We start from the raw sequence: 72,089 nt of genomic DNA, 5'->3' as shown, positions 1-72,089 counted from the left end.
ACACACACAGAGGAATATTACTCAGCCATAAAAAATAATGAAATATTGCCATTTGCAGCAACATGGAGGGACCTAGAGATTATTGTACTTAGTGAAGTAAGTCAGAAAGAGAAAGACATATACCATATATGTGCAATTTAAAAAATATAGCAAACTAGTGAATATAACAAAAAAGGAGCACACTCACAGATATAGAGAAGAAACTGGTAGTTACCACTGGGAGGAGGTGGAAGGGCATTACTGGGATGGGGGAAAGAGGAGGTACAAACTGTTGGGTATAAATAGGCTCGATGATGTGTTGTACAGCACTAGAATATAGCCAATATTTTGTAATAACTGTAAATGGAAAGTAACTTTTAAAAATTGTATAAAAACAAAAACTTATACATCTAAACAAAGAAAAGAATAGAATGGGCTTGGGATCATTCTGTATTGAGAATAGATCATGGAATAATGAAAAAATACATCTTTTTAAACAATTAAAAATATTTAAAAAATATATTTTTTAAAGACATGCTGGATCGCCTTTGTTCCTTCAGTTCCACTGTCACCTTTTCCAACTTTGTTCTCTGCTTGGGGAGCCTGGCCTTTGGGCCTCTTCAATAGCTCCCTGGTCTTCTGCCTCTTCCCTGGGGGTCCTGGTAGGAGGCAGAGGAGGAGAGAGGGTGAACGAGTTTTAGTCACTCAGTCCAACTCTCTGCGACCCCATGGACTGTAGCCCACGAGGCTCCTCTGTCCATGGGGCTCTCCAGGCAAGAATACTGGAATGGGAGTCATTCCCTTCTCCAGGGGATCTTCCTGACCCAGGGATCAAACCCAGGTCTCCTGCATTGCAGGCAGATTCTTTACCATCCGAGCCACCAGGGAGAGAGGGTGAGGTCTGGGCATTTTGAGGGTTGCCCCTGGGATGTCTATGTCTATGACTCTCCTTTCTTTTTGTAATCCCTTTCTCCTGTTTCTTCAGACCCCGCTGTTAAAAACTCTGGGTGTCACCCCTTGTGATTTCTGTCTACGTTGCCTACATTTTACGAAAGTATTTATTTATTTGGCTCTGCTGGGTCTGAGTTGTGGCACGCAGGATCTTCAGTTGCAGCATGTGAAATCTTCGTTTCGGCCTGCAGGATCTAGTTCCCTGCTGCTGCTGCTGCTAAGTCACTTCAGTCGTGTCTGACTCTGTGCAACCCCACAGACAGCAGCCCACCAGGCTCCGCCGTCCCTGGGATTCTCCAGGCAAGAACACTGGCGTGGGTTGCCATTTCCTTCTGCAATACATGGAAGTGAAAAGTGAAAGTGAAGTCACTCAGTCGTGTCCAGATCTTCTTGACCCCATGGACTGCAGCCTACCAGGCTCCTCCGTCCATGGGATCTTCCAGGCAAGAGTACTGGAGTGGGGTGCCATTGCCTTCTCTGCTAGTTCCCTGAGAAGGGATCAAACTTAGGCCCCCTGATTAGAGAGCATGGAGTCTTAACCACCAGACCACCAGGAAAGTCCCCTTGCCCATATTTTTGAAACGGTTCCTGTATTAGACCTTCATCAGATTATCCTAATTCAAGTGTGCCGTCTCTTTCTTGCTTGCCGCTGGATCAATAGGTGCTAGTCCTCATATCTTGAAAGCCTGCACAGAGTTGGTCCCACCCTGAGGCAGAAGTGCCATCTTTGTGTCCCTGTGTCCATCCGTTATTGGCTGTGGACTGACTCTGGGGAAGGGCTGTCATCTGGGGCTGAGGTGGCTGCTGTTCTGCTGAAGGCAGTTCTCTGGAGAAGTGGGGGAGCTGTGAGACAATATTCACAGCAACTGGAGGACGGGGTGGAGGAAGAAGCACCAGCCCGGCAACGGGTGTCTGAGCAGGGCCCGAGTGTGGACTGCATCCTCCCGGCTTGGTTCAGTGTGTACAGAACTACCATTCTTTCACTTCACTGGTTAACATGTACTTTTATCCACTCCCTCACTCTCTCCCTCCCTCCTTTCATTTTTTTTTTTTTTTGTAAATATAAGCTCCTGCTGTGTAAGGACCAATGGGATATTTGAGAGAAATATAAGACATGGTTCCCTCTTGAAGGCTCTTCCTGTCTCATTGGAATGACGTGTCCTACCATAGAAGGCAAGGCGTGAAGGCACTTTTGCATGCATGCATGCTGAGTTGCTTCAGTTGTGTCCAACTCTTTGTGACCTCGTGGACTGTAGCCCGCCAGGCTCCTCTGTCCATGGGATTCTTCAGGCAAGGATACTGGAGTGAGTTGCCATTTCCTACTTTCCTACTCCAGGGGATCTTCCCGACTCAGGGATCAAGCCTGCATCTCTTATATCTCCTGCATTTGCAGGCAGGTTCTTCGGAGAAGGCAATGGCACCCCACTCCAGTATGCTTGCATGGAAAATCCCGTGGACGGAGGATCCTGGTAGGCTACAGTCCATGGGCTCGTGACGAGTCGGACACGACCGAGCGACTTCACTTCTTTACCACTAGCGCCACCTGGGAAGCAAGGTGTGAAGCCACATTTAATTGAGTGTTAACTTTCGTGGCTGAGAGAATTGAACTCTGGGAGTTTAGAGAAACCATCAGTCCGTAAGGGCTGGGATCATCATGGCAGATTTAAAGGTGAAACCACTTGTGAGGTAACTGGTGCCAAAAATGGCGCCCGGACTCTCCCATTCCCCCTCCCCGGCCTCTTCCCTTCTCAGCGATACCGGAGGAAACAAACGGTGTGTTCAGTTCACATGCCTATTTAATTCAGTTCCTTTTAGGCCACACGAAGTTTCTGTTCTAACAAAAGGCTCAGTAGGGGTGGCTCTGCAGACAACCTCTTGTTCTGCCTTAAAACAATGGGGTGGGGACGGGTCATTGTAGCGCGAGGTGGAGGCTGTGGCCACCCTGCCCAGAAGGCACAAATGCGGCCTTTCAAGTCAGAGCTGTAACTCAATCCTTCTTTCAGTTCTATCTGTGGGATGAAACCAGGTGGAAAAGCGAGGGGGGAGGAGATTGTGGCAGTTTTGACCTATTCAGGGTATGTGGAAAAGGATTCTTTCTTCACCTGGGAAATAAATGTGCATTAAAAAAATTTAAAGTGTAGTTCTTGTATAATATTATATAAATTACAGGTATGAAATATAACAGCTTCCCTGATGGCTTAGCGGTAAAGAATCCGCCTGCAGTGCAGGAGATGTGGCAGGAGCTGTGAGTTTGATCCCTGGGTTGGGAAGATCCCCTGGAGAAGGAAATGGCAACCCACTCCAGTATTCTTGCCTGGGAAATTCCATGGACAAAAGAGCCTTGGGGGTACAGTCCGTGGAGTCACAAAAGAGTCAGATACACTTAGTGACTAAACAACAACAAATACAATATAGTGATTCACATTTCAAATATTACAGTCAATTTATAAAATATTGGCTATATTTCCCATGTTGTGCAGTACATCCTTGTAGTTTATTTTATACCGAATCATTTGTACCTCTTACTCTCTTCCCCCTGTTGTGTGCCCCCCTTCCGTATCCCCATTGGTAACCGCTAATTTGTTCTCTGTATCTGTGAGCCTGCTTCTTTTTTGTTACATTCACTAGTTTGTAGTAGTTTTCAGATTCCACATATAAGTGATATCACACAATATTTAATAAATGAGCACTTATGACGCTACCTGTCTTTGTCTCTGTCCATCTCTCCCTTTAGGGCCCTCGTGTGGGCCCTAGACTTCAGGCCAGGTGGATCAGAGTTGGAATACACAGACCAAATCCTTCGGCAAAGCAAGAAGACCTTTCTCCAGGTTCCCTGGCTCTATCCCACTGAATCTGTAAGCAGCATCTCCAAGTCACAAAATGTCGGATTGAAGCTGCTGTCATTGGAAAGAAGGGAAATTGGCACATGGGTTTGTCCATGGCAGAGGTCCTGAAAGGTTTCCTATTTAATGTTTTGTTTACATTAAAAAGAAAATAGGCAGCCTCTCTGAACTGGAGAGGATTCAGTGTGTGCACGTGTGCAGGTCGTGTGTTGAGGGCTGTGTAGTGGGAGCTTCCGTAGTATGCCTAAACCCACTCCTCAACAGCGGACATTTTCAACATGATCCTTGTGTTTGCTTGGCAAAATTCAGGATTGGAAAAACAAAAGGTTTTCCTGCCAGATTCCATTAATTTCAGCAGTAGAAGTAGCAGCAGCAATCTGGTTCTGTCAGATGAATGTTTGACAAGAACGACCAGGAGTGAGGTTGGGGAGTCTTGTGGGATCTTTTCAGTGAAACTCTAGGTTCTCTCTACCTATCTTTTCTCTTCCTAAGGAACATGTGGCCAAAATGACAGGATGATGTGCAAGTGAGCTGGCAGCATCCCATCAGTAGCTGGGAGGACAGGGGAGCTCTGGGAGGGAGCAGAGATGTGGAAGAAATGGACACTGTGAGCTCGTGTTGGGAGTGTCCCCTCTGAACCAAACAAGAGAGATGTCAGGGGTCACTCCTCACCTGCTGGAGCTGGAGAGTGTCCAAGGGGGCCTGGTGCCGAACTGTGAGGCCACGGGATAAATCCCAAGGTGTCTGCTCTCTGGGGTTGCAGCACACTGCCTGGAAAACAGGAGCTGCCTGGTTATAAAGGGTGACCCAGAGTGAGCAGGAATGAAGCTGGGGAATTTCCACTGGTTCCATGATGAGGCTGCCTTGTGTGTGACCCGCTTGGAATTTTTTAGGGGTCCTGTAAGCAGGCTGGAGATGCCCCCTCAGGGGTAGGGTCCTAGAAGCTGGTCCTGCAGTTAGATGATGATACAGGACAAAGGGCTATTAGGTCAGTTTTTTTTCATCTTTTTCGGTTGTAGTTTCTTTCTTAGACTTTATGGTCTGGGGGAAAACTTTATGGAGGGAGGACCAGCAAGCACGTGGTCAACCTAATGAGCTCAGTGGATGGTCACCAGCCTTTGCTGGGAAGGTGCATGGAGCCGAGAGAGTCAGACCTGCTCACACTGAGGTGTAAATAGCTTCTCATCACTCTTTGGATTAGATCACTTTTCCTGAATTATCAAGCTCATCACGGCTCTTCCACATGCTTGGTGAGGGTCCAAGCAGTTGTTTAAAAACAAATAGCCTGCAAAGACAACACCCCACCGTCCATCCCCCTAAGCACCTCACAGCCATCTGACAAAGAGCTAAGTCATCTTGTTGCTGAGGGTGTCGATGAAGCAGCTTCACTTACCGAGTCCTTGCTATGGTGCCTCACCCAGGCCAAGTCCTGGATTATACGTTTAGTCTTCTGTTGTTCCTGGGAAGGCATGGTTATCTTTTTAAAGAGATTGAAGTATAGATGATTTAGAATGTTGTGTTCGTTTCATCTGTGCAGCAAAGTGATTCAGTAATATATGTGTGTGTGTGTACATATACACACACACACATATATATTCTTTTTCATCTTCTTTTCTGTGATGGCTTATCACAGGATGTTGACTATAGCTCCCTGTGCTATACAATAGGACCTTGCTGTTTATCTATTGTATATATGGTCATTTGTACTAATATCTAGATGTTCAAGCTGGATTTAGAAAAGGCAGAGGAACCAGAGATCAAATCGCCAACATCCTCTGGATCATTAAAAAGTAAAAGAGTTCCAGAAAAACATCTACTTCTGCTTTATTGACTACACCAAAGCCTTTGACTGTGTGGATCACAACAAACTGTAGAAGATTCTTAAAAAGATGGGAATACCAGACCACCTGACCTGCCTCCTGAGAAATCTGTATGCAGGTCAAGAAGCAACAGTTAGAACCAGACATGGAACAATAGACTGGTTCCAAATCAGAAAAGGAGTACATCAAGGCTGTATATTGTCACCCTGCTTATTTAACTTATATGTAAAGAATGCATCATGAGAAATGTTGGGCTGGATGAAGCACAAGCTGGAATCAAGATTGCTGGGAGAAATATCAATAATCTCAGATATGCAGATGACACCACCCTTATGGCAGAAAGTGAAGAGGAACTAAAAAGCCTCTTGATGAAAGTGAAAGAGGAGAGTGAAAAAGCTGGCTTAAAACTCAACAGTCAGTTACCAACGGTATTTTTCACAGAACTAGACCAAAGAATTTCACAATTTGTATGGAAATACAAAAAACCTCGAATAGCCAAAGTAATCTTGAGAAAGAAGAATGGAACTGGAGGAATCAACCTGCCTGACTTCAGACTCTACTACAAAGCCACAGTCATCAAGACAGTATGGTACTGGCACAAAGACAGAAATATAGATCAATGGAACAGAATAGAAAGCCCAGAGATAAATCCACGAACCTATGGACACCTTATCTTTGACAAAGGAGGCAAGGATATACAATGGAAAAAAGACAACCTCTTTAACAAGTGGTGCTGGGAAAACTGGTCAACCACTTGTAAAAGAATGAAACTAGAACACTTTCTAACACCATACACAAAAATAAACTCAAAATGGATTAAAGATCTAAATGTAAGACCAGAAACTATAAAACTCCTAGAGGAGAACATAGGCAAAACACTCTCTGACATAAATCACAGCAAGATCCTCTATGACCCACCTCCCAGAATATTGGAAATAAAAGCAAAACTAAACAAATGGGATCTAATGAAACTTAAAAGCTTTTGCACTACAAAGGAAACTATAAGTAAGGTGAAAAGACAGCCGTCAGATTGGGAGAAAATAATAGCAAATGAAGAAACAGACAAAGGATTAATCTCAAAAATATACAAGCAACTCCTGAAGCTCAATTCCAGAAAAATAAAGGACCCAATCAAAAAATGGGCCAAAGAACTAAACAGACATTTCTCCAAAGAAGACATACAGATGGCTAACAAACACATGAAAAGGTGCTCAACATCACTCATTATTAGAGAAATGCAAATCAAAACCACAATGAGGTACCATTACACGCCAGTCAGGATGGCTGCTATCCAAAAGACTACAAGCAATAAATGCTGGAGAGGGTGTGGAGAAAAGGGAACCCTCTTACACTGTTGGTGGGAATGCAAACTAGTACAGCCACTATGGAAAACAGTGTGGAGATTCCTTAAAAAACTGGAAATAGAACTGCCATATGACCCAGCAATCCCACTTTTGGGCATACACACTGAGGAAACCAGATCTGAAAGAGACACGTGCACCCCAATGTTCATTGCAGCACTGTTTATAATAGCCAGGACATGGAAGCAACCTAGATGCCCATCAGCAGATGAATGGATAAGGAAGCTGTGGTACATATACACCATGGAATATTACTCAGCTGTCAAAAAGAATTCATTTGAATCAGTCCTAATGAGATGGATGAAACTGGAGCCCATTATACAGAGTGAAGTAAGCCAGAAAGATAAAGAACATTACAGCATACTAACACATATATATGGAATTTAGAAAGATGGTAATGATAACCCTATATGCAAAACAGAAAAAGAGACACAGAAATACAGAACAGACTTTTGAACTCTGTGGGAGAATGTGAGGGTGGGATGTTTCAAAAGAACAGCATGTATACTATCTATGGTGAAACAGATCAGCAGCCCAGGTGGGATGCATGAGACAAGTGCTCGGGCCTGGTGCACTGGGAAGACCCAGAGGAGTCGGGTGAAGAGGGAGGTGGGAGGGGGGATCGGGATGGGGAATAAGTGTAAATCTATGGCTGATTCATATCAATGTATGACAAAACCCACTGAAATGTTGTGAAGTAATTAGCCTCCAACTAATAAAAAAATTTAAAAAAATAAAAAAATAAAGCATGTAAAAAAAAAAATAAATAAAAAAAAAAAAAAAAAAAAAAAAAAAAACTCAACAGTCAGAAAACTAAGATCATGGCATTTGGTCCCATCACTTCATGACAAATAGATGGGGAAACAGTGGAAACAGTGACAAACTTTATTTTTTTTGGCTACAGAATCACTGCAGATGGTGACTGCAGCCGTGGAATTAAAAGATGCTTGCTCTTGGGAAGAAATGTTATGACCAACCTAGTTCAGTTCAGTTCAGTTCAGTCGCTCAGTCGTGTCCGACTCTTTGAGACCCCATGAATCACAGCACGCCAGGCCTCTCTGTCCATCACCAACTCCCGGAGTTTACTCAAACTCATGCCCATCGAGTCGGTGATGCCATCCAGCCACCTCATCCTCTGTCATCCTCTTCTCCTCCTGCCCCCAATCCCTCCCAGCATCAGGGTCTTTTCCAATGAGTCAACTCTTCACATGAAGTGGCCAAAGTACTGGAGTTTCAGCTTCAGCATCAGTCCTTCCAATGAACACCCAGGACTGATCTCCTTTAGGATGGACTGGTTGGATCTCCCGGCAGTCCAAGGGACTCTCAAGAGTCTTCTCCAACACCACAGTTCAAAAGCATCAATTTTTCGGCGCTCAGCTTTCTTCACTGTCCAACTCTCACATCCATACATGACTACTGGAGAAACCATAGCCTTGATCAGATGGACCTTTGCTGGCAAAGTAATATCTCTGCTTTTTAATATGCTATCCAGGTTGGTCATAACTTTCCTTCCAAGGAGTAAGTGTCTTTTAATTTCATGGCTGCAGTCACCATCTGCAGTGATTTTGGAGCCCCAAAAAATAAAGTCTGACACTGCTTCCACTGTTTCCCCATCTATTTCCCATGAGGTGATGGGACCAGATGCCATGATCTTAATTTTCTGAATGTTAAGCTTTAAGCCAACTTTTTCACTCTCCTCTTTCACTTTCATCAAGAAGCTTTTTAGTTTCCCTTCACTTTCTGCCATAAGGGTGGTGTCATCTGCATATCTGAGGTTATTGATATTTCTCCCAGCAATCTTGATTCCAGTTTGTGCTTCTTCCAGCCTAGTGTTTCTCATGATGTACTCTGCATATAAGTTAAATAAGCAGGGTGACAATATACAGCCTTGGCGTACTCCTTTTCCTATTTGGAACCAGTCTGTTGTTCCATGTCCAGTTCTGACAATTGCTTCCTGACCTGCATACATGTTTCTCAAGAGGCAGGTCAGGAGGTCTGATATTCCTATCTCTTTCAGGCAGCATATTAAAAAGGAGAGACATTACTTTGCCAACAAAGGTCCGTCTAGTCAAAGTTATGGTTTTTCCAGTAGTCATGTATGGATGGATGTGAGAGTTGGACTATAAAGAAAGCTGAGCACCGAAGAATTGATGCTTTTGAACTATGGTGTTGGAGAAGACTCTTGAGAGTCCCTTGGACTGCCAGGAGATCCAACCAGTCCATCCTAAAGGAAATCAGTCCTTTATTTATTTATCAGTCCAAATATTCGTTGGAAGGACTGATGCTGAAGCTGAAACTCCAATACTTTGGCCACATGCTGTGAAGAACTGACTCATTGGAAAAGACCCTGATGCTGGGAAAGATTGAAGGCAGGAGGATAAGGGGATGACAAATGATGAGATGGTTGGATGGCATCACTGTCTCAATGGACATGAGTTTGAGTAAGCTCTGGGAGTTGGTGATGGACAGGGAAGCCTGGCGTGCTGCAGTTCATGGTATCACAAAGAGTCGGACACGACTGAGCAATTGAACTGAACTGAATTTATCTCCCCCTACCCACTGGCATGGATATCTTTGTTTTACAAGTGACGAAACACTTAAAGAACTTAATCTACCCAGAGTCACAGAGAGTGGGGACTTTAGCCCAGTTCTGTTTACCTGCAAGGCCTGACAGGAGCCCCTGATGATGGTCAGTTTTACATGTCATCTTGACTGGACTGTAGTACCCAGTTATTTACTCAAATCCTAATCTAGGTGTTGTTGTAAAAGTATGTCACAGATATGATCAACGTCTATGACTGATTCACTCTAAGTAAAGGGATTTACTGTTAAAAATCTGCATCTAAAAATCTCCAATCAGTTGAAGGCTTTCTGAGCCAAAACTGAGGTTTCCCAGGGAAGAATGAATTCTGTCTCCAGACTCAGCATCACCTCCTGCTGAGTTTCCAGCCTGCTGGCCTGACCTACAAATTTCAGACTTGCTTGTCCTGTGGATTTGGAACTTACCAGCTCCCATAATTGCATGAGCAAATTCCTTGAGATAAATATCTTTATACACTCACATATACACAGAGTCTACTGGTTCTGCATAAAAGACCCATGGGTCTTTTATTTAGGTCCTATTAAATAATAAATTCCTAGTTCCATAGGAATAGATTGTGTTATTATTGCTCAATAATTACATTCATTGAGCAAGGCAGCATGATAAGTTCTGTAATAAAGGGGCATCTGCCCTGGGCTCTACGCTTTAGAGCTGAAGGAGGATAGAGCATGGCTTTTCCTCTCAAGGGAGTTTCATTACAGTTGAGAAATACTGCATTCCATTTTCTCTTATTCTTTGATATCTCCTCTCAGAGCCTTTATACTTTTACTGGGAGTGTTTCTGTCTGCTCAAGAGATGAGGACTTTGTCTTCCCTGGGGTAAAAACCTGCTGGAGATGGTTGAGGAGGTGGAAGGTTGAGGGAGAGATGATGTAAGGGCATGTTCAAATGGAATGTTTTAACATTTGCTTTCTGCTTTCAGTTCAGTTCCATACATTTATTCCTTCCTCACTGAAAAGTCCCACTCTTGTCCTCTGGAAATTCACACAACTGACTAAAATGCAAAGTATGTTCTGAGACACCATGCCAGAGCACCAAGCAAGTGTTAAGGGATCTCGGTAAAGGAGATAGTTCTGATGGGGAGGTCAGGCAAGGTTTCTCAGAGGCATCATCATTTGGAGGATGACTCCTCTTTGGCCAGAGGGGCAAAGGTAAGGGTGCTCCCGAGAGGGGTAACATCTCTGGGAAAGGCACAGGGGCAAAACACCTGAGGCACATTCACACAGCTTTGAAAGCATTTTTTAAAAATTTTTATTGGAGCATAGTTGTTTTACAATGTCCATGTTCCTTTCTGCTGTATAGCAAAGTGAATCAGCCGTACGTATACATACATCCCCTCTTTTTTGGATTTCCTTTCCATTTAAGTCACCACAAAGCATTGAGTAGGTTCTCATTAGTTATCTATTTTATACATCAGTTTAGTTCAGTTCAGTCGCTCAGTCATGTCTGACTCTTTGCGACCCCATGGACTGCGGCACGCCAAGCTTCCCTGTCCTTCACCAACTCCCGAAGCTTGCTCTACTATTTTATACATAGTACTGTATATACGTCAATCCCAATGTCTCAATTCATCCCACCTCCCTTTCCCCCTTTGGTGTCCATGTGTTTGTTCTCATGTCTGTGTCTCTATTTCTTCTTTGCAAATAGCTTCATCTGTACTGGTTTTCTCAGAGTTGGACACGACTGAAGCGACTTAGCAGCAGCAGCAGCACTTTTTTTTTCTAGATTCCACATCCAAGCATTAATATTCGATATTTGCTTTTCTCTTTCTGACTTACTTCACTCTGTATGACAATATCTAGGTCCGTTAATATTCAACTTAGTTGATGTACAAGTTGAAAGGACAGAAGGGATATGGAGTAGGATGTGGGCTAGGAAAAGAACTGAACTCAGGTTCAGACTTGGGATCATCTACAGAGTGAAATGTTCAAACTTTAGGAAAGGGTGTTATTTTCTATTTTAGTTCAATTTATTGCATGGCTCTGACATGGTTAGCATATATACTCTGTAATACAGGGGTAGGATGGCGTGTCTAAGAAATGGAAGGATACAGCCACAGGCTTAAGGAGTTTAGAGTCATCCTGGGATGATAGATTTATTAATAGCAGGCCTGGAGAATTCCATGGACTGTATAGTCTGTGGGGTTGCAAAAAGTCAGACACAACTGAACGACTTTCACTTTCACTTTCAACATTCATTTGAGAAATTTTCATTCAGTGTCTGCCATGCTTTATAGAAATTCCTGGAGCATATAAAATTAAATTTGGGTATGCCCTCAAGGAGCTTACAACTGAGTGATAGAAGACAGGAAGGTAAATTATATTTTCTACCCTAGTGTTTAAATGATATGATGGGAATGTTCCTGGCGGTTCAGTGGCCAAGATTCTGCAGTCCCAATACAGGGGGCCTGGGTTCAATCCTTGGTCAGGGAACTAGATTCCACATGCAATAACTTAAAGATCTCACATGCTTCAACTAAGACCCAGTGCAGCCAAATAAATAAATATTTAAAAAATTAAATAAAAATAAAAACTCTTTAAAAAGCTATGATGGAGGAATCATACTAGTAATTTGGGAGTCCCGAGGGTTGATTTGAGGAGGTAGGAAAGAAAGGCTCTCTCGAGGAGTGTGCTTTTAAATCCTGAGACTTGAGCATGTTTAGGATACAAAGTGATGAAAAGGAGACAGCAGAGAAGAAGAGGCTCAAAATGAGGGAAGTGATGGGTGGTGAGGGTGGGATCCAGAGCCAGATGAAGGATCTGCCTTGGACAGGATAAAGGATGCTTCAGAAGGAAGGTAGAGATGACAGGTGAAGGTATAGACAGGTTAGTGGTAAGGAGGAAGCCAAGGGAGCATGTGCCCTACATTCTCAGCATTTTTGTAAAGAAGTAGGCAAGGAGGAAATGGAGTGAGGAGGAAGGGGATAGAGGAGGATTTTGAGGTGAGAGAAGATACCCAGAAATGTAGGTGAACCAATGTTCGTTGCAGAATTATTTACAATAGCTAGGACATGGAAGCAACCTAGATGTCCATTGACAGATGAATGGATAAAAATCTGTGGTACATAAATACAATGGAATATTACTCAGCTATAAAAAGGAACACATTTGGGTCAGTGCTAATGAGGTGGATGAACCTAGTGCCTATTATATAGAGTGCAGTAAGTCAGAAAGAGAAAAACAAATATCATATACTAATGCATATATACAGAATCTAGAAAGATGGTACTGATGAACCTATTTGCAGGCACCGATGGAGATGCAGACATAGAGAACAGACTTATGGACACAATGAGTGGCGAAAGGGGAGGGTAGGATGAATGGAGAGTAGCATGGAAGCATATACACTACCATATGTAAAATAGACAGCCAGTGGGAATCTGCTGTATGGTTCAGGGAACACAAACCAAGGCTCTGTGACAACCTAGAGGGGTGGGATGGGGCGGGAGCTGGCAGGGAGGTTGAGGACGGAGGCGGCACATGTATACTTATGTCTGATTCATGCTGATGCATGGCAGAAACCAACACAATATTGTAAAGCAATTATCCTTCAATTAAAAATAAATAACTTAAAAAAAAGAAAGGTGGGTGAAGAGAAGAGAAGGAAGGCATGGTGGCAAGGTTGGGTTTGGAGACACATGGTGTCAATGGTTGTGTGGCTTCCACTGGCTTCCCTCAACAAATTGGCGGCAGGAGCAAGGGCATTTGATAGATACATGATCCTTAAGGATAATGGCAAGGAAGTGACTAAATGGATAGATGATTAGAAAGGGAAGAATGTGAAGCCAGTTGAGAGGTGATAGTTGGAGAGACATTTATTTTGTCATGGACAGAAAGTATATATGAGATGCAAAAAATAAAAGTAAACAAGGGAAAAGAAAGATAAGAGAGCTCAGGCTTTTCAGATGGCAGGTGTTGAAAGGCAGGGTATAGGTTAGGCAGCATCAGAGTCCATGGAATAGAACAGGTCAAGGAGCATCACTGTGTGAGGGTTCCCTGCTATCCATGAAGGCTCTGTAGATGATGGCAGGACCAGGATGTGGAGTAACACAGCTGGGTAAATGAGAGGAGTGACGGTGAGGATGGAGCAAATTACCTCCCTCCTCTCCTGAGTTCTGCCATCCACGGACGTCTTTTCCTGTCGCTTTCATTTATCCACTTACCCGCAGTTTAATTTTCCAACCCTATTTTTACAGAAAACACTTATATGGGATGGTAAAGCTAGGTTTCAGAGAGCCCAGAAAGAAATCAAGATTGCTGGGAGAAATATCAATAACCTCAGATATGCAGATGACACCACCCTTATGGCAGAAAGTGAAGAAGAACTAAAGAGCCTCTTGATGAAAGTGAAAGAGGAGACTGAAAAAATTGGCTTAAAATTCAACATTCAGAAAACTAAGATCATGGCATCCGGTCCCATCACTTCATGGGAAATAGGGAAACAGTGGAAGCAGTGTCAGATTTTATTTTTCTGGGCTCCAAAATCACTGCAGATGGTGATTACAGTCATGAAATTAAAAGACGCTTACTCCTTGGAAGGAAGTTATGACCAACCTAGACAGCATATTAAAAAGCGGAGACATTACTTTGCCAACAAAGGTCCGTCTAGTCAAGGCTATGGTTTTTCCAGTGGTCATGTATGGATGTAAGAGTTGGACTATAACGAAAGCTGAGCACCGAAGAATTGATGCTTTTGAACTGTGGTGTTGTAGAAGACTCTTGAGAGTCCCTTGGACTGCCAGGAGATCCAACCAGTCCATCCTAAAGGAGATCAGTCCTGAGTGTTCATTGGAAGGACTGATGTTGAAGCTGAAACGCCAATACTTTGGCCACCTGATGAGAAGAGCTGGCTCATTGGAAGAGACCCTGATGCTGGGAAAGATTGAGGGCAGGAGAAGAAGGGGACGACAGAGGATAAGACGGTTGGATGGCATTACCGACTCAATGGACATGAGTTTGGGTGGACTCCGGGAGTTGGCGATGGACAGGGAGGCCTGGCGTGCTGCGGTTCATGGGGTCGCAAACAGTTGGACGTGACTGACTGGCTGAACTGAACTGAACTGAACTGAACAAGCCCCTGAGAAGGTGACACTTCTCATCTCTTGTGGGACACCAGACCCTTAGGCTTTTGATTTAAGTTCCCAAGAGAACATCAGAAATATTGCTTTGGGCCTTCGTAGAGCTCAGACTTGCCCGGGGGGAGGGGTCCCTCTGGCCTGAAGCAGGATGGAAGACACTGGGGCTCCCAGTGCTCCATGACTTTGGCCAAGGTCATCCCTGAGATAAGAAGAAGGAAAAGAGAAAGAGAAAGTGGAGTCGCTCAGTTGTGTCCGACTCTTTGCGACCCCATGGACTGTAGCCTACTGCGCCCCTCTGTCTATGGAATTTTCCAGGCAAGAGTACTGGAGTGGGTTGCCATTTCCTTCTCTGGGGATCTTCCCGACCCAGGGATTGAACCCAGGTCTCCTGTATTGCAGGTAGATGCTTTATCATCTGAGCCACCAGGGAAGCCCCCCGAGCCAAGAGGGAGAATGAAATTGGCTGGTGCCCTGATGAGAGAGGTGGCATCCCTGGGCATCCAGGCTGGGAGAGGTTGGCTCCAATGGGTTGACTCAGCAAACCTTTATGGTGACATTTAATCAGTTGCTGAAGCTGATGGCCCAGATGGAGAGAGTGTGGTAAGCTGTCAGGGTGAAGTCATCAAAGAGGAGTCTCTGGGGGATTGGGGCTGTTAAAATGAGTGCCTTTTTATAGCCTGGGAATGGAGGCAGAAGTGGGCTAAGCTCCTCAAGGGGCAGTGCTTTAGAGACATCAAAGACTGGGTCCTATGAAAAGACCCCTCTGTCCCCTATTTGGCTTCTGGCAGCTACACCAATGGGCATAGGGTGAGGGAGTGGGCCAGGCATCTTCAGGGGATAGCAGTGGGCTTGGTGAGTTGGTTACTCAGCAGATAGGCAAAGTCTCTATTGCATTGGTCTCCTTGCTGGTTTTGTGGGTGTTCAGAAGTCTTATTGCTCAGTCCCAATCTGCCCTTGGAACAGTCAGGGCCCTTGACTTGGAACTGTCAACCACCCTTGGAAGCCTTGGTAGGCAGAATGGTGGGCCTGGGCCACTCCCTGACTTTGTTTGCATCACTGGTTCCTGCTGAGACTAGTTAAGTCCTCTGTATGTGTGCCTGGCAGACCGTGATGGGGCATTCCTAGTTAACAGTGCAGTCCTCATTAGTTCTGCCTTCCAAAATGAATTCTATTCTAAGCTATCCATCCTGAGATCTGCAGAGCAAATGGCAGTGGGATGGGATTGGGGGTGGGATAGGGGAGAGAGAGGGCTTCATAGCTATGGCAAGAAAGCTGAAAAAGAGAGAGGGAGAGAGAAGACACTTTCATGCCATTTCTTTGATGAGGACACTGAGTCTGCTCAGGATTAGCCCAGGGAGCAGAGGAATGAGCTGGAGCTCCTGGCCCTCTTATGTCCTGCTATTCCTCTGCCTCAGAGGGCCCCTTCCTTCTCTGCAGTGGTGTCTCAACATCCTAGTGTTGCTTGTTTCTTTATACATTTCCTACATTGTATAAAGGTCCTTGGTTCCCCTTTAAAAGCTGAAGTTGGAGAGGTGGGCCCTGTCCTGCTCCTTGGTATCTGGGCACATGCAGGTGATATAGTCTTGGACAACTGGATGCTTCCATCTACCTGGTAATGGAAGTAATGAGCAGAAACAATTCAGTGACAGCAGAGTACCATAGGCCAGACAGCCTGTAAGTGGGGTGGCGGCCCCTACGCTGCCTGGTCTCCTTGCTCTGCCTATTGGCTGCTTCTTTTGTGTTTCCATCACCTCCGTAGGCTCTCAGTTTTCCTTCCAACAAATCTCTTTCCCATGGAAATTGGAGTTGCTTTCTCTTGTTGTCAACTGAGAATCCTGATTGAGAAGCATTCCCCAAGAACCCAGAGTCCCTTCTACCTTTTATTATATACAAAAGTCCTTGGAACATGTTGCTCTTTGAGTTGGGCTTAGAAACCTTATTTTCCTGTGTTATAAGCTCCTTGAGAAAAGGAATCACATTAGATTTTTCTCTCCAGAGTATCTGTGACGATTTGCTCACCCTCTAACGTTTACTGAATGATGAATATGTGAATAATGACATGGCAGAGCATGTGTATTAACTACCTGTTGAGACACAGTAAATGCCCCAGAACTTAGTGGTTTAAAACTGCAATAACTATTATCTCACACTGCTACTAGGAGTTAGGAATTCGGAGTGGCTTAGCTGGGTGGTTTTCTCGTGAAGTTTCAGTTAAGATGTTGGCTGGGGCTTTTGCATACTGGACTAGATCTGGAGAATCTAACGTCAACGTAGTTCACTCAAGTGACTGGCAAGTCAGTGCCGACGGTGGCAGGAACCCTCAGTTTCTATCCATGTGGACGTTTTCACTGGGCTATTTAAGTACTCTTCCAACATGGCAGCTGGCTTCCCTCAAAGCAAATGAACCAAGACAGAGCAAACCACATATTGCAATGCCTTTTATGATCTAGCTTCAAAAGTCACACTCTTTCATTTCTTCAATATCCTTTTGGTTACACAGGTCTGCTCTATTTGGTGTGGGGAAGATCTATACAATGGCACCATCTTGGGGATGTCTTTTGCCACCTGGTTCATGAAGACACCAGGAATGGATTTCAGGGTCAGGGCCTACCTCAGTCAGATGCCTTGGAGGTCACAGGGAGAGCTAAAAATGATGTTGGCCAAACTGGCTCTGAAGGTTAAAGCCTGGGGTCTGTCCTCTGTGTTTGCTTGGTCTTGCCTGGGGGTCTCCACTTCCAGTTTCCTGACATGGTGGATGAACCCCACCACCCACCCCCACCCCCACCTTAGTGTCCATACTCTGATCCTCAGAAGCCTGGTTGTATGGTATGGAGGTGAGGTGGGCAGAGTTGGGAGGCTTCAGTTAGAGGGACCTCACCCAAGGCCTCTGGAGGAGGAACTGGCAACCCACTCCAGTATTCTTGCCTGGAAAATTCCATGGCAGAGGAGCCTTGTGGGCTACAGTCCATGGAGTCACAAAGAATCGGACACGACTGAGCTCGCAGGCATGTACCCAAGCCCTCTCAAACTTCCCACGTCATTTATTCTTCCTGTGATCACTCTAAGTTCTACGTTCTCCTTTTGCTGTTTGATTCTAGGAAGGTGGAGTGGGTTGAATCCCCAAATTCATGTCTACCTGGGACCTCTGAATGTGATCTTCTTTGGACACAGAGTCTTTGCAGATACAATTAAAGAACTGAGAACATACTGGATGAGAGTGGGCCCTAATTCCAGTGAAAGTGTCCTTCTAAGAGACAGAAAAGGGCAAGAACATAGAAAGGGAGGGATGTGATGATGGAGGCCAAGGTGGGGGTGGGGTGGTTTTCTCATGTGGTCTCAGCTATGGGGTTGATTGTCTGTGAGCCAAGGGAGGCTGAGGACTGCTGGCCTGGAGAGAGGCTGGGCTGTTTCTCCTTCAGAGCCTCCAGAAGGGAGCCATCCTGCTGACACCTCGAGGTTGGACTTCCAGCCTCTGACTCTAAGAGAATACATTTCTGTTCTTTTAAGCCACCCAAGTTTATGGTGATCTGTTATAGCCGCCCTGGGAAACCAGTACAGAAGGGGAGAGAGAATACAGTCCTTCAGGACCTTCCGAGCCTGACTGTGGCTCAGAACCAGTAATTGAGGCAGGAGCAGGGTTGAAGCAGGTGCTCTGGGGGGCGGGAGGGGATATTCTTCATAACCTGGAGACCCTGAGGGCAGCCTGTTCACCTCCAGCCTCCCCACCCGCCATGGTGCTCTGCCTGGTAAGGTCCCGGGGGTTGTTGGCACTTTGGCATGGGGTGGAGATGGGGCCAGGGGGCCCCCCATCTGAACAGGTGGAGTGAGAAAATGAGACCTGTCCTATCCAATGGCCCTTTCATTGACTTAATCAACAATTCACTCATTGAGGAACTAGTTAACTAATTAATTGATTAACTAATTAGCTGGAAACAAAGCTGTGTGGGTCCTTTCTTCCCTTTTCTCTAGTTTGTTCCTATATTCCGCCAGAATCAAATGCTTCTCCTAAAACTGAAGCCCTTTCAGTGAGGTGGAAAGAAGCTCTTCCACTAATTCATGCTAGTGTCTCAGACTTTTTTCAGTGATCTCGTGGCTTTTTCATCAACAGGGTATTGGAATTTTAAAATCGAGACCTGGAAAACTCAGTCATCACTCACTAGTGCTGGTGATGGGATCAACGGAGGGACTCTCTCTGACCTAAGCTCAGCCCACAGCAGTGATTCGGCCTGAATCTGTTGTGACAAGCTAAGGGAGTGGGCTTCCCTGTGCTGTCTGAGGTGGCATAGGACGGGGTTTGGTTCAGAAGGAATCGAGAATTGAGGAAACCCCTTCCGCCCTTGGGTAGCTTCATTCCCAGTTGTGCAGGAGAAGCCTGGAGATGGGATAGCTTAGCCCAGGGCTTCCTCTTTGGACGGAATTGACCTTGCAATGGCGGCATTTTCTCCAGTCCCTTCCTCTGGGGCTCTTTAATGCCAGTCTGAACAGTCTGGAAATGGAATCCCTGGGACCCTTCCACATCATCATTATTATAATAAACTCCAGGATTGTAGCCGTGGAGCCTCAGGCTTCAGGAATGCAGACTCTAATTACCTCGCTTCTAAATGCTCCTGGTAATAGATGATGAAGCCTCGTACATCAGACCAGTTAAATTGTTGTGCGACTCGGCCGCAATTTAACTCGGCAGACAACACCCTCAGACTTGGCATATAGAGAGCATGTGAACTGCTTGGGAATTGTTAAGTTTTAGAACAAACTGGGAAGTGCCAGGGAAGTCTCTGGAAGGGAGAAGTTAAATCAGTGAGGTCTTAGACCTGAAATTATTATCCATGACCACCTCCTTTTACTGCCCACCTGGCTCCATGTTCCAGGGACCAGAGCCTGGAGGCTGTAGGAATGCTCAGCCTCTCTGCCGGGCGCAGGGGATGAGGAGGGCTGGAGATGGGACCATGCAGGGTCTCTGTCCTCTAGGAGTTTATGTCCGGTGAGAGGCAGACGCCCACACATCTGTTTCATGGACCACACTGGGATCCAGTCCATAGAGTTACCAACGGAGGATCTGGGGCTTAATGAAGACTGAGTAATCGTGCCATATGGCATGGGAAGATTATGGAAAGGGTTACAGGGAAAGAATATCTGGGGACTTCCCTGGTGGTCCAGGTTCAATCCCTGATCAGGGAACGAAGATCCCCCATTCCATGGAGCAACTAGGCCAGTGTTCCGCAACTACTGAGCTTGTGTGATACAATTACAGAGTCCATGCATCACAATGAATGATCCCACATGACGCAACAGTGCTAAGACCCGATATAGCCAAATAAATAAATAAACAAATAAATATGAAAACAAGACCTTGACTTTAAAAAAAAAAGAATATCTGAATTGCTCACTAAAGAACACACAGGGTTTGGGCAGGCTAAAGGGAAAATTAGAGAGTGACCAAGATGCCTCCTTAGGAAGGAGGCTGTGAGTAATATAGCATGTCACTAGGTGAGTGGGAAGGTGAAAACGGAGGGGGATAAGAAGAAGGTGGCACTGTTTCCAGGAAGCTGGGGCCAGGCCGTGAGGCCAGATTCCTTCCTTTTCTCAAGGAAGCATATATGAGCAGGGCTTACCAGTAACACCGGCCAGAGGCATACCTGGTCCCTGGGGTTGTGCCTCTGAACATGGGCTGGTCAAGCTGGGGCCCGGCATGCAGGGCAAGGGGTCCGAGTTAGCTCCACATGAAGTCAATAGAGCTCAAACCGGCTGGATGGCTTCAGAGCTCCCCGGCCCTCCCCCTTCACCCTCCCTGCTGCCATGTCCTTGAAGTGGGACTCCGGCATTTGCGTGGTCATCCCTACCCCTGGTGTGATCCTCTCCTCTCCTCCCCACTCCTCTTTCCGAGATAGGATTGGAAAGGGTCAGCCCCGCTCCAGAGAATTTGACCTTGGGTGAAAACCCAGCGGCAAGGAAGTTTGCAGGCGGACTGCAGCTGGCCACGTGCAGGTCAGGGACACTGTGCTCCCCGGGGCCTGTTCCGTCTGCACAAACGGATATGTGATGTGGCATGTCCTGCCACCTCAGGATGGATGCTGTTCAAGCTCCGAGGGGCCACGGGGCTCTCGCCGGCCTCCCCTCGACCGACCGTCTTTTCCTCCTCCTGCTGCCTTTCACTCACTTGCAGGCCCCGACGGCTTCCAGAGCTCCTTATACGTTTGCTGTGTATCCTTATTTCCAGATTAGCTACCATGTACACAACGTGGAGCGTCTCTGATTTGAGGAGCAAAAACAGTGATTACTAGATTGGTTCTCTCTCGCAGAATGCGGAGGAACAAACAATGCCACACAATTTTAGTTTGTATGGCGTCTTTCAAACCACGCAATGCCCTGGGCACAGCGCGGAGTTGCTGTAAATAATACAGTCGCTGAGATGAACATTCTAAACATCTTTGCATCGAGCTTCATTTCATCCTGCCATACTGGAGGTTGGAATGAAAGAGTGGGGGCCGGTGTGGCCCCAGACCTGGAGCGGAGTCAAAGGGGGCGGGAGGCTGGAGGGGTGGTGGAAGGGAGATGGGGGATGGTGGCCTGGAACAGTTGCGTTTAAATGAGGGCAGGAAATGGGCTACAGAGCAGGGAGAGGTGGGAGGAGTTGGTCCTGGAGAGGGAGTGGAGGCCGGAAGGGTTGCTTGGGAGGGATGCACCGCCACCTTCCGAAGGACTAGGAGAGGCAGCTAGAAGTGGGGCAGGAGAGGTGGCTGCTTTTATGGAAGGCTTTAGGGAGACTTGAATGAACACCGGGTGGCTGGGCTGGCTGTGTTACTTATATAACCTGCTGTGTGACTCAGTTTTGTCTCCCTGACCTTGGTTTTTCCATGAGGGAGGTCATAGCAGTTGGCCATCAAGTTCCATGGCAGATCTGATGGTCTCTGAGCCATTGATTCTGTGGCTCCCACAACCCTGTCCCCCACCCCCCAATCATGTGAAACCATCAGGAGTTCTGACTGCTTGTCCTCTGCCTGGGGGTAAAGGGCAGAGTACCCCGCGCCATTGCCCCCACTTTCTGCAGCAGGAACCCCCTCTCAGCTTCCAGTGGAGCAAACTCCCCACCTTCTGGATTGGCTCTGAAGAAGGGGAAGGTGAACTTGAGAGACTGCACGTCAAAAGAATAACCCGGCTCTGTCTGAATCCTCCTGTGGGACGTTGGGCAAAAGCCAACCTCTCTGACTCTCCATGTGCTCACTGCAAATAGGCAGAAAAAACCAGGCACAGCCAAACCAGTCACAGGATTCTGGTGAGGATTCACTGAAACAGCATATCCAAGGTCCCTGGTATACAGTCTGGCACAAAGTGAGTGTACAATTATTGGCTCAGACAGTAAAGAATCTGTCTGCAATGCATGAGACCTGGGTTCTATCCCTGGGTGAGGAAGATCCCCTGGAGAAGGGAATGGCAACCCACTCCGGTATTCTTGCCTGGAGAATCCCATGGACAGAGGAGCCCGGTGGGCTACCCTGTCCATGGGGTTGCAGAGTCTGACAGGACTGAGCGATTAACATATGGATGTGTCCGGGCTTCCCTGGTGGCTCAGCTGGTAAAGAATCCGTCTGCAATGCAGGAGACTTGGGTTCGATTCCTGGATTCGGAAGATCCCCCGGAGGAGGGCATAGCAACTCACTCCAGTATTCTTGCCTGGAGAATTCCCATGGACAGAGGAGCCTGGCAGGCTACAGTCCATGGGATTGCCAAGAGTCAGACACCACCAGACTCTCACACACACACACCCACGCACACACACACATTATGGTGATGATTTTAGTTACAGGTGACGATGATTCATCCACCAAGAGGGCATACACAGCCGGGGGGGGGGGGGGACTTGGGTGCGCTTGGGGATGGGGATAGGCGGCAGGGGTGCAGGGACCCCCTGCGCTGCGCGCCCGCCCGAGGCACCCGCTGTGGCTGCCTCTGGGATGGGCATCTGTAACTCGCTAACTCTCATTTACAAGTTGCTGGAGTTTTGTTCATCAGTTCCTCCTAATTTGGGTGAAGTTCGCCATATGGAGAGCAGGGAACAGTGTTAAAAAAGCTTTCACACATAGATAGCGCAGAGCTTTCTCTGCTAAATGAGGACTCTCTTCTCCAGCGCAGATTTCACACGCCGATCTCCAGGGTGTTGAGTTCCCTCCGCAACAGGGGTGGAGTTGTGGAGGCTCCTGGAGCCATTGTCTCCAGCCGGCAGGGTCCTGTTCCGACCCCAGGAGAAATCCCATCTTCTTTTTCCTCCCCAGGGGTGAAGGTTTTCCAGCCCTCTCAGGTGAACCGACTGCGCGTCCAAGACTGGGCCAGCCTGCGGTCTCCCCACCCCGGCCCCCCGCAGCTCGGCTGCCGGCCGGCACAACGGGGTCTCCCGGGATCCCTCTGGATGCCGCTCTGGTTTCCCGTCTGGAAGGGAGCTGGGCTGTTCTGAATTGAGCCCAAGCCCCCTGTTCCCCAACCCTCGGCGCAGTCTCTAGAACTTTCTCTCCCAGCCAAGACATCTGCCACAGAGAGACTCCCTACTCCACCCACCCCCACCCCACTCCTTCTTCCCGGCCTGACTGCACCAGAAATGTCACTCTCTCCTGCTTTTGTCTGCCTAGGTGGGGCTGCAGTTGGCTAGGGTCAGCCGGCAACTTGTTTGGCCTCAGTTTCTTCCTTAGTGATCACATGTGTTGGTCCTATATATTACTATCTCATTTCCTACTTTGCAAAAGCCAGGCAAGGTCTGTGTGAATATCCTGATTTCAAAAAAGAGGATCCAAAGACTCAGAGAGGTTAAGTGACTCGTGCAAAATTGCACAGCCAGTTAGCGACAGAGAGGAGGTTCAAATCCAGGTCTCCAGACCCCAGATCCTGGGCAATGTTCATCAAGCCTACTCTCCTGATCATTGTCTTAGTGCTAATACCCCACTGCATTTAAAGATGTTTCACACTTGGTTTAGGGACCAAAACTGCGTAGAAATACAGTTGAAGACTGAAACTGCAAAGGCTCTGGGAAGAGAGTCAGCGTTTTCCTGGGCTGGCTGGCCTTCTGGAAGGGCGTCCTGTGTTAGGAGAGAGAGGTGAGGTGGAACTCTGCCACCCACATGGGTTTGGCTGTCCTTGGGACCCCTGCACAGCACTGCAGGGCCTGACTTTGCCACCCCGAGGGAGGAAGAGGAGCTTGAAATTGTTTCTGAGATGTTTTCATTGATTTTCTTTAATGCACAAAAACGTTTCCATTCCCACATGGGCTTAGTTGAGGGGGACAAAAGAAAAGATTTGACACAAACTTAGGGGGCTAGGTGGAACTCGGGGAGGGAGCCTGAGTGCCTTGTCGATTGCCCTTCAATTTATCAGTATTTTCCTGGAGTTCCTTTGCAAAGCTCTCTGCTTAATCTCGCTGCTGGCTGGGGATTGGATGAAGAGATGTGGCTCTCCGGGTTCCTTGGCTTCCAGACCAATTTAAGCCGGCAGCTCTGCCCCTGCTCTGTGTTAAGTGTAGCCCCAGAACTGTTTGGTTTTTCTTTAAGAGCATCTGGCTTTCCGGCTAGAGTTCTAGGTCCCCAAAATGAACAGGGGGGTGGGGGACACGGTGCAGCCGGCGGCCCTGTGTGGGGCGCAGGACCCGATAGGAGGCCTCGCGGTACCTAGGGCTCTGGTGCTCCTATACCTGTAATTTATAAGGGTAACAATTCTTCTCCATGAAACTGCTGTCTGGAGTACTGGTCAGGTTCCAACAATGCTTACAACTGACATGAAAATAAAAATATAAAAGGAAAGCATCATGATCAAATTATTTTTTTCCCCCCTAATCAAGATCTTAAAGAAAGCTACCCCAGATGGGTGAGCAGGAGCGAGGGATGGCAAGAGGGAGGAAAACTAGGATCGCACCTCTCTGCTCCCTGTTCCCCTTCTCCTGAGGGCTGCTGGGCATTCTGGGGCCCTCAGGTGAATGTTCTCCAAAACCTCCAAGAAACCTCTGTCTCAGTTTCCCTTGCTTGGCTCCTGGTTTAGGTTCTAGGACTGTTGTGACAAAGAGCCACCAACTGGGAGCTTAGTACAACAGAAATGTATTTCAGCTCTGAAGGCTGGAAGTCCAAGATCAAGGTGTCAGCCGGGCTATATCCCCTCAAAGGCACTAGGGAGGGGCCTGTCCCAGCTGGGTCTCTCTCCCAGCTTCTGGCTCTGGGAGAACAGCCTTCATCTTCATACTACTTTCTCCCTGTGTGCATGTCTGTCTCTGTGTCCGAATTTCCCTTTTTTTGTAAGGACACCTGTCACATTGGATCAGGGCCCACCCTAATCATCTCATTTTAACTTGATTACCTCTGTAAAGACCCAACTTCCAAATAAGGTCATATTTTGAGGTATCAAGGGTTAGGATTCCAGCATATCTTTTTTTTTTTTTTTTTGCAGGAACACAATTAAACCCTACCAGGCTGTCTCTTCCCCAGACCTGTTTTGTTTTTGTTTTTTTTTTCCAGTAAGCTGTCCTTTAAATTTGAAAGGGACTTTACAGTCACAAACTGCTAGTGTAGTGAGAAAAACTGCTAGTGTAGTTGGGATTCCCAGGTGGCTCAGTGGTAAAGAATTTGCCTGCCAATGCAGGAGACATAGGAGACACATTCGATCCCTGGGTTGGAAAGATCCTCTGGAGGAGGAAATAGCAACCCACTCCAGTATTCTTGCCTGGAGAATTCCATGGACAGAGGAGCCTGGTGGGCCAGAGTCCATGGGGTCGCAAAGAGTCAGACACGACTCAGCATGCATGCATGCAGTGAGAAAAAAACATAGGCTAGAAATTTGTGTAGGTCTGTGTTCAAACTCTGGTGCTCTAATTTACTAACTATGGGACTGGGGAACCCATTTCCTCATTGGAAATTGGTAGTAATGTCTCCATTTTATTGGTCAAATTTGAGGTCTGATGAACTAAAGGACCTGGCATGGTACTCAAGAAATGGAGGCTGATTATTATTCTCCCTTTTTGTGGATGAGGAAAAACTGAGGCTCAGAGATCACCTAATCCAGGGCAACATGGATGCCATCTCTGCAGACTGGACCTTAGACCTTGTTTCCTCTTGTGCCCCATGTGGTTATTGTTCTACCCTCATGGTATTGCACTCATTATATATATATTTTTAGCATATCTTCTTCCCTTGCTAGACTCCAAGTTATTTGAGAACTATAATTAACCACTGTAATTCACTTCTTTTTGTATTTGATTTTTATTTCAGTAAGATATACCTAACATAAAACTGACCATTTTAACCATTTTAAAGTTCAGTGACATTAAGTACATTCACGGTATTATGAAACCATCACCATCATCTATTTCCAGAATTTTTTCGTCTTCAGAAATGAAAACTCTGTATTCATTAAATACTAACTTCCTCTAGCCTTTGTTTCTGTGAATTTGACTACTCTAGGAACCTCCTATACATGGAATCATGCAGTATGTATCCTTTCGTGTCTGGCTTATTTCACTTAGCATTGTGTTTCCAAGATTCATTCATGTTGTAACACATGTCAGAATTGCCTTCCTTTTTAATGCTGAATAATATTCCATTGTATGTGTACCCCACACTTTATCCATTCATCCATTTATGGAAGTTCATGTTATTTTCACCTTTGCATGTATGAGTGCTCAGTCATGTCCAACTCTTTGTGACCCTCTATATTGTAGCCTGCCAGGCTCTTCCATCCATGAGACTATCCCTGAAAGAATACTGGAGTGGGATGCCATTTCCTTCTCCAGGCGACCTTCCCAACCCAGGGCTCAAACCCACATCTCTTATGTCTCCTGCATTGGCAGGCAGATGCTTTACTCAGAGCCACCTGGGAAGCCCTCCTTTCACCTTTAGGCTATTGTGAATAATGCTGATATGAACATTAGTGTACAATTATCTATTTAAGTCACTGCTTTCAATTCTTTGGGTAGATACCCCGGATTGGAATGTCCAAATCAAACCATATTCACCTTTGTATTCTCATGATTAATTGCAGTACCTTTAGAATATTATTACTTAGCAAATGTTTGTTGAATGGATATAATAAGGAATGAATGATTGAATGAGTAATCGAATAATGAATATAACAAGGAACGGAAAACTTACAAGGAAAGAGGAGGTCATCGTAACGTGGGAGGATAAGATGAAGCCCATGGGCCAGATTACCAGGAAGGAGAAGCAAATGGTCAGCTTTGTAAGAACTGTCTAACAAGCTTTTGTAGTGTCTCCGTGGTACACAGGCAAGGACTCAACCAAGACACTTGCCTCATGCTTTCCTCAGAGAATTCTTTCCCAACTAATGAAAGTACCAGTAGGTTGATGCTCTTGATTAATTACCGTGCTTGAGAACACATTGGAAAGTGATTTGGAATTTTGCACTGCAGGCAGCAGCCCTCCTCACGCACAGACAGATCGGGGTCTCCCTGGCAAGGATTTCCCGTGGCTCCTTCAAGTACCTGCTCCTGGGAGCTCGAGTCACGTGTCTCTTCCGTGCCTCCCAGAAAGCCCTCCACGTGCTGTCTGTCCTGCTCCTCTTGCATCTGACACCAAGGTCATACAGCTGAATGTGACTTTATTTGTTTTCCTTTTGTTTGGAGCTGAGGACAAGCTGCCTGTCTTCCTCCTAGCCCTGGATGCCGGGAGGCTGTGATTGGCAGGGGCCCAGGATGAAAGAGAAATGTGCCTTAGGTAGCAGATCTGCCAGAAAAATTCTGGCTGGTCTGAGCTCATCTCAGCCCATTCTTGATGGCAGGAGTTTCGCCTTTCTCTGGGCATCTCCCTCTTCTCATCCCTCAGCCAGCCCCTAAGAAACTCAAACTCCAGAGGCAGCAGCATTGGCTCTGAAGGTTTCTTCTCATTCTGTCGCTCAGATGCGGCCACCAGTTTGACAAGGAGGGTACCCGGGAGGGTGGCATGGGGGCGGCGGGCATGGTGACCATGAACGGTTTAGCCAAGGCTTACCGCTGCAAACTATATATGAAAATGGCAGGATCTCGCCCACCTTCTCTCTCTAGGTAGATAAATAAGAAGCCAGTGAGAGGAAGGACATCTTTTTTCCATCAGACCTTGTCACATCCAAATGAAAGCAAATCCCCATTTGGAGAGACCCAGAGTCTTCCTTATTTTATGTTAAAGCAGGAGAGTTGGTGGGGGAGCGGCAGGGGGCTGGGGTTGGGGGGGGCAGGCCCAAAGGGGGGCAGAAGGGAGGCGGGGGCACGGGCTGGGTGAGTAGGAACTCAAGAGCTCTTCTGTACAACGAGATTAGCGCGATGTGAGCATTTCCATGCCAAGGTGCTAACGCAATAATACACGCGAGTTTGCCAACTTTTCAAATTGAATGTATTTGATTATTTGCTTTTAATTAGTGTGAGTTTTGGAGTATGTACAGGATTGTCAGGGATACACGCAAAGCCTCCTACAGCCCATGAAGCCTCCCCTCGGTAAAGACGGGCCGGGATTGTTCTTTTTGAGCTGTGGAGAATGAGATTTAACAGCTCTGTTAAATGTTTTAGCCCATTTCCATTGTGCCTCTGTTTCAACCTATTGGCAAGACCAATTGAAGTGAGAAAATGAACCTCTTATCTGATCTGAATGCTGAGCGCGGCTCCTAAGAAGAATTTTCCAGCTCAACTTCGGCTTTCCACGAACATCCCTGGTTTGTGCTGCGCTTTCTTTTTCTTTCTAGAGTTGGCTATTAAGCTGACTTTTTCTCTTCTCCCTTTCTTGTAAGGATGTTTTAGGAAACATCTATACACATGGGGGGAAAGAAAGTGGGCATGGAGAGGAAAAACGGAGAGAAGAAATGTGTTTGTATAACTTCAGAAGTGTTTTGAGGGCTCTTTCTATCTGCTGGAGACTTGAGAGGATCCTGGGTTTGGTGCCTGTCCAGACAGCAGGCGAGGCTGGAGGCCCTGGGAGGCTGCAGAGAGGTTGGTCTCGCCAGGCCAGGAGGGAGGGAGTTGGATTTGAGTCTCTGAGCCCTGTGCCGCCATCTGCACCTTGGGGGACAGTGCTCTCCTGGCCGGGGTACCACCTACCCTGGCATCTTTCATTCCGGTGTTTATTTTACCCAAGATCTCAGCTGCCCCCCCACAGCTCCGACCCACTTCCCATGGGAGTTTTGCAGGCAATGGTCCTTTACAAAAGCCAAACAAATCCTTCTTTGGTCACCAACTTCAAGAAGCGGAATGAGGTGGAGAAGTCAGGGAAGCAGCTTTTTTCCATCTCTTTATATTTGTTAAAGAGGAGAAGAATGTGATGTGAGGCTTGTTCCATCTGCAGTGCTTTTTTTTTTTCCCCAGCTTCCTCAGGCCAGGCACATCAGTTAGCCTCTGCCCCAGGACACTGGGGACATAGACCGAGGCTGAAGCCCACCCTGACGTGGCTGGCCATTTTGTCCCTTCCTGCCCCAAGCCCACATCGCTGTCCCAGCGACTCGCTTGGGCCACGGAGGAGCCGCCATGGAGCAGGGCAGCAAGACCGCTCATACGGAATTCTGTGGACAGCCGCCCGCTCACCCATTACCTACACAATCTCTCAGTTACATTAAAAAAAAAATCTTTCCCCCCCTTAACAATAGAGAGGAACAAATGGTTGACAAATAACAACAGCAGCAGCTCTCCAACAAAAGCACGCAATTATTACAATTATACTATCCTTGATTAGGCTGCCATGCATTGCATTTCAATGTAATTGATGTTGTAGGTTGACACATCGGACACCAAATATTCTCGCCTGTCCCTTCTCTCTTTTGTTTCAGAAGCTGATTTGCATTTTCTATGCTTTTAGTAATGAAGACTTAGCACTTTTCCTCCATTAGAAAAAAAAAGAGAGATACAATAATCTGCAACTCGGCACTTGTTTAAGGATTCTGACCCTCGAAAATACCACTTTGCTTCACACATTAGCTGCTTACAAAGAAGGAAGCTAATGTATCATCTAATTGGGCAAACCACTGCATCTGATTTCTCTCAATCAGACTATTAGCTTCGTAATTACCCATCTGCCTCGTGTGGAAAAAACGGCAAGGCGCACACCCAGCTAATAACGTTCTCAAGAGCTCTCCACCGCAATGAGAGGAGGCGCCGTGGAGGGATGCGGGCTCTAACCATTTCGGTGCCAAGGTGGTCACACAATGCAGGGGGGCTTTGCCAACATCCCCCCGCCTGAATGCGTTTCATTATTTGTCTTTAATTTGTTGGAGTTTGGGGTGGGGGGGTCTGTTCAGGATTGCTGTCCCTGCTGCTGTGGTGGTGGGTGGTGGTGGCCGCCGCGGATGCTGAAGGACGATGACCCGCCGGGAGGTGGGATACAGGCTGCCAGTGGCCTCTGCCGGAGATGCGGGGGTTGAAGGAAGGTGTCTGGGGGCTTGCCGGAGGTACTCAAAAGGGAATGAAGATTCCACCAAGATCGAGCAGGGTCTTCTCTTGCCCTTCCTTTTCTTCTTCTGGGGTTGGATTCTTCCTTTGCCCATGTGGGTTGAAGAGACACCCTTTGCGCCCCTGCCAGGGCTGGCCAGCCGGAGGACGAGGACACCACGAAGCCCAGAACCTGTCCCCCCAGTCTGTGTGTGCCCTGGCTTGTCACCATTTCTTCTGGCTCACTTTCCAAAGGCCTTGTTGTTTGGTTCCAGGTGGCCAAGCTGTTCCTTGGTCTGGAGCGTGTGACCTTGCGGAAGTCAGGAGGGCCTCCTTTGCCCCTCCCCCATAGACTGGGGAAGGAGGTTACATCTGCTCATGTCCTCGGGATGCCGGTGGCTGGCAGGTGGATGCACTTGGGAGGGCAGGTGGGGTGGATTTTGGGGTCAACTGAAGTGGTTGTGGGGCCCTAACCCCTCAGCTATGCCACCCCACTGGAGTGGCTCAGCTATGACTTGTCTCTATGTCATTTTATTTGAACATTAAATTCCAGATAAAAATTTTGAGACTAACAGGCAAGAATACTGGACTGGGTTGCCATTTCCTTATCCAGAAGTAGGCGGTAGCATATCAAAATGGAGTCTTCTAAGGCTGATACAGTGATGACTTTTACTTCTGTGGATTTCTTTTTGTAGCCTAAGTTGAACTGTGATATGATTTTTAAAATTTTTTAATTATTTATTTATTATTTTTGTGGGTTCTAGTTCCGCGATCAGAAGTCTAATCTCTGCACTTTGCATTGGAGGTGTGGAGTTTTAACTACTGGACCACCAGGGAAATCCCATGTTATGGTTTTAAACACTGATATCTAATATTAAAGTATTAGATTGAGAACAGAAATTTACATATTCATTCTATCACTCAGAGAAATATTTTCTAAAAACCCTATCGTATGTGTGTGTGTATGTGTGTGTGTGTGTGTTGTGGTGAAGAGTCCTATAGATTATATTTATATTGGGCATAGTCCCTGCATGGAACTTTGGTAAATAAAAGGTAAGTTTGTCCCTGACACAAGTAAAAGACAAAGTCTTAGGGTTCATCTGGTCTTTTTCCTGGTGGAGACATGACCTAGTCATTCACGAGCTTACCTCCACCGAGTAACTTTTATCTTCTAGTGCTCAGGCTTCCAGCGATCAGTTCTTTTCAACTTTACAATACCTTCTTGAAAGAGTTTGAAAGTGAAAGTGTTAGTTGCTCAGTCATGTCCGACTCTTTGTGACCCCATGGACTGTAACCCACCAGGCTTCTCCAACCATGGAATTGTCCAGGTAAGAATGCTGGAGTGAGTTGCCATTTCCTTTTCCAGGGGATCTTCCCAACCCAGGGATTGAACCTGGGTCTCCTACATTGCAGGAAAATTCTTTACTGTCTGTGCCCTCAGGGAAGCCCACTGAAAGAGTTTGGTTGATCTGTATTATCTTTCTCAGTCTATCTGTAGAGAAATTAGGGAACTTAACAGTCACGTGTAACTCTTAGGGTTTAGGAATTTTGTGCAAGATGCTGTCACTGCATCATATAGAATCTTATAAATATCTAAAAATTCCTTCCAGGTATCTGTTTAATGAAAGATTTGGCTTCCCTTGCACTATACGTACCCCATGTATTTTATAACTGATCCCCCCCACTTTTTCCTTTGGCTGCAAGGCAGCTCAAAGACCAAATTTTAACCTATCTCCACTGACTTAATAAGACTATATGTCTTATGTTTTATGTGTGAATGCTACTAAAATATTGTTCTTTTTCTGTTTATAATCATATCTTTCCTTTGTTTTCACTCCTGCAAATACTTATTTCTCTTAAATCTTTTTGTATTATATGCATTTTTGGGGTACAGTATCTAATGCTTCCCAGGTAGCACAGTGGTAAAGAATATGTCTGCCAAGCAGGAGGTGTGGATTCAATCCCTGGGTTGGGAAGTAGAAAAAGCAACTCACTCCAGTATTCTTGCCTGGGCAATCCCATGGACAGAGGAGCCTGGCAGGAGTTGGACACAGCTAAGCACACACACACACACACACGCACACACACACGCAATATCTAAATAGTTGATGGGGAAGTTTCTGGTAGAAACAAGAACCAGAGAGGTTAAGTGATTTGTCTACGTTACACAGGAATGAATGAGGTCGGGAAATCTTCCCACTACTTAACAGCACATTTTCCCAGATGCTTTGATGTTAGCTATGAAATCTGCTAAAATGAGTTTACTTGGGATCTGCTACAGCCTCTTAATTTCTCTTTGGCAAGGTTCATGTAACTTGTCAGCCTCCAGACAGCTTTTCGCTCTTCCCTAGGGTGCTGACCAGTGTGAAATGATGAAGCCACATCCAGGGACAGAAGTAAGGGAAAGATGCTCTCACGGCCTTCTGTGCTCAGGACTTGCGTTCCTGGTCTTCATAGTTGTGGCTTCAGCCATCACTCCTGTCATACTCTGAGTTGCCCCCTCAGGGCTCCTCCTCTGAGAAGGAGGAGTTTGCTACAGCCTCTGCATGACTCCAAAGTCAAGAGGAGAAGGGACTTGTGTGTCCTGAAGGAGGGGATGCAGAAGAGCAGAGAAGAGGTTTTCTGCTTCAGACTCTCAGAAACCTCCCATCGGCTCCCTCCTCACCAACATCTTGTGAGAGCCCCTGGTGCTTGTGAGATGCTTCCTGGGATGTGCTCTTGTGCATGTGTGTGTGCGTGCTCAGTCATGTCCGACTCTTTGCAACCCTATGGGCTGTCGCCTGCCAGGCTCCTCTGTCCATGGGATTCTCCAGGAGAGAATATTGGAGTTAAGTTGCTATTTCCTAATCCAGGGGTTCTTCCCCACCCAGGGATCGAACCCATGGCTCCTGCATTGCAGGCGAATTCTTTACTGCTGAGCCACCAGGGAAGCCCTTGGGGCATGCTCTCATTTTAGCCTAAATACTGATTGTCAGTTTGGGTCAGGCCTTTAGCAATCACCTTGATTTTCATTTGCCTCAAAGCATAGTCACTATCTCCAGAGGCCAATAGTCCCAAAGGACTCCCCTAGGGAAAGAGATTCCATAATACAGCCATTCCAAAGCTTTTGGAGTGGAAACTCCTCTCAATTGTTTTTAGCCTGCCCATTTCCTCTCTACCTTTTTATTGAAAAGTCATATGACCTTTTTGAATAAATATAGTTCTTTTGAGAATTTGATTATCATCACTTCTCTCCTCCAACTTAGACCTGGGAAAAATTGAGCCCAAAAGACAAATACTTGAAACAGACCCAAATGCAATTTTATTATAAGCTCTAATCTGAACGACTCACAGGAAGTTCTTCCCTGTCTCTAACTGCTGTCCCTCCTACTCCATTTTATTTCATTTCCTCTAGGTCTTTCCTTAGAGGAGACGAGCATCATATGAATACCCAGATAACTGGAAATACAGCCAACTTTCTGTGGATTGTAAGTAGATTATGTTGCAGTTTATCGCTGGCAAATCTTGCTTTCATCTCTTAGTTAACATCTCCATTGCTTACTTAATTTCTTTATTGCTTTTATAACCATTGCCATCTGCTCCTGAGATTGGAATTCAACAGGAACTAGGAAATTGAAACTTTCAAAATGAAAATAATGATTTTTGAGGCCAATCAGACTGGAAAGATAGAGATCTTAGAGGAGAGAGAGCTCCGCTTAAAATGACCACAGCCTACTTAGAGTCAGCAACCTTCTGATCATCTTTCACTAGGTATATTGATGTGAAAAATCAAGCCCTTGATCAGCTAAGAGTCTTGTCAGATGTCACAGAGCTACTTGGTGGCAGCTCTGATATGAGGATCCAGGTCTGGGTATCTTTATAGTCTATCATGATTCTTACTTATCAGCCTGAAAAGTAAAATTGTCCATTTCTAGCACAGAGAATATGACTGAGTAGATGTACATATTGGCACAGAACTGAAAAGTGGGATGGTTCTGAGTTTTCCAGCTCCTCTGGAATTTTGTCCTCATGATGCAATTTTACGATTTTTGTATGCGATATCATGAATAACTAGGACATCAGCTATCTCCATTAGAAAAAGCAAGCAGAACTACAGACTGTCATGCATATACTCCAAAATAATTTGACATACAGAAATTATTTCATATGTATCTACTGTTCAGGTTACCTTTGTGAGGATCTCTTGCATTTCTGTGGACAACAAGGAATTGGTGTTATTTATGCCTTCATGTAGGAGTCAGAATATGTGCAACACCCTCAGCATCTGGACCAAGGCCAGTCTGTATTTTTTTCCCCATCTGCTCCTGGTATTTTAAGTAAAAATGTTTGTATCTGTATCCCCCAAGCCCTGTTGTAAATTGTAAATCATGCCATTATATCTGGTAAAACCACAATGTCAAGCAACAATTCACAAAGCCACACAGATTCTCCGGAGTAATTTTCCTGTTCTCGTTGATCAATTTTATATTTTCCCCCTGGCCATATGCACACATTAAATGGCACTAATTCAGTGAGAAACTCATAAGGGATAATATTTCAAGTGGCACAAATGGTGGCGATGTCTTTACAAGTATCTATTTTATAATTGCCTCCGCACTCTACCTGAATCTGTTTCTCTCTGTTGTTTCAGCTGAGTGAAACGGACGTAGAAATGGGGTGGGGGGTGGGGAGTAAAGGAAGGGGGTGGAGAATGGTTTAGTTAAATTAGGTGTAAAACCAGGAAAATCTCAAGTCAAAAATTGTATGGTTGCAATTATTTCTTTCTTCTGGTGAGGCTATTTGTTGTCATTTCTAGAGAAATGACAGGTGGGGGAGAGTAGGCTGGTGCTGGCTAGTCAGGGAGGAGGCTTACACTTGAGTGTGTCTCACCTATAACTTGAGGGCACACTTTATCTAGGCCACCGATTTTTTTTTTAAATTTTTTGATTGGTTTTTTAAATGAGAATTTTTTTTTTAGTAAACTTAAATTCAAGTACAGTGTATATAGAGAAAAGTGCATAATTCACAGTTACATGGATGATCATTTTTTACAAAGTGAGTACCCTGTGTAGTCTATGAGTACCCTGTGAGTACTACCGCACACACCCCAAGAGTCAAAACCTTATCCGCTCCCCAGAACATTCCCTCTCATCCCCTTCTGGTCAATATCGATTCTCCCCCAAAAGTATTACTAACTACTATTCTGACTTCTATCACCTTCATTGTTCAGTGTGTGCTTGTTGGTGTCTTGTTTCTTTCACTCATTGAACATTGTGTTTGTGAGATTCATTCATCTTTGAGAGTATGGTGGTATTTTGTTTATTTTCATTGCTCCATTGTATTCTCTGTGTCCCTGTGTTATATATGGTTTATTCGTTCATTCTGTTATTGATAAACATTTGAATTGTTTCATGATTTTGATGTTGATGAATAATGGCATTATGAACAATTTCATACAAGCTTTTCCAGGCACATTGTATGCATTATGATGGGCATATACCAAAGACAGAATTACTGATTAACAGGGACTATTAGATTTTAGTAAAATTGTCCATTTACTATTAGATTTAAGTAAAGAATTTTCGAAGTGTTTGAAATTTAATTAAAATTAACTCTCCCACCGGTAATGTGTGAGAATTCCAATTGCTCCATAAATAAACTAACAGTTTAATGTTTTTAAACATTTCTCGACATTTTTAATGATTCTGGTGTATGTGTACCATATCTCATTGAAGTCTTTATTTTCATTTCCCTGATAACTGATGCTATGGTTTTTCCAGTAGTCATGTATGGATGTGAGAGTTGGACTATAAAGAAAGCTGAACGCAGAAGAATTGATGCTTTTGAACTGTGGCGTTGTAGAAGACTCTTGAGATTCCCTTGGACTGCAAGGAGATCCAACCAGTCCATCCTAAAGGAGATCAGTCCTGGGTGTTCATTGGAAGGACTGATGCTGAAGCTTAAACTCCAATACTTTGGCCACCCGATGTGAAGAATTGACTCATTTGAAAAGACCCTGATGCTGGGAAAGATTGAGGGCAGAAGGAGAAGGGGATGACAGAGGATGAGAGGGTTGGATGGCATCACCGACTCAATGGACGTGAGTTTGGGTAAATTCCAGGAGTTGGTGTTGGACAGGGAGGCCCGGCATGCTGCAGTTCATGGGGTCGCAAAGAATCAGACGCGACAGAGCGACTGAACTGAACTGAACTGATGACTGATAAGGACCTCCTTTTCATGTGGTCTTTGACCATTTGAATATTCTCTTTTGAGAAGTGCCAGTACAAGTCTTTTGCCTGTTTAAAAAAGTTGGGTTCTCTATTTTTCTTTTTTTTTGTAAATATGTGTATGACTTTTTATTTAAAAAAAAATTAATTAATTTTATTGGAGTATATTTACTTTACAATATTGTGATGGTTTTTGCCGTACATCAACATGAATATTTTTCTTTTTTGATTTGTTTTTTTATATATATTCTGGATACAAGTCCTACACACACACAACTTATTAATATTTGTGTAACAAATATCTTTTGCTACTCAGTGACTTGCCATTTCACCCTCTGAATGCTCTACATTGAAGAGCTTTAATTCTTAATTTTAGTGAAGTTCAATTTATCAATCATTTCCTTGACAATTGTTGCTTTTAATTTAAAAAATCTTTATGTATGCCCAAGGTCATGCATATATTCTCTTATTTTATATTCTAGAACTTCATCATCCAATATAGTCATCACCAGCCTCATGTAGCTACTTAGATTTCTTTTACTAGATTCATTGACATGTAATCAGTAAACAATAAACTACACATTCTAAAGAGTACAATTGGATATGTTTTGACTTATGGGCACTCTGAAACCATTACCACAATCAAGGGGCACAATCAGCAATCATCCCTCAAAATTTCTTTGTGCCCCTTTGCAATCTCTCCCTCCCAACTTTCCCCCTGTCTTTAGGCAACCACTGGCCTGCTTTCTGTAATGATAGATCCATTTGCATTTTCTAGGATTTTATATAAAAAGACTCATAAAGCATGTACTCTTTTTGTTTTGGTTCTGCTTCTTTCAGCATAATTATTTTAGAGATTTATCATACTGTTGAGTATATCAATATTTCATTCCTTTTTACTGCTGTGTAATATTCCATTGTATGGATATACTACAATTTATTCATACATTTATTGACGAGTGTGTGGGTTGTTTTCTGTTTGGGATTATTATAAATCAAGGTGCTATGAAAACATATTAGTTTTTCTATTGCTGCCATGACAAATGATCACAAACCTAGTGGCATAAAATAACAGTTCTATAGACCAGAAGCCTGACAATGGTCTAAAATCAATGTCAGTAGGGCTGAGTTCCTTTCTAAAGACTCTAAGGAGAATCCATTTCCTGGCCTCTTCCAGTTACTAGATTCCTTGGTTGTGGCCCTTTCCTCCATCTCCAGAGGCAGCAAATATTGCTTCTCTCTGGCCTTTCTTCTGTTGCTACATCTCCCTCTGACCACAACTAGGAAAGGTTCTCTGCTTTTAAGGATTAATGTGATTAGATTGGGCTCACCTAGGTAATCCAGACTAATCTCCTCATCTCAAAGTCAGTAACACTACTTAGAAAAGTCCTTTTGCTGTGTAAAGTAACATAATCACAGGTTCTAGGGAACAGAGTGTGGACATTTTTGGAGTGGGGGGTGGTGACCATTATTCAGGCTATTCTGTGATGTCCATTTCTTTTGTTTCTCTTAGGTAAATACCTAGGCACAGATTGGCTGGATCACGTGGTAGGTATGTGTTTAACTTTTTAAGAAACCAGAAAGGTGTTTCCAAAGTTGTCACACTTTACATTTAGATCAACTGTGTATGAGAATTATAGTTGCTTCACATACTCACCAACACTTGGGAGTTTGTTGTTTTGATTATAGCCATTTTTGTTGGTGTACAGTATCTCATAGTTTTAATTTGAATTTCCCAAATGACTAATGACATTGAGCATCTTTTCATGTGCTTACTTGCCATCTATCTGTCTTCTTTAGTGAAGTGTCTGTTCAAATCTTTTGCCCATTTTAAAGTTCTTTATTTTCTTATTGAGTTTTGGGAGTTAAAAAAGTATCCTGGGCTTAGTTCTTTATCAAATATGTAACATGCAAATATTTTCTCTGAGTCCATGGCTTGTCTTTCTATTCTTATCAGTGTCTTTTGAAAAGCATAAGATTTAATTTTGACAAAGTACAATTTATCAGCTTGTTCTATTATACATCTGCTTTTGCTGTTGTAAGAAATCTCTAATAACCAAGATCAAGAAGATTTTGTGCTTTATTTTTTTCTAGAAGTTTCATACTTTTAATTTTCTCATTTAACCAAATATAAATAATAAGAAAACATTTTTACATATTTACTCATTTGGCTACCATTTCTGCTGCTCTTCTATTATTTGTATAGATCCTTTATTTCTATCCATTATCATTTGGCTCTGCTTGAAGGACTTCCCTTTGCATTTCTTATAATATGGATCTCCTGGTGATGAATTGTGTCAGCTTCTGTATGCCTAAAAATGTCTCCATTTCACCTTAATTTTTTTTTTTTTTTTTTTTTGCCCGCCGCGGACCCGAGAGCGTCACTCACGAGACCAGCTCCGTGGACAGACCTAGCGGGCCCGTTTTGGGCTCCATTTCACCTTAATTTTTAAAGATTATTTTTACGGATATAGAGCTCTAGGTTAGCAGTTTTCTTTCTCTTACGTACTTTAAAGATGCTGCTCCAATGTTTACTCCTTTTCATTGTTTTTAGTGAGGAATCTACTGTTGTCCTTTTATTCCTCTATGTTACTTTTTCTCCCTCTGATTCTCTAAGATTAAGTGTTATCACTGGTTTAAAGCAACTAGACTATGATGTGCCTTGGTGTATTTTTCTCCACATTTCTTTTCTTGTGAGGGTTCATAGGACATTTTGGATTTGTGGTTTTACGGTTTTCAGCAAGTTTGGAAACATCTCAACCATGATTTCTTCAAGTGTTTTCTTCTTTTTCCTCCCCCTGTCCTTCAGCAATCCCAATGACTCATATAATTAGGCTGCTTGAAATTGTCCCACAGCTTGTTTTTGCTGTCTTTATTTGAGAAAGTATTTTCTCTGTGCTTTATTTTAGATGGTCTTTATTGTATTACCTTCAAGTTCACTAATCTTTTCTTCTGGAATGGCTGTTCTGCTGTTGATTTCATCTAGTGTGTTTTTGAAATTTGCTATGTGTCTTTTAAATATACTTTTCATGCCTCTACTTAACTTTTGGTACATATGACATATATTAATAGCTATGATAACTATTTTAATATCCATGTCTGCTGATTTTAATTAGTCATTTTATCCTCTCCTTTGCATGCCTGGTAAGTTTTTATTTTATATGAGGCATTAAAAATTTTACCCCACTGGGTACTAGATGTTTTTATATTCCTATAAATATTTTTGGGCTTTGTTCTGGGAAGCAGTTATCTGAAAGCAGTGGTATTATGGGGTCTTGTTTTTAAGTTTTATTAGGCAGATCAGAGCAGTGTTTAGTTTGGGTTAATGTTTGCTCACTGTTGAGTACTATGAGTACTCTGCTTGATGCTCTGTGAACTATCAAGTTTTCCAGTTTGGCTGGTGGCAACAGGTGATATTTTCAGCTTTGCATGTGTGTGCTTTATACTGTTCTTTTTGATCCTTTCTTGTGGTTATTTTCCTGGTGTTGGGTCATTTCTTCATACATGTGCTGACTAACTCTCTGTTCAATATTTGAAGGGACCTTCAGCAGATCTACAGATTCTTCCTGTATGAAGCTATCTTTTCTCCTGATACTCTTTTCTCTACTCCAGTAACCTTGGTTTCCTCGGACTTTCAACTCCATCTCCTCAACTCTGGAGGTCTTCTGGGCTCTTCCTGAATCTCCTCTCCTTGCACTATGGAAGCTCTCGCAAGATAGTATATTGAGGCAATCATAGGACTCACCTTGTTTGTTTCCTTTTTCTCAAGGGTCACTCTTCTTTGCTGCTTGATGTTCAGTATCTTAAAGTATATTGTCTTGTAATTTTTTTGTCTTTTGTTCAAATTATTCAGGTAGAAATGTAAATATAGTTTTCCGGTTCATCTATGCTAAAAGCAACATTCTTTGTGGCAGTTTAAATTTGAATTATTTGATATGAATAACATTTTAAAAATTCAGTTTTCAAGCATTTTAATAGACACATTTTAAGGGTTCAAAAGTCATATGTGATTAAAGGCTACAATATTGGATGATGCAAATGTAAAACATTTTCATTATTATAGGAAGTCTAATTGGAAAACTCTGTTATAGAAACATAATATTTTAATTTTATAAAAATCTAGGTTTATAGTTGTGTATGGTATGAATTAAGGGTCAAGATAGCACTGTTTTTCCAATATGGATATCCAGTGTATCATTTATTCTTGACCTTTGCATTTACACTAGATTTTTAGAAATAGTTATCAATTTACAGAAAAAGAGCATGCTGAGATATGTTTGGAATTGCATTGAATCTCTCTATCAATTGAGAAAGAAATGACATCTTTAAAACCTGGAATTTTCCCATCTATGAATGTGGTTTATTCCTTTATTTAAATTTTTTGTAATCTCTCCCAGTGTTAATGTTTCACAGTTGTCTGGATAAAGGTCATAGATACTTTCTATTATATTTATTCTTTGGTATTTAATATTTTAGTTGCTTTCATAAATAGTAAAATTTAAAATTCAATTTTATAATATTTTGTTTCTAATATATGGAAATACAATCCATTTTGCATACTGATGTTTGATTGGTGACTTTGATGAAATCAATTATTTATTTGAATATTTTATCTGTCTCTTAGTTTTGGAATTCTATGTAGCCGGTTTTTATGTATCTATGAATAATAATAATTTGACACCTTATTTTCAAATTTTTATACTTTATGTTTCTCTTTCTTGACTTATTATACCAACTAGGATCTCTAAAAATCCATTCTTAAACAGTAGTGGTGGTAATGGACATTCTCAGGGTAAAAACTTTAAATATTTCACCATTAAATATAATGTATGATATTTGGGGGATAGATACCCTTTGGGTTGAATTTTTTCTTAGGATAAGCTTATTTGGTTTTATTATCAAGATTATGCTGATTTTATACAATGAGCTTGAAAATGTTGGTATAAGTTTATATCTTTCTTAAATATTTGGAAAAATTTATAAAGTTATCTGGGCCTGGAATTTTCTTTGTAAGTTTTAAGTTATGAATTCAATTAATGAAATAGAGATAAACTTTCAGATTTTAAAATTTGTCCTTGTGTCAAATTGTGTTTTTGAATTAATTTGTCTGTTTGTTTAAATTTTCTTTCTCATAGTTTCTTTGTGTCTAATTTGCTGTAATTTTTCTAGCTTCTTGAGCCAGATGCTTTAGATAATTGATTTTCAGCTTTCATTGTTTTCTGGTATGTGGATTTAAACTATAAGTTTCCCTCTTAACTAGGCTTTTGTTGTGTTTTACAAGCTTTAATAATTTCTTATTTTTTATCTTTCATTTCCAAATATTTTTTGATTTTCATTTTGATTCCTTCTTTGACCTGTGGACTGTTTATAATTTTTTTTCATTATTTTCCTCAGTGTGTCTATCTCTATATTTTCTGCTAATCTATTTTCCAGTTGAATAATCTCTTCTGATGTAGTAATATGCTGTTAAATCAATCTCTTTACTCCATGATATCTGAAATTGCATTTTTTTTTCTTGTTAGACGTTATATTTGATTCTTTTAAACATAATTCACTGGTGAAATTTCCATCTTATCATACATTTTCTTAAACCCATTAATCATAATCATTTTAAGTTCCATATGTGATGATTCAAATAAATGAATCATCTGTTAGTTTTTCTATTGTCTATTTTTCTCTATATGTTTAATCATTTGGTCCTATCTTCTGATATGCTTTATAATTTTTAATTAAATGCTGGACATTGTATTTGAAAAAATTTTAGAGATCTTGATGATATTATTTACCTCTGGAGAAGATTTATTCATTTGACCAGCAATTAGACTAAGCATAGATTACTTTGATTAAATTGCATGTTGAGACAGTTTAAAGACAGTTTAGGATTATATGTGGACTCTCTGTGAGCTGCTTAATTTCTGGTTTTTCTTTCCGGTGTCTCAACTAAAAGTTTGGTGTGTAATTGAGAATACTTCTCCTTCATGGGCCATTGTTTAATTTGAGTCTCTGCACTTAATACAACTGATAATTTTTTTTGTTTTGCTTAACATTTGTAGCTTCTTAGCAGCTATTTCTACCTGATTTCCCATCCTTTCATTCAGCGCAGCTTAGGATTCAGCAAATAGTTCAAGAGCAAGAACTGCACAGAATTGTAAGCTTATCTTGCTGAGGATTTTTTTTTTTTTTAATAGGATCTGGGTTTCTTAAGTAATAACCACCTTGATATCCTTGAATTCCAGCTTTTGTCTTCCCAACACTGTGGGACCATCAAATGATCTAGATCTTTGCTTGCGGAATGAGAGAAAGAGAATAAGCCAAATAAGGGATACAAGCTATTGATTAGTGACACATTGTTGAAAGGGGCTTCTACTGGACAACCTCTACTACAGCAGTGTCCATATCTTGCTCACAGTACTATGTTGCTTTAGTTATAATGACATACCTTCCGTTGTTTGTGGTTTATGAGAGAATTGCTTTCCATAGGGATGTGTTTAATTATGTGCATAATCAGATATATTGCACTGCAGGGGAGATGGGAAAATCTTTAGTCCCTTTGTGAAGTTGTCACGTCCCATCATCCTTCCCCCAACTCCTGCCAGCTCAAGAATCCCAATCATAGTTGGCAGAAACACTCCAAGAAAAATTTTAACAGCAACAGTCACTGAACAGCCTATGTGTCAGGCAGAGTGTTAGGTGCAGGAGACTTGAAGACAGGCCACAACAAATGATATAACAAAATTCACAAACAGACCTAAGAGAAAGTAAAGGGAAGGGGGCGATGGGCACAAGGATGGCTGTGAGGATGTCTCTCTTCGCCTACAGCGTAAGAACATTCTATTTGCTCGCAACTCAGTTCTTTCTAAGCTAAACTTTCTAGGCTAAAGAACTAAAGAGTTCTTGGGAGGTGCTGTCTTTGAGCTGTAAAATGTCAATAGCAAAAGATAACTACCTTACAAATACTATTTATTAAACTGGGGGAAACCACTATAGAGAGGGCTTCCTTTGTGGCTCAGCTGGTAAAGAATCCGCCTGCAATGCGGGAGACCTGGGTTCGATCCCTGGGCTGGGAAGATCCCCTGGAGGAGGGAAAGGCTCCCCACTCCAGTATTCTGGCCTGGAGAATTCCATGCACTGTATAGTCCATGGGGTGGCAAAGGGTTGGACACAACTGAGCGACTTTCATTTTCACTATAGGGATACATAGAATTGGTGCAAAACCAATATTGTACATGAAGGTTTTATTCAGTCCTAATTATGTAGCAGTTTTTCTAACAAAGAAAAGATCTGGATGCTGCCTGTTTATACGGAAGCCAGAGAAGGTGGAGAAGATAGCAGAGGGATAAAGGAGCCCCCTGGTTACTCATCATATATCTCCATCAAGCATGTAGTGAGTGTAAGGCACAATGAGACATGAAGAAATGACTGAGACACCCATGGTATGTCTGGGTGCCTCCCACAGCTGTGCAGGTGGTCCTTCGTTAAGGGAGGGGCTGGGTGGCACATCTCATATCTCCCACAGAAAGTAACGGGAAGAGTCTTTAGGGTGGGGGAGGAAGCCATGCAAACAAATCACAGTAATACCTGACAGATGGTGGCAAGTCATCTTGGAGCTCCATATTCCATAACACATCGGTTTGTGGGTTTGGCACAAACCAAGCCCAATCAAGAGGAAGAGAGTGGGAAAACTTGATGGAAGAGGTGAGATTTGAGTCGTCCCCGTCAGGATGGATAAGACAGGCTCCCTGTAGGGTCTGTCACGGATGGAATGTGTTTGCAGATAATAGTGATGAACGGACTAACATTTACCTAGATCTTATTCTAGGTCAGTCCCCGTGCTGAGGGCTTCCCACGCGTTACCCCAGTTAAGCCTCAGAACCATCCTCTGCGGTACAGAAAACTGGTGTCCCTATTTATACAGAGGGGAACGTGCAGGCTCTAAGAGTTTGATTCGGAGCAGCAGAACTGGGGGAGACGCTGATGAATTTCAGGGACTTTCTAGAGGACGCAAGGCGGTGGGTAAAGATGCAGGCAGGCGCCCAGGAGGCTCAAACTGGCTCCCAAGCTCCAGGGACAGGCTCTCCAGAGAGAGAATGAGACTAGCCTGTGCTTTCCTGGGAAAACAAAACACCACAGCACAGGAATCCAAGGTTGTGGAGGAAGCCATACCCTGGTTACTGGGGTCCACACTGTCTCCTGGGCAGGGGTACTGGAAAGCGACAGGAGGCAGATTTTGCTGCAGGCTGACGGCTAAGGAGCCTGTTTCTGGCTTCCAGCGCCCGGTAGCCCTTCGCATTCACGGTACACAAAGCCCTCCCAAGCCTTTCCTAATGGGAGGCGTTATCTCCATTTTCCAGGCTGAGAAGCCCCGCGCAGAGGGGCAGCTGGCCCCTTCCACCCCCGCGCCTCCTCCACCCTTGGCGGGCGGAGGGTGAGTCAGCGGTGGGGGCGCAAACGTGGTCCAGGTCTTCTGCTTCCAAGCCTGAGCTTTATCTCCCAGACCGTGCTGCCTCTTGGAGCCTTCTGGAGCAGCCCCTGCTGTGGAAATGAGCATCTGTCCAGACTTTGGAGCCCGGCCTTCAAGGGCCTGAGTGACTTTCCACCCGGCTTCCAGACCCCCACTGTGCCTCCTGCCTCCCCCTCACAGGTCTCCATGCTGCCAAGGGAACCTGCAAGCCATTTCCAGGCAGGCCCTTGCCTGCATCCCAGATTTCCCTTTTCTCCCTATTTCTTTCTTTCTTTATATGCATCCTGGACAATACATGGGGTAATTTTCTTGTGTACTCACGTATTTGGTATATAATACTTGTCCTCTCTAAACCTCTTTGCTCCTTCATTCGCTCCTAGATCTGTCCTTTGACATGCATTTGTTGAGCTCCTACTATGTGCTGAGCACTGTGCTAGACAATTGGGGAAATAAAAATTTGTAAGGATGGACCAAGCATTTCTCTAGAACATGCAAAATCCAGAGGATGGTCAAGGATCAGAATGTTGAGAAACCTCTTATTCTGTAGCTCGGGCTCATTAGAGGACCTGCAGGAACTCTAATGCCCACCAGCACCCTTGCCCTGGATCTAGTTGGAGGTGGTGGGACTTGTGATGCATCCTCTTCTGTATTCGCTGTAGCCTCCTGGCTTCCTGGGCATGGAGAGATGGCCAAACCCTCCTACCAGATCAGGGGCTCGGCACGCTGACTCAGGAGTGCAGTGACTGGGCATTTCTGGGCTGTTTCTCACCAGCGCCTGTAAGAGTTTCTCTTCTGTGGCCAGCCTTGGCTCTGGGCAATCAGGCTGAGTTTCTGAATGACACCTAATGTCCTCTAACCCAAAGCAGACACTCCTGTGCAGTTAGGGTCAGCCGGGCCCTGGCCAGCACCACATCCTGCTGCCGCCCTGGGCAGCTTCCGTGGGCAGTGCCAGTGTTTCCTGCCTTGCCCACGCCTCTCTTGGTGACTGCCTTCTCTCTGGGAATGCATGAACAGAGCAGGTAAAAACATGGGATTCAAATCAGACCCATTAGTTCTGAGGCCTAGCTCTGCCACCGATTGGCTGTGAGATGTTTGTTAAATTCACTCATCTCAACTACAAAAATTGTGACCCGAAAAAAAAAAAAAAAAAAAAATTGTGACCCGATGGACTGTAGCGTGCCAGGCTCCTCTGTGCATGGCATTCTCCAGGCAAGAAAACTGGAGTGGGTTGCCATGCCCTCCTCCAGGGGGTCTTCCCAACCCAGGGAGCAAACTCATGCTTTTTAAGTCTCCTGCATTGGCAGGTAGGTTCTTTACCTCTAGCACCACCTGGAAGCCCCTTGCAACTGTAAAAACCATGTCTCCCTGTATCAGTCAGGGTTCTGCCAAGAAGTAGAACCAAATAGGAAATAAAGACTTATGTTAAAGAATTGGCTGATGCAATTTATTTTAAAGAATTTAGAATAAAGTGGCTATTTTAAAGAACTGGCTGACACAGTTGTGGGTTGTGGGACTGGCAAGTCCGAAATCTATAGGGCAGATCAGCAGACTGAAAACAGTAGCCAGGAGCTGATCTTGCAGTCTTAAGGCAGAATTTCTTCTTTGGGAAACCTTAGTGTTTACATGTAAGGCCTTCAACTGATTGGGTGAGGCCCACCCACATTCTCAAGTGTAATCTTCACTTAAAGTCAACTGGTTGTAGCTATGAACTACATCTACAAAATACCTTCACAGAGACACCAAGGTTAATGCTTAATTAAGCAACTGAGCACTACAGTCTAGCCAATTGATCCAGTAAACTGACCCTCTCACTCTCCCATTGGAGAGTGATGAAGATTAAGTAAAATAATGTATGCAAAGTGCTAAGCATAGAACCTGGTTGTGTTAAGTATCTGCTTGCTACTGATATTGTTACTATAGTTGTTGTTTTTTATTTTCTACTTCTTTTTGGTCTGCTGCTGATTCAATGAAGCCTTTGCTCCAGTCCAAGGTATTTGCTGCTCTGACAGATCCCATCTAAGAGCAGGGTGTGTGCTGTGGGAACTCAGAGGTGGGAGTGTACCAATTTTAGGCTCCTGGAGAATAAGCATATGGTTGGCTTATACACAGCTCAGAGTAAATGCCTAATAGATACCAAGAAATAAATGGACAAAAGAGGATAATGTCCTGATAAGTATGGCTGTCCCATGTACGTATAGTACAAGCTTCATACGTAATTTAATATTTTAGTAACCATATTTAAAAATGAAACATAAGAATATCCAAAATATTATTTCAAAATATAATCAATATAAAAATTATTAGATATTTAGCATTCTTTTTTACATACTAAATCTTCAAAATCCAGCATATATATTATATTTATGGCACATCTCCATTTGGATTGGTCATATTTCAAGTACTCACATGTGGCTGGTGGATACTCTACTGCATGGCATAAGATTAGAGGAATATTTTTCCAAGTTTAGTTCCTGAATAATTGTGTCCTAATCACTGGGGCTGGTTTACGGAGTGGACAGCATGTTGATAATGGGCTGCACTCTAGAACAAACTCAATACAATTCACCGACCTGTGCCTGCCTGTTCATAGACTGTTTATGATCAATCCTTGCCAAAATAAGGACAAAAAGTGAGAGCAAGCGTTCAGAAGATTTTATAGCAATTTAACAGAGTAATTTTACATCCATTTAATCTAATAATAAAAAAATTAGGGATTGGATGATGTCTTATTTAAAGTTAAAATTTTCTATTCATTCCTTTACATTGCATTTTATAAAAATCTCTCTCTCTCTCTGATGAAGTGGAAATAAGTAAAACCTGGCCCCTCACCAGAGAGAGTTTGAGAAGCACTGTCTCTGGGGTAGATGTTGGAAATTTAGGTTTTTAACACACCCTCTGATGATTCCTAGACGCACACAAGTTTGAACCTTCTGAAATTAGACCAAACTCTCCAAGAAGTGTAGACCTCATTTCCTTTTTATTTTATTTTTTCCCTTCAGATTGCTGTGTCCAGAAGCAGGGCTTCAGGCCTGGGTGGTTCCTCATAACAAGGGCAGCTCTGCATACTTCAAAGGCGCTGTCCCAGCGCCAGCAGGGAGCCCTGTCTCGCTCTGACGTCCTCCACACCGGCCAGACCACCAGGCCCACACAGTCCTGCTTCTTCTTGAGACTCTTTGTGAGTCCTCTAGGATCCTGGGATTTTCAAGGTTTTCTCTGATCCTCCACACAGAGAATACGACTTTTCAATCTCCATCTCTTGGAGCAGACAGGCAATCTGTTAAAAAAAAAGAAAAAGAGAAAAAAATCTCTAGACCCAAAGGAACTCTATTTTTTCTTGTCCTTGCTCAAAGCTTTCATTGCACATCTTGAGTTTTCAAAGGCAGTGCGTGTATTGATTTTTTGTCCCTGACCCCCAGGGTTCATTGCTGCTGTGTTTTGGGCTATGGCTCCCTATAGAAATCCCAGTGGCCTCCACTGGGGAAGTCTTGGTGATTGGATGATATTGGAAGCAGTTTCCTTATATAAACCATCACAGATATCCTTTGTAATTTGTCATCTTCTCTTTCTGTGAGGCTCTCCTCACAGGATCTTTCCTATGTGGCTCGAAACTTTCAAATCAGCCTTCAGGCCAGAATTTCTGCAAGGAAATGGAAGCTTTTTACCTCTCTCTCAGTTTCCAGTGAAGATGTTTTAGGTTCTGGCTCCCATCCCACCAGCCCCATCCTCGCCTAGAGATAAATATCATCTATTCCCACAAAATCTCAATATACTACTGCATTCACTTTCTAAGGTGGTCAGAACCTCAAAGCACAGACTAAGTGGCTTAAGTGACAGAAGTTTATTTCTCATGGTTGTAGAGGCTGGAAGTCCAAGGTCAAGGTATTGGCAGGGTTGATTTTGGGCTATTGCTCCCTACAGAAATCTCAGTGGCCTCCACTAGAGAAGTCTTGGTGATTGGATGATATTGGCAGCAGTTTCCTTATATAAGCCATCACACATATCTTGTAATTTGTCATCTTCTCAAGGCCCCTCTCCTTGGCTTGTAGATGGCCACTTTCTAGATGTGGCCCTTCCTGGTCTCTAGTCTGTGCAAATGCCTTCCTAGTATCTCTTCCTGTTCTTATACAGACCTCAGTCTTATGGGATTAGGCCACCACGCTTAAGACCTTATTTAACTTTAATGACCACATTAAAGGCTTTATCTCCAAATAGCATTACATTGGGCTTCAACATATGCATTTTGGGGAGGAGCATAGATTAATCTATAGCAACTACCAATTTTAGGCATTTTACATCCATTTAATCTAATAATAAAAAAATTAGGGATTGGATGATGTCTAAGTTGGTGTCTGCTCATGGCCTGATTTCCTCTTGGATTCTGGGGTTCTTGCACCTGCTGGTGTTCTCTGTCTCTGTAACAATATTTGCTTCCCACCCCATCACCCCCCAGAGGCTGGCCCTGTGCTGAGTAGGGGCCTGTTTGACATTTTTGGGTGTGGATCAGGGTCTTCTGCTGCCGAAGCTGTGTTAGATTCTGCTTGGGGTGCCATATCTGGCTCTCAGAAGAGTGTTACGTGGTCAGCCGTGAATTCCATCAGAGACTGCTCTCCAACCCCTGTCTTCAGAAATGATTTCAGGCTTCATATAAAGACCTAATTTTTGTGTGCATGGCACCCATCCCCTCCTCCTCCATGAAGATCTGTCTCCCCTTCACTGCTCCAAATTCAGAGGGAAAACAGAAACTAGTTATCTTAATCTGTGCAGCCATTAGCACTCCTTTCCATTAGAAGACTGGGCATCTACCTCTCTCTCCTTGTCCAGTCTATTTTATGGCAGGAACCCAGGACTGTTTCTATTTTCTTTGCAGCCATCAAACAAGAGAGCACAAGACAGATGGATTTAAGTCTTTAATGACCCTTATTACTTGATGAGAGAAGAATCACAAAGCTTTTGTCTGTGACCCTTTGTGAATCCAGTGATTCATTGATTTATTCCTCAATTATTGAGCGCCATCACTTCATGTGCTAGGGTCGATGGGTAATGGAAATAGAACACATCTTTCCTTTACTCCAAGAACGTGTGGTCTGGGAATGGAAACCGTCCAGTAAGCAGGTGATTACAACATGGTGTGGGAGGGGTGGCGATGGGAGCAAACTGCCTGCCATTGAACTCAGTGGGACCCACAGCCCCAGTGGAAAATTCAGAAAAGGCTTCCTAAAGGAGATGAAGACTTCGCTGAACATTGAAAGAATAGTAGGAGTCAGCCTGGTGCCGGAGGGTGAGGTAGGAAGAGGAGAAAGGGAAGGACATTTTGAGTATAGATAATAGAATATGGGGCTTCCCTGTAGCTCAGATGGTAATGAATCTGCCTGCAGTGCAGGAGACCCAGGTTTGATCCCTGGCTTGAGAAAATTCCCTGGAGAAGGGAATGGCAACCCACTCCAATATTCTTGCCTGTAGAATTCCATGGACAGAAGAACCTGGCAGGCTACAGTCCACGGGGTTGCAAAGAGTTGGACATGACTGAGTCTAGTCAAGGCTATGGTTTTTCCAGTGGTCATGTATGGATATGAGAGTTGGACTATAAAGAAAGCTGAACGCAGAAGGATTGATGCTTTTGAACTATGGTGTTCGAGAAGACTCTTGAGAGTCCCTTGGACTGCAAGGAGATCCAACCAGTCCATTCTAAAGGAGATCAGTCCTGGGTGTTCATTGGAAGGACTGATGCTGAAGCTGAAACTCCAATACTTTGGCCGCCTGATGTGAAGAACTGACTCATTTGAAAATACCCTAATGCTGGGAAAGACTGAGGGCAGGAGGAGAAGGGGACAACAGAGGATGAGATGGTTGGATGGCATCACCAACTCAATGGATATGGGTTTGGGTGAACTCCGGGAGTTGGTGATGGACAGGGAGGCGTGGCGTGCTGCAGTCCCTGGGGTTGCAAAGAGTCGGACGTGACTGAGCAACTGAACTGAACTGAACTGAGCAACTAACACTACCAACAGCATATGAAGAGTTGAAGGTGGGAGAAATAGGGCAGCAGCTGAGGAAATAAGTAAATACTACACATGGTTTCTGGGGGGCCAGTAGTTAGAGTGTAAGGATGGCTCTTCCTATAGCTTGCAGGTTGGGGAGTCTGTGTGTATGTGTGTGTGGGAATGTGCACAGTAAAGGGAAGGTCCTAAAATGAAAATGGCATTGCACTAGCTCTCTTCCTACCTTTCTGACCAAATGTTCTAGAACTCCTTTTTGGGCTTTCTCTGTCCCTTTAATCCCTCATGTGTCAGCCACAACATCTTAGCCCTTGCATCCCTGTTTTCTACCGAAACAGATGTTGCAGAGAGTGGTCCTCTTTCTAAGCCTCAACTTCTGCTTCTCTGTAGCTAGCAGAGACCACATCCCATAGTCCTGTCTTCTATCCAGGGCTCTGGGCTGGCGTTGCCTGTCAGCTCCTAAACATGCCTGCCACCACCTAGTGTAGGGTGACCATGTATCCTGCTTTTCCTCCTTGGTCCTAGTTATGTGTTTTTTTGTGGGCCACTGTTGTTATTTTTGGCTGCATTGGGTCGTCATTGCTCTAGTTGCAGTGAATGGGGTCTAATCTCTAGTTGCAGTGCACAGGCTTCTCAGCCTTTCTTGTTGTGGAGTACAAGCTCTAGGCATGCATGCTTCAGTAGTTGTGGTGCATGGGCTTATTTGCCCCATGGCATGTGGAATTTTCCTGGACCAGGGATTGAACCCGTGTCCCCTGCACTGGCAGTCAGATTCTTATCCACTGTGCCATTAGAGAATTCTGTGGGTGATTATTAACAGTGCCCTCCTGTTCACTCTCAAAGTGTCCCAGATTCGACCATAAATTATCTGATTATGAAACAGGAGGGAAGGGGGCAGGACACAACCTTTAAAAGAATGACAGACATAGGACACAGCAAAAACTGCTTAAAATCAACCAGGTCCAAGATGGTGGAAGATTCGACTTACAGGGCACCTTAAGCCTCCTTATACGCTCATTGTGGTACATTAGCATGCTATAGGACACACCCACCATTGCCAAGACAGTTCTGAGGCCAACCATAAAAGGTAAAAAGTGGGCAGTGGCCCAATTCCTCTAACTCTCCCCCACCTTCCCTGTAATAGTTGAAATAATCGTCCAACTCATTAGCCAATAAAATTACCCAGCCTGAGAAAACTAATCACCCTGTATTTTGGAGCCTCTCACCTTCTGACATGGCCCACATTCTGTCTGTAAAGTGTGTTTCTCTCTAAATAAATCCACTTCCTACCTATCACTTTGTCCCTCACTGATTTCATTCTGTGATGAGACATCAAGAAGCTGAGCTTCATTAAGTCCTGAGGCCAGAGGTGTGATCTCAATTAAAAGACTATGTGTTCAAGTCCCAATCCTGGTTGTGTGGTCTCAGGTACCTTACATATATTTTGCTAACTCTAAAACCCTCCATCCCCTCTGAAACCAAAGATCTCTTCTGATTTCTTGGTTTCTAGTGGTTGGTGCCAGGAGGGTCTATGGACCCTTTTCCTTTACTCTGCTATAACCATGGTCCAGGATCTTCAGACTCAGGCCCTCTCCCCACTCCCCACCGACAGTTTGAACGATCTGTTTCAAACACAAGTTTCACTCATTTACACACAGTTTGAACTCCTCTAGTGGCCTGCCAGTATTTTTAAGACAGCATCTCTACTTCAGCTGAAAATTTTAATTTGCTGTATTTGGCCTCACTTTACTATTTTTACATTTTTAAAAATTACTTCCTGTTACTCTGCATCAGCCAGATCATTCTACTGACTGACCTTGAAATTACATGCATATTTTGACTTCTACTTCCTAGCTCATGCTATGTTCTCTTTTGTTCAATGTTCTTTGACTTCTTTTCTAAATATCATCCAAACTTCTAGCCCTAGATTGATTCCATCTCCTCCAGGGAGCTAACTCTAAACCCTCAAGCCTTGATGGGTCAGATGCTCTGTGTCTCTTTTGCTTACTTTTTCTGGGTCTTTGGATCCCCTGTTTTGCACTGCTTAGCGGAGTGTAGATATCCTTGTTCATGCTGCTTGAGCAAATGGAATATTGATTGACTTGAGGTCTTGAAAAGACATTTCTTTTGTCAAACTCTTATTTTGCCAAAGGCTGGATACTTGCAGCTAGCACTGTCATAGTTTCATAATAGGATTTCCAAACCTCAGCTGCCTCCAAACCCCTGCTCTGCTACCTACCAGCTGTGTGACCTTGGGCAAACTACTTAACCTCTCTGTGACTCAGCTTCCTCTTCTGTAAAATGGAGCTAATAACAGTGTCTATCTTAAGAGGTGGTTGTTAAGTGCTTGGTATAGCACCTGATATGTAGAAATAACTGAATACATGTTTGCTATTGTGGTCAGTTTTTCTCCCCCAACAACCAGTCAATCCTTGGTAACAGTTCCTTGGTTTGTCACTGAGTCTTCTCAAATGTAGCAGGTTAAAAGACAGTAGCAATGACCGAGTTTGTGGGCACTTATTTGGGGATAAGCATAATAAAATCTCTTGCTGATTTACCTTCAAATTAACACCATCAGATGGATTTAGAACCCCATGCCTGCACATTGCCTGATCTACTTAATTCAGATGAATCTTTAAAGTAATTAAAATGGAATGCTGTTACTCTCACCTGCACCAGCTCCACCTTGTGTTGATTCTCAGTGTGGACTGTCCTCCTATCTATGCTGTGTTTAGTCACTCAGTCGTGTCTGACTCTTTGCGACCCCATGGAGCCTGCCAGGCTCCTCTGTCCATGGGGATTCTCCAGCCAAGAATACTGGAGTGGGTTGCCAGGACCTCCTCCAGGGGATCTTCCAGACCGTTAGGTTTTCTAGGGCAAGGTTATTGGAGAAAACACTTGCTTAACCCACATTCAAAAGAGCACTTACCCCTGGGTCTCATGGAACCACCAATTCTGATTCTTCTAGTGGATCAATAGTCCACTGAATTTGGAACAAAGAGGGGAGGAGAAGACAGTGGGCATATTTTCAGATTTCTCACTAATTCAGTGTCACAGCTAAATATGGTGTTATTTGGCATTATGAAATAGGCCCATTTTAGAGCCATTTAAAGTAAACCTGAACGTTGAAGCTTCAGTATTTTATGTGGGTCACCTGGATTCTCAGTGAACATGAGAAAATAAAACCAACTATATTTTAAGCAAAGATTCCTGATGGATTTTACTTTCTTAGTGTCCTCAAGCTCAACTCACGCCAGAAGGACTTGGTTTCGCCTCCATGCCCTGCCGGTTGGGCAGGAAGATTGCAGGGAAGAATGGTGTTGCTCTCCCCACCCCTCTGCAGAATCTGGCTCCAGTGAGCCGGAGTGGAAGAGTTGCGCATGCGCCCCAGGGTCTCCCCAGACTTCCTCTTTAAGGCCTATTGTTCTAGTATGTTGGGTGCTCCTGGGCGATTCTCAGAATCTCCGTGTTCCTATCCAGGAGACAGCAGCTAGCTGATCTCTAACCTACACACTCTATTGCCCTCCGCTTGTGCAGCTAGAAGATGCAAGATGGGCTCTTCCGGAATTTCGCAACAAGGTGAGCTAGATAACCCTAAGCTCTCGGGAGAACTCAGGCCCGAGGAAGTGCTAAAAAATTGCGAGGAGGTGAGAGGCCCGGGAGTCGCACACGCGGGGAGGCTGTCCTTCACTGGCAGTAGCCCCCGGGGTCCCCTCTGCAGCCGCCCACCTTTCTAGACAGGGCGGCGGCAGCTGCTCTTCAAGGAGAAGGCGAGGCTTCGAGATGAACAAGGCTCTTTAGAAACACCGGGGCTGACGGTGTGATAACCACTCAAAAGCTAACAGAACAGCTGCAAAATATGATAAAAATCACTTGAAAAGTTCATTGATTTTGCAGCAAAACTGCAAGTACTTCACTTTATAATAATTGTTCCCTCGCGCTCTCGAATGTTGTACTTGAGCTGCAAGGGCGTTGGGGTCAGGGCGGCATTCAGCGAACGGGCCTGGGAAGACAATGGCAGGGAGCTGAAGAGACACTCTCATCATGAGCTAATTTACAAACCAAAGCAAAACAGAGTCGGGTTTTGTCTAAGATTATTAGAAGATGTTAATTCTCTGCTCAAATTATTTCTCTCCCTCCTTTCACCCTGGCAAGCTCATAACTAAAAAAGAAAGCCGCATCAACCCACCCGATCTCAGCCTCCCCAATGCTTATCTCGCTAATTAAATTTTGTGACTTGGCATACATGGGTGGGTGGGTTACTCTTTTCCCTTTCTTCTCTTCTCTCCGAGAACAGTGTCTTTGTTATTTAAATTTATGTGGCTTCTTGCTGTTTGCTTTGACACCCTGGTAGAATGGCTGTTAGTCCTTCTGCCCCATTTTTTTCCCTCCTCTGGACTGGGAGACACAGGAAAGAACTGGGTACATGGAATGACCTCATGGTCCTTGACCCAGTGATGCCAACAGGCCGCTTGTTCCGACTCTCTGTCCAGAGCAACAGCAGGTTCTGTCCTGCCCTGTGCTGTCTTGCTGGCCTCACTCGCCTCCCAGGCTGGCTGGATTTAAAAGTAGACGAGCAAACAAACCCCAAACTGGCCTAACTCTCAATTATCCGCATGAATGGAGGGCTAATCCAATATTCATTTTTACTTGGCCTTGGAATGCCTTGTGTGATTTGTACGGGACAGATTTACCTGGCTGTTTCCGCTTTGCTTGGATGACTCGTGATAACGATTTTCACTATGCCCACAGACTGCTGGTGAAACCAGCATCCCAGCCACAGTCTGGGGTGGAAGGAAAATCCATTTGGGTGGAGAATCTGACAGAGTTAACACACAGATAATGCCATCCACCTGGCTGTCCTCCCATCCCTCCCTCTTGTGGCCTTTTCTTCTAGTTTATTATCTTCATCTGCTCAAAGCATGGGGGTAGATTACAGTTGTTGCTTAGTCGCTAAGTTGCATCCGACTCTTTGGGACCCCGTGGAGCCTGCTAGGCCCTTCTGTCCATGGGATTCCCCAGGCAAGGATACTGGAGTGGGTTGCCATTTCCTTAAGGGGATCTTCCCAACCCACAGATCGAATCCATGTCGCATTGCACAGTCTTTACTGCTGAGCCACCAGGGAAGCCCAGACAGTATCCTGTCTTATTTCCACACTCTGATGGTAAGGAGAAGCAATTTACGAATTGATTCATTTATTCCTTGAGTGCTACTGCTAAGTCACTTCAGTCGTGTCCAACTCTGTGTGACCCCATAGACGGCAGCCCACCAGGCTCCCCCGTCCCTTGGATTCTCTAGGCAAGAACACTGGAGTGGGTTGCCATTTCCTTCTCCAGTGCATGAAAGGGAAAAGTGAAAGTGAAGTTGCTCAGTCGTGTCTGACTCTTAGCGACCCCATGGACTGCAGCCCACCAGGCTCCTCCATCCATGGGATTTTCCAGGCAAGAGTACTGGAGTGGGGTGCCATTGCCTTCTCCGATTCCTTGAGTAGTTATAAAATATCTCCTACATGCCAGGTGTTATGCTTGGGGCTGGAGCTACAATTCTGAAGTCCTATGGAGCTGATGAAGCTTACACACATATCAGATTGTCTTATCCACTGACAGTATACACGAATGTGATCAGCATTGGGATGAGAGAGGAGCTACAGTACAATAGGATCACCTTGTTGGGACACCCAGTGGAGACTTCTTAAGAAGGGAAGAAACCTTACCCGAAATCTGAAAAACAGGTAGGAGCTGTTCAGAAGACTGGGCATGGGGTTGGGGGGCGGGTGTGTTTGAGGCAAAGGGAGCTGTTTGTACTAAGGGCAAGAGGAGGGACCCAGCATGGGGAGCCAGAGGGCTGGATGGGGTCCAGAGTAGTTGGAGCACAGTTGGTGAGGCTGGAGGAGAGGTGAGGCTGGAGGAGGGGTGAGGGGAGACATAGCGGGTGGGGGGAGGCCATGAACGCTCTCGTAGGACAGCAGGGCTTTGAATTTTATTCCAACTTTCTGAGTGCAGACTCTGAGGGACATTTTCATCGGCATGCTGGGCTGGTAAGGAGTCTGACACCCTTTCAAGGAGCTATTAAAAAACAACAACACATAACTGTATAATTTCTTTTTATTGAAGTATGGTTGATTTACAATGTTGTGTTCGTTTCTGGTATATAGCAAAGTGATTCAGTTATACAAATATATACAGTATTTTCTTTTCCATTAGAGTTTATTATGAAATACTGAATGTAATTCCTTGTGCTATATAGTAGGACCTTGTTTATTTTATATAGCAGGTTTGTATCTGCTAATCCCAAACTCCTTATTTATCGCTCCATCAACCCCCTTTCCCTCCTGTAACTGTTTGTTTTCTATGTCTGTGAGCCTTTGTCTGTTTTGTAGATATGTTGATTTGCATCATTTGTTAGATTCCACACATAAGTGATACCATATGATATTTGTCTTTCTCTGACCTACTTCACTTTGTATGATAATTTCTAGGTCCATCTGTGTTGCTACAAATGGCATTGTTCCACTCTTTCTTATGGCTGAGTAATATTCCATTGTATGTATGTATGTATGTATGTATGTATGTATATATATATATCACATATTTATCTATTCTGTCGATGGACATTTACATTGCTTCTGTGTCTTGGTTATTGTAAATAGTACTGCAGTGAACGTTGGAGTGCACGTATCTTGAGTTAGAAAAACTATCTGTTTAATATTTATTTTTATAGGATAAAGAGAAACTGATTTTCTGTTAATAAAAAACTGTTTTATTTTATTTATTTGTTTAAAAGAAAAAACTTTTATTGTTTTCAAAATAAGGAGTTAAATTTACCCCCCAAATGTAATATAACAATTGAACATATTTGGGTTATGTTTTTTTCTGTCTAAACTTACATATATTTACCTGGAAGGAGCTGACCACACATAGGCATAACTAACACAAATGTGGTTGCACAATCTTGTTTAAAATATTTTTAAGATTTCTTTTTTTTTTTGACTTTCATGTAGATAAAAAGTGTTCCCATTTTTCTGAGGTTTTTTCCTTTTGATTTTTATATGTGTTATTTTTGAATAAGACAACTTATTACAAGCCTTCAAATTTTATTATGGTCTTTTCAAAGTCAGGTATAGTTGGTGTATAATATTAAATATTATATAGATTATAAATGTACAAATATATGAGTCACAATGTATAAAAAATTCTGATGTGTTTTTTTTTGACTGTGCCACGTGACTTGCGGGATTTTAGTTCCCCAACCAGGAATTGAACTTGGGCCCCCAGCAGTGAAAGCTCCAAGTTCCTAACCCCTGGACACTAGGGAATTCCCAGTTCACGGTTTTTAAAGGTTATGCTCCATTTATAGTTATCATAAAATATTTTCTATGTTTGCCATGTTGTACAGTGTATCCTTGTAGCTTATCTGATGCCTGCTAGTCTGTAGCTCTTACTCTCCTGCCCCTATGTTGCCCTGCCCCCATCTCTTTCCCACTGGTAGTACTAGTTTGTTCTCTGTGTCTGTTGAATCTAAGGACCTTCACATTTAGATCAAGTAAATCATTTGTTTGCTAATCAGAACTGTACCATAAGTAAGTGAGTTTCAACGTGTCAGCAGACGGAAGTAGGTGACTTTATTTATTTATTTACTTATTTTTTTTAGAAGTAGGTGACTTTAGAAGCCTGCCATCTGGCTGGTCTCAGGTTGGTGGTATGACCTAGCCTTCACCAAGAAACTCACTTCGTGATTATTAAGAAGCACTCTGCAGGGCTCAGTCAGCTCTTCTGGGGACACTATCCATCCTGGCCAGATGGGGACCAGTTTTTGTTTTGTCAGTGGTGTGAAATACACAGGAACCTGAGTTAACTGGTACCACATGTTTGATCTGCTGGAATGATCTCAGGATATCTTAAACACTGTTGTCTCAGGGAGTTTCTAGGCCATCTAGTTCCATGATAGGGTCCTGTCTGGCTCCAGTGGACACTAGGTTTGAGGGGAGCAGAAAAGAGACAGAAGAAGTGTTGGTGACCTGGGTAAGGGATCGTGGTGGTCTCAACCAGGAAGTTCATAGGGGAGATTAAGAGGATAAATCAATTTAAGAAGCTCTAAAAAGTTCAGTTAACAGAACTTTGTGATAAGATTTGAAGAATGAGGGAGGTATTAAGGTTAGTGTGTGGGTTTCCTGTTTGAGCAACTTAGTGGATGGTGATGCTAGCTTTAAAGGTGGGAGACAAAAGAGGGGCATATGTAGAGAAAAGAGTTCAGTCTGCACATAGGGAATTTCAGGTATCTGTGGCCTATCCTAAATGAGATGTCAAATAATCAGTTGAGTGAACAGGGTCTAGCTCAGGAGCCCTAGCCAAGTGAGAAATGTGAAATCTGGATATCATTCATATAGTGAAGGGAGTGCTGGAATCAGACAAGGTTAAGCAGAGAGAGTGAGGAGTAAGTGGAGAGAAGCAGTCAGGACAGAATCTGGAGAAAAACCAGTTTTTAAGGAGACATCTAAGGAATAGTAACTACAAATGATATTAGGAAAGAGCTAGTAAAGAAAAATTAATCAGTTACAAGAAGAAATTCTGAATCTTGTCTCATTGTATCTTTAAAAATTTTATTTATACTTATTTTATTCAATTATCTTTACTATGAAGTGCTTCAGACATTCAAAGAGGTATAGACTACAACAATATGATAAACACCCATGAAGCACCCCTACCCATGTGCACCCCTTCCTGATCCCTCTCCTCACCTTCATTTCAGGGGTAACCTATTGTGTAATTCCCATGTTTGTCTGTATACTTTCATGAGGATGCCTCATGGTGTCATCATGCAAAAGGAAACACCATCTTCTCTAATGGTCAGGACATGATCCTCAAATTTCAAAGAAACAAGCACCCTTTAAAGAAATGACAGATTTTCTTCTGTTTATCCAGAAATGATCACATTTTGATTGCTAAGTGTACCCAGCTATCAATTCATCATCTCTCAGCTCCAGATCTAGCCTTTGCCTTGCTTTGTGGTACTGGAGCTGGAACATTCTTTCTTTGCCAACTAGTGCAATATTACCCTTTCCAGGAGAGGGCGCCGGAGGGCACTGCAGGAGGCAGGGCCTCTCTTCCTGGTTCTGATAGGCGGCTTCTTACACTTGCCTAATGGCCACTAACTTGCAGGTCATCCAGTGGTGCTCACTCTCTAGTGAGTGTGACGGGCATCTCAGTGAGTCGTTCCCCAGGGAGTCTCATGGTGTCCTCTCCTCCCATAGCAGGTAGTTTTCTGCCCTCCAGCCTTGGCATGTGGCTCTCCAAGCTCTTCACCATCCAGTGGGCTGTAGCCACATTCTCCTCAACTAGCCGTAGCCCTCAGCCCTGGGGTGGGGTTCCTTCCATAGGTGCTGTGCCTCTAGAACTAGAGGTAGTATAGGGGGTGCTCAGTACCCCTCTATCTGTTCTATATATCTGCAATCCCTTTGTTCTCCAGAGTTCTCTTTACCCTTTAGTAGTTAATTCCCTGTTACTGTGAATAATTCTTCATGTCAAACTTGCTTGTTCACACTCTTGTTTAGATGGTGTCTCCTCCCTGGATCCTGACAAACACTAGGAAGAAATCTAGACTGGTGGTAACAGACTTTGCACTTTTCTTAGTGGTGAGACATTGGCAAGGCATGTCCTCTTCCTGGATTTAAAATCTTCTTTGATAAACTGGGGAGACTTCCATTCCTCCCATCTGCATTGTTCCAAAAATCACACTGGATAATGGACTTATGAAGAAGTGGAATTGAGAATACACATTCGGTCTGAATTCAAGTAGAAGAAAGTTGAAGAGTTAGGGGAAAATAAAAGATGAAATAGAAAGTACTGGGGAGCAAGACTCTGATCAGCACTTAGATTCATGTCACTTGAAGCCTCCTCTCTCCCCGTTCTTTCTGCTTTGTGAAATGAAAAGAAGCAGAACTCTTTTGAGAACAGGGAGCTTGAAAAAAAAACCAAGTTCTTTTCCTTTAATAATATTAGAAATCTAGATAGAAATGACTTTATTTTAGGCCCCTTGGACCTGAGTGGCTCTAGGAGCTTGGTGCCAAGAAAACTTGAGAATTGAGGATAAATCAACTTTAGGGACTATTGATTTATCTAAAATTTGATTGAACTGATAACATTTGCACTACAGGTTAGAGAGAAAGATGCTAAATTGCATTTTAGTATTTTTAAATTTAATCTTCTTGTTCTCAAACAACTATTTATTTTTTTTAGACCTTGTTATATGTGAGTTTTAAAATTAGATTATGTTGTTTAACCAAAAGAGGAACTCTGGAGGCTTGTTGTTTAAAATGTGTCTTTATCGCATGACACCTAGTGGTCCAGTGTCTGAATTACAGGTTTAGTTAGTTTTGTGGGCAAAGCAGGTAGTAGGCTATAGCTATGGTCACCATATGAGGCTTCCCTCCATGGCTCCAGGCTTCCCTCCAGGAGACGCAGGAGACTCTGGTTCAGTTCCTGAGTCGGGAAGATCCCCTGAGGAAGGAAATGGCATTCAGTCCAGTATTCTTGCCTGAAAAATCCCATGGACAGAGGAGCCTGGCATGCTGCAGTCTAACGGGTCGCACAGTCAGACCTGACTGAGCGTGTAAGCACATACTGTGGTCACCCCATGAGCGACGACAGGCTGTAGCTAACAACCCTTTACCTGAGACGGTTTTGAGAATACTCTGTTCTTTTGCTGTTTCATTCTTCTCATTTAGCAGGATTTATTACTTGCACACAAAAAATGTAATTTTATTTGATGCCCATTAAGAGTTTTCACAGAAATAAGTTTGTCCTGTGCCCTCAGTGTTTCTTTTCTTTCTCTTTTTTTTGGTTCAGAGAGCCTGGTCTTTGTAGATAGGTATGGCAGAAGGACCCAGCATAGGATATTCCTTCTGTTCTCCCCTTCGTGGTCCTTAATTTACTGACCTGTAAAACCAGAGGGGTTGATTTGTTCAGTGACATTAGAATTTTTTAAATTGTGACTCATAGTGAAAATTAACATCATGTTATTTCTCTTTCAGAGAAGGCAATGGCACCCCACTCCAGTACTCTTGCCTGGAAAATCCCATGGATGGAGGAGCCTGGTAGGCTGCAGTCCATGGGGTCGCTAAGAGTCGGACACGACTGAGCGACTTCACTTTCACTTTTCCCTTTTATGCATTGGACAAGGAAATGGCAACCCACTCCATTGTTCTTGCCTGGAGAATCCCAGGGAAGGGGGAGCCTGGTGGGCTGCCGTCTGTGGGGTCGCACAGAGTTGGACACAACTGAAGTGACTTAGCAGTAGCAGTATTTCTCTTTGTCTCTCTGTCTTTCTCTTCTTCTGGCTCTCTCTCATATGTGTATATACACACACTTCTCAAATTTCCGTGAAACAGTGCCCGGTCTCCCTAAATGCAGTCCATTTGATTCTCTTCTACACCATGCCATGCCACTCCATTCCATTCTATTCACAACAAAACTGAACAAAACCCAATGAACTGCTGTTAATAATTTGTGACAAGTGGGTTTCAGCCCAAAGTCCAAAATGCACTGAACAAAATAATCTCTAACAAACAATCTAAGTCTATGAGACTATCTGCTACTTAATGATAAAAATCTCCTCACAGTGGGTCCCTTACAACTGCTCCCACCAGCTGCTTTAGCCCTACCAAGCATCTGCCATCAGTAAATCCATGGTCAAAGAGAACCAAGTCTGAATACAGAATAGGTGCCCCATTCCTACCAATACATGGTATTTGGAATTAGTTTTGTGCTCAAAACTTGGCATGGTATGCCCCTCCCCAACAAGATGCCTTCTTTTTGGCCGTCTGCCTTGGTCTCCTTTGCTTGGAGTGCCCAGCTCCCTGTTTGCTATGAAGGTTGGACCCTGTCTCCTGTGCCCCCTCCCCTGGCTGTGTCCTCATTCATTCTGGATGAACCTTCCAAGATGCATAATGATACCACCTGTTTGGCAAGTGGATGTTTTTGATTCTGATGTCTGTCCTGAATGAATCTTCATTCATCACTTTCCTTTGGGTGTTCCAAATCCTACTGCTGGCCTCCCTAGCTAGAATCACAGCCTCGCCTCCGCTGTCTGCTACGTGAAGATTCCAGTAAGTCTCATGGTCCAGCCTGGTGGATCACGGAGTGCTAACCCTATACATTTATGCATTTTTTGTGACTTACAGATACAGGGTGGGCCGTGGGTAATTTAACTTAAATTTGCCTATTTAAATTTTCTGTGGGCTTCTCTGGTTGCTCAGATGGTAAAATATCTGTCTGCGGTGCGGGAGACCTGGGTTTGATCCCTGGGTCTAGAAGATCCCTTGGAGGAGGGCATGGCAACCCATTCTAGTATTCTTGTCTGGAGAATCCCCATGGACAGAGGAGCCTGGAGGGGTCCCAAACAGCTGGACACAACTGAGCGACTATTCTGTTATCACTTCAATATACCATATAATTCACCTTAAAAGTTCATGAAATATTTCCATTTTGAAAACAACCCCCCTTTGTAACATTAAAATGCATGTCCCCTTCTCTGTTTACCCCTTGTCTCACCAGTTACCTGCTTTATAAGACCACACTTTGTAGATAGTTTCTTTCAGTAGGTGTGAATCTCTTTAGCTCAAAAAAGTTTATCAATCTATTTTGGGGGTCTTGTATTTCCTTTCTAGCTCCTCTAGGGAGAGAAAAATTTCAAAACACCCTAAGGAGAATTTAAGGTAGAGCTCAGGGAGGACTTCCTCATAGAAGGAGGTTGTGGAATATTTCCTTTAAAATAATAGTAATAATTAAAAAAGGGGAGTGTGGTGGGAAGGTGGTCCTGATCTGGGAAGCCTGAGGGAGAGTTGAATGACTTCTCAAGGTTTGATCCAGCTCTGAGATTCTTTGATGTGATTGCCTGTCCCTTCTAGCTGTCTGTTTTTGATCCAAGGCTTGGCCTGCTGGAGCCCTGAGCTCTGAGTGAGAAACTCCCAGCTCGATACCACCCTCGGCAACCCAGGGCCTTGCACCAGCTGGCTGACCTGCGTGTGCTCCCTAGGAATTCCAGACCAGACTAATGGGCTTCTCTGATTTGCTCTGACTGCTGGTTTCCAGGGAAGGCCCATGGCGTGTGCAGCTGATGAGACCCTTCCAGGGGCCTGCTGCTTCCATGAGTTAACTCATTAGAGGGGCTTCCCGGGCATTCTGTCACACTGAGCAGAGTCTGCCTTTCACCTCGTCCTTTTTGCCTTTCACTGGTTATGCATGGTTGACCGGATAACTCACTTCTGCAGCCAATCAGCTCGTCAGAGTTCAGCCTAATTACCGAGTCCTCAGGTGCGACTCAGGTTAAGTAGGAGTCACATTAATCCCTCGTTGAATACCAAGTTAACGGCAAGTGGAGTCCTCTAGATATATTACTAAATGGTTTGGGGAATAGGATGATTTTAATTTAATATCTGTGTATCCACTGCAAGGAACAATTGGATCAAGAACTTCTTTGCAGGGTTTGTATATGTTTTAATGCCATCGAGTCCTGGATAGGCTGAGACCCATGTGAATCCCCACATTCATAAACATGAAAATGCTTATAAGATTCTTGGATTTCTTCTTTTTTTTCCAGTGTTTATAGCAGCTTTGTTCTTAATTGATTCTTGTCTTTCTTCTGAACCACATTCCTGTTTTGTGAATTTTCACCTTTTGTGAACAGTTAGCTCTAACTTGATAGGATATTTTTATAACAGTAAGTGTGCTTCCCAAAACCATTTTACAAATTGCTTTTCTTTGTGTCTGTGTGTATTACATAGAATATATATATTATAGTTATATAATATATATTATATATTATTATAATATATGATAATATATTACACTATATTTATTATTACATTATAATGTAATGATATATATGTATAATATATGCATATAATGTAATGTAATGGATATAATGTAATGGATATAATGTAATATAATTTATGATAATATATTACATTATATAATATTATAATATATTATATACTCTGAATATATAATATATATATTATATATAATATATATATTATATATAATATATATATTATATATATAATATATAATATAGAATTATAATATATATATGATGTAAAATATATATAATATATGTAACATATTACATATATTATAATATATATAGATATATAATATATATTAATGGCCCAATTCTATATCAAGAATAAGTTCTCTACATAGAATATATATATTATATAATTATATATATTATATACATATTATATATAATATTATATATCAAGATATATTAATCATGTATATTACTATAGTAATTGATATATAATATATAATAATTATATATTAGATATTAATTATAATTATATAATATATAACTATCATGATTATGATATAGCATAGTATATATAATATATAATATAATATATAATACAATATATAATATAGTAATAGTATAATAATATATTATAGATATTATATTATTATGCTAATAATAATATATTATTAATTATATAATAAATGATTATTAATGTATATGATATGTTATATATAATATATAATAATCAATGATTATTGATTATATCAATAATCAATAATCAATGATGTAATATAATCATAATTATAATATATATTATATATATTATACTACAATATATAATATACTATATAATAATACAGTAATATATATTAAAATAATATAATATATATTTATAAAAAATAATATAATATACACCATTATATATTATTAATAATTGTATGAATAATTATTAATTATTACTATTTTATAACATTATTTATATATTATATATAATATAATATAATATGATGATAATTATAATTGTATAATAATTATAATTATCTAATATCTAATATACAATTATTATATATTATATATCACTTAGTATATCTATATTTATATATGTATGTGATTTATATATATATAATTATAATATATATTGTAAACTATGTAGAGAGCTTATTCTTGATATAGAATTAGGCCACCACTAAATTAAACTTTTAAATTCATTCCAAACTTTTTCACTGTAAGGTTCATCACTTTCCTTTTAAATTTTAGTTGTTATTTTTAAATTCTTGAGCGATGCGTGAGTTTATTCTTGTTGAATATTCAGATAGTGCAGAGAAGGCTGAAGTCTCCCTGGATTACCTGCGCCAAGCCCAGCCTTCTGTGTAGAGGTGGCCGCCTTTAAACCTTAGAGCGCTGCCCTTCAGCCCCTGTCCAGAGCACTACTGGAAGGGCGCTCTGGAGCCGTCCGCTTGGGTTTGAATTCCTGTCCTGTTGTTTACCAGCGGAGTCATTTGGGCAAGTTGGTGAACTCTATGCCTCAGTTTCTTTCCCTGCAAAAATGGGGGCAGTAATAGAGCCTATTTCTTAGGGGTTTTGTAGGATTAAAAAAGTTAATTTGTGTAAAGCACTTGTAACAATATCTGGCATATGGTAATTGCTCAAAGTATTACATATACGTATACCTACATACTCTGGAAAATTTTAATGTTTTATATACTTGGTACCATACCTATATATATTTCTATCACTTCCTTTTTAAAAAGTCCATGTTAGCACAAGTAAATATAACTCCATGCTTTTTAAAACTGTTGCATAGTGTTTCATGGTATGTACATAATTTATTTAGTCATCCCCTATTGGTGGGTATTCATATCTCAGTTTGCTGCTGTTAGCCAGCAAAGCTGTAGTGAATGCCTTTGTACATGTGTCCTTTTGCATGTGGATGTTACTGTGTTTCTTTAGGGCAAATATTGAGATGTGGAATTACCAGGCTAACGGGTATACCTGGTGGTGGTGATGATGTGTGTGTGTGTGTTTGCTGTTTTGGACATTGTTAATATTCTTGATTTATTTTTGGCTTTTGTAATCATCCACACAGTACCTTCTCTGGGGTTGTTCATTCCTTCTCATACTTCTGTTCTGTTGAGATCATCTTTAGTCTGAAAACTTCCTTTAGATGTAATCCAGAAATGCTGATGATGAATTTGTTGTTTTTGTTTTGTTCTGCAGGTTTGGCTTATTTGAGAGCATTTTTTTTGCCTTCATTTTTCTTAATTAAATTTTTAATTTTGAGGTCTCCAGAGATTCACATGCAGCTGTAAGAAGTAAGGCACATGACTGCCGTGTACCCTTGACCAGATAGTAGTTCTGTAAGACGGTAGCACTGAAAGCCTGAGGTTCCCACCAGGCTCTGTGCACTTTGGCTGGACCGGTCCCTTGACCTCTCCCCAGCGGTGGCTGACTCCTAAAATCTCTGCACAGCACTTCACCTCTCAGTGGCTCTTCTCTGTGCGGTCTTTTAAGGTCTAACCCTCAGGAGCTGGCTGAAAGCTTGAGGTGAATTTTATCCAGATGTTGGGATCCAGCTCTCTCTTCTCTGAAACTTTGCCCCTTAGATTTCAATCACTGTGGCAACCATTAATCCTATCTTCTTTTCCCTCCTCTATCCAGAGAACTTGAAAAAAATGAAGTCAGAGAAGTAACAGTAGGCTGGATTGTTGTTGGTTCTGGTGAGCTATTTAAGCCACTGTAGGCCGCTATAATCATCGATATCACAGATACGCAACATTATAAGTGGGTGTTCATTTTGGGTATGGGTACTTATCTACTGAGATAATTATATTGATTTTTCCTTTAATATAGTAATGCAGTGATTAACAAGAATGGGTATTTAAGCTTGAGCCTTCCTTATATCTATAGGATAAAATTATCTTGATTATGATTCATCATTATTTTTAATATGCTGCTTTTAAATTGCTGAGGAAGCCCAGGTGGTGCAGTGGTAAAGAATCTATCTATCAGTACAGGAGATGCATGAGACACGGGTTCGATCCCTGGGTTGGGAAGATTCCCTGAGTAGGAAATGGCAGCCCACTCCAGTATTCCTGCCTTGAAAACCTTATGGACAGAAGAGCCTGACAGGCTATAGTCCATGAGGTCGCAGAAGAATCAGACACACCTCAGTGACTGAGCACAATAAATTGCTAATATTTTACTTGGGACTTTTGCATGTCTCTTCATGGGTGATGCTGGCTTAGGTCTTTATTTTTTTGTGTTGTACCTGTCCATTTTTAATATCAGAGTTATGCTGACTTCATAAAATGAATATAGTAACTTTCTATCTTTTCTCGTGCTATGTAACATTTGGTATAAACTGGTTATTTTCTGTTCTTTGAATATTTGGTAGAATCTTTAAAAAGACTATTTGTCCACTGATGCTTGTATTTCTTGACTGTTATAATTCATACTTTCCTGTGAAATCATTATTTTTTAATCTAGGTTTCAAACTTATTGTCATAGTATTACACAGAGTATTCTCTTAAGATGAAAAAATGATAGCTGTAGTTAAATACTTATTTCCATTCATTTGGAGCTTTCTTTTTCTATCAGATTAGCCAGTTTATTTATTTTTCAAAGACATAGCTTTTAGTTTCATTGATCAATGCTTTTTTAAAAGAAAATATTATCTTTAATTTCTTGGTTAATCTTCATTGAATTTTTTTTGGTTTGTCTGGCTTACTTATTTTTACTTTTCTAGATTTTTCATTAGTTCAATTATCAACAATTTTATTTTCTATCAAATGTGTCAAGGCTGTAAATTTTCTTAAGATTCATTTAGGGTATATACTCTTGTTTTTGGTATGTTGTATTCCTTTTGTTGTTCATTTCTAAATAGTATGTTATTTGCACATCTGTGAGTGCTGTGTGCTAAGTCACTTCAGTTGTGTCCAACTCTATGTGACCCCATGGACTGTAGCCTGCCAGGCTCCTCTCTCCAAGGGATTCTCCAGGCAACAATACTGGAGTGGGTTGCCATGCCCTCCTCCAGGGGATCTTCCCAACCCAGGGGTTGAACCTGAGACTTTCTTGTCTCCTGCCCTGGCGGGTGGGTTCTTTGCCGCTAGCGCCACCTACTTCTTTTTTAATCCAATGTTTTTTTTATTTCAGAATTGTGTTCACATTCCTGGCTGCTTATTTTTGGAGTGGAGGTGTGGTATAGTGGATGCTGTGATGTGTCACCTAGTTCTTTTTTTAGGACCAAGACACTCCTTCTCCCTGGTGCAGGGAGTGTTGGCCGCTGGTGGGTCACAGCCGAGTCCTTCCATAGTCGTTGCCTTCAGCCAATGGAGCTGCTGCCCCAAAGTCACACCCCTTCTTAGGTTCCCAAGGCAGCTTACATCCGGTGACTGGTTGATGACGGGTCCAAAGGCCTGAACTTCTTGCCTCAATCTGGTACAGCTTTGAGGGGCGCTCTCAGATCTAGAATTCCCGGTAAGATTGACTGAGACCTCCCTTACAGCTGCAGGGCCGCCAGCTTCACTCTGCCCAGGCCCCCTGTGTCAGCGTCTTACGGGTTTTGCTCCCAAGAGAGCTGCCCCTGTGCAGAGATTCCCATCTCAGACCTTGTTTCCTGGGTAATCTGATCTCTGACAGGGCTATGTTTTGGTGGTTATTTCTAATATCACATGTAGGAGGGTTTCTATGCCTTGAAGTAGATCCACTAGGTTGAAGGGGATATGCATTGTCAGCTTTATCAGATATTCTAACTAGATCTTGGAAGTGGTTGGGCACATTTGCCCTCCCATCAGTAGCATCCTTTGCATCCTTGGTAACACTTGTATTACTATCCCTTTATCATAACTTCCATAGGTCACTCTATTTGTATTGTTAGCTCTCATAGATAGGTTGTAGGTAGCTTTAAAAACTTTATCAGTGAGTCTCCAGCTTTTAATCAACGGATTCTAGATGTTCACTTTCGTTATTAATGTCATTTTTATTAAAGAGATATAGTTGATTGACTTAGTTCAAAATATAGGACCAAGGAATCAGAAAATCGGTATACTAATCCCTATTTTGCCCAGGTTCAGCTCTGTAATTTAGAGTCAGTCATATATTCCTCTCCGAATCTCATTTTCCCCATCTGTTAACTGTGGAAGTTGGACTAAAAGAATCTCCTAGCTCCCATCTATTCTGACAGCAAATGATTCCCAGGATTCAGTCCCTACCTCTTCTTCCACCACCATCCTCACCCTCCACTGCCTACACTGAAGTCATACCTAGGGACTATCCATTCTCTTCTTAGAGGAGAAAGAAAGCTTTTGCTTTGATAGGGATTTGGGGATCAGGCTTAGGGAAGGACAATGTCTAGAAGTTGGAAGGGATAAAACCAGGATGGATTACTTCATTCTCTTTGCTATTTCACCCCCTTGCCCTCAACCTCCACTTGACTCAAATTCTAACTAATTGCTTACTGGCCTAGAGATAGTATCCATTAATTCTTTTGTAATCATTTCTGTTTAGTTCTTTGAGACATCTCACAAAACAAGAAACAAATATCTGGTTCTTTGAAAGTCCTTAGATGGATCAGTATTTATTGAAAAAAGTATTTATTAATGCTATTTTGGCAACTCTGGGAGTAAAAGTGAGAGTCTGATTCTCTGAATGAGAATCCGACTCTCTCCTCGAAGCACGCAGTCTGGCGATAAGACCTGGCACCCAGGAGCGTGCTCCAGACACACAGCTCTGGGTGTGGTCAAGAGTGAAGGCTTCCCAGCCCTGGGGCTGCCAGAGGAGCCCTCACTGAGGAGATGGAGTTCACAGTGGCACCAGAAGGATGGGGAGGAAAAGGAGGAGACGAGCCAATTTTATCTATTCTTATTCTGGTTGTACATGTTTCCTGTTTCTTCCTGTGGTGAAATGAATAGACGCTAAAATCACATTCAACTTTTCATGATCTTCTAAGCCTTGGAATCTGCTCCAGGTAAGGCCTTGGGGAAGAGGTGAGAATGTCAGAGAGGACTGCTGAAAGGGCTATGGTTTTCTCTGACAGGCAGGTCATTGGTTTCATATGCAAAGATGCCCAGTCTGCCATGAAAATAATTAACCACATGTCCTGTCTATAGACTGGAAGAAATCAGTCCACAAATGTAATAGAAAGCAAGCCCAAGAGCCTTAAGGAAATGAGGCAAAATCTATCTTTTTCTATTTTCTTTTTAACCAATCTCTTTTAGACTTTTGCTTTTACTTTTGTGTGTGTGTGAAATTCCATATTGGCAGCAGAATTGATTGCCTCCGGGCAGATGTCTGTGTGTCTAGAGCCTACTGATAAAGGGGCAGGAGAAGGAAGTGGAGGTACTGGGAACTGATGAAGGAACATATGGGAGAAATCAATACAGATTATACCAACTGAATTGGAATTCCAGTGACCAAACAATGTTTAAACAAAATGGCTGGTCACTTTTCATCTCTGATGGAAATGTCATCCAATGGTTCCCCTTCTGGGAATAAAGCCACAAACAATTATAGAAAATTGACTTTATACCTGAATTCCCAAATGAGAGGGAAAAGTTCCAGGCACCTGATTTCTCAGATGAACACAAAAATACTCATATGCAATGATCTGGAACAATGTATTGGTAAATTGTGTTCTTTGAAGCAACACAGCAACATGTGCACATGTAGATGGAACTCAAGTGGAACGACTGATCTGGATGGGATTTATCAGGAAGGCTTGCTAAAGATGGATTTTACACTTTTTAAGGTCTGTGAAGTCATAGGTTGAGGTTGAAGACGGGTTAAATTCTGGGTGGTGAGGTCTGTGCCCTTCTGTGGTGGTTTCAGACCACAGAGGTCTCAGTTGGTCTTCTTCACATCTTCATCTCCCAGTACCCCCTGCTCCCACAGCCTGTAGGTTGCAGGAGGGGAGAACGTATTCCAGGTTATTCTTCTCTGGAGCCCAGCTCCAGGTGAGTTGGTGAACAAAGCCCCTTGGTGCCCTCTTTAGCATTCAGTTCTCTAAAGGTTTCTATTTCATGCCCTGCATTAACATATCAGTGCCACCAAAATGCATACATATTCACTAAATTGCTTTCAGTTGGAAGAACTAATGTGCCCTTGTAATGCCATTAAATATGAACAATTATGAAGAAAGAGAACCTTCCATTTGGTCTCTCTTTCAAGACCTCAAACTAGATTACCTTGTTCTCTTAATAGGTGAAAGTCCTTTTACCCAACAAATTAGATATAGACAAATTGCTTCTGTTTCAGGCTATTTTGAAAGCCTTTCCTCTCTGTTACCCTTCCCATTCATTTGTGCTGGAGGTGGAATGTTAATTCTTGATCACAGGCACTAAATGAGGGGAGCTATATCACCGGTAATAGAAAGTGGCAGATAGTCCAAAAGACATTTTTTATTTGGCTTTGGAATATACGTATGCACTTACCTTTGAATAAGGGGATGTTTGACACTCCAGAAATTTATTTCAAACCAAATTAGGAAGCCAAACCAGGAAGGCTTCATGCCCCTGGAACTAAGAGGCTATGTCCAACTTCTAGTCTTGCCAAGCCCAATTAATTTCACCTTGCGACTCACTTCAAGCTGTGGAAAAGCATGAAGGATTTTCAGACTCATTGTCATTTCATTCT

At 43.1% G+C, this 72,089-nt stretch overlaps 1 long non-coding RNA gene across 1 annotated transcript; it reads left to right on the top strand.

Moving 5' to 3' along the window:
* The first annotated feature begins 36,022 nt into the window (after positions 1-36,022).
* On the top strand, positions 36,023-56,388 carry LOC122708201. Its single transcript, XR_006345044.1, has 3 exons — positions 36,023-36,078; positions 37,719-37,757; positions 56,180-56,388. It is a non-coding gene; the product is annotated as an uncharacterized LOC122708201 (long non-coding RNA).
* The last annotated feature ends 15,701 nt before the right edge of the window (positions 56,389-72,089 follow it).

This window comes from Cervus elaphus, chromosome 14 (genome assembly GCF_910594005.1).
Source record: "Cervus elaphus chromosome 14, mCerEla1.1, whole genome shotgun sequence".
Taxonomy (NCBI): domain Eukaryota; kingdom Metazoa; phylum Chordata; class Mammalia; order Artiodactyla; family Cervidae; genus Cervus; species Cervus elaphus.
This window is presented reverse-complemented; position numbering and strand designations above follow the sequence as displayed.